Source organism: Nymphaea colorata, chromosome 8 (assembly GCF_008831285.2).
Source record: "Nymphaea colorata isolate Beijing-Zhang1983 chromosome 8, ASM883128v2, whole genome shotgun sequence".
NCBI lineage: Eukaryota > Viridiplantae > Streptophyta > Magnoliopsida > Nymphaeales > Nymphaeaceae > Nymphaea > Nymphaea colorata.
In genome coordinates this window covers 7,023,301-7,095,389 of record NC_045145.1, presented here as the reverse complement: position 1 = coordinate 7,095,389, position 72,089 = coordinate 7,023,301, and the positions used below count along the sequence as shown (strand labels likewise).

The following is a 72,089-nucleotide window of genomic DNA, read 5'->3' as shown; positions in this document are numbered from 1 at the left end:
CTTTCCAAGTTGTGCAAATCTTTAGACATTAATTGGCACTGGGGACACTTGTCATCGTGCACTATTAATCAGCTCTAATTTTTAGGACATATTCATGGGACACTCACAGAATGTCTATACTACCAAATGGCCCCTTAGTGATGTTTTGAGAATATTGCCATTGAATGCAAACATATAGATATGTTTCAAGAATAATGTTATTGAAGGTCAGACCATCAGTTGACATTAAGCTCTTCAAATCAATAATGGTTGTACATTTCAAAAAGAAAAATCCTTTCTAAAGTTTCATTTGAAACAGTTACCTTTCGTGGACTTTTGACTAAGTTCAAGTGCAGTGAAGGGAAAATGCAATAGAACTTCTAGGTTGTGCTTGATTGATGTACATTTGAGATCCGAGGGTCAGATCTTGGGAGAGAACCAACTTTTTCACAAATGTGAAAAAGCAAATCCATGGTTTCACAATCCATTCTCCTCTCAAAGTCTGTGGATGTAAGGTCTGACCAGGGGAAGGGGGTATGGCTGGACTTCAGCACACGGATCTAAGATCTGCATAGGAAGCAAAGGCACGAGAAAGGGGAGACTCACTTTTTTATTCATCTGCACATTTTTCTTCCTTTTTCTGCTTTATGTTCCTCATTCTGCTTTCCATCCATCACCCAAGCCACAAACCAATAGCAAGCAAGAAGAAGCTCCCCCACCCCAATCCTCTCTCTCTCTCTCTCTCTCCCCCCCTCTCTCTCTCTCTCTCTCTCTCTCTCTCTCTCTCTCTCTCGCTCGCTCAAACATCTCCTACCTGAGTACATGAGCTTCTAGATGGTATTGGTGAAGCAATTCATTCTATGGTCAAGAAGTCAGAGAATAAGATAAATGAATGTGCAAATACTTTTTAAGGAACTAAACGAAAAGAAGAAAATTGATTGCCACTTTCACATACCAGAAACATACTTATTCTTAAATCCATAGTATGCAAATGTCTTTTTCTCAATGAATGAAGACACCATAGTGGAATGGTTGTCTATGAAATTCCAAGGACATTAAGCAACCATTGAAGAACTATTTTGCATTTTTAAAAAGGGTGCCATGAGTTTGCAAAAATCACTTCAGATGTTGTTATATGTGATGTTTATATTTTGTATGTCACATGAAAACCATTTTATATGTATTACATGCCATTGTAGATAACTACAAGTCCTGAAATCTACACATTTTTTATAAGATGTCATATTCTAACTTTATTGTCGTTAACATGACTACTATTTTGTATGTCATCTTCCATTAGTTGCACGTAGAAGAATATAAATAGGAACTTTTGCTTTGCTTTAGTTATTGTGTATGTTCAATTATTCATACTTCATGTATTCTTATTTATTTGAATAAGGTTACCTTATTTGTTTTGTAGGCTTTAAATTTATGTTTGGTTAATCAGTGCTTTTTTTTAGAATTTAGGAATTATTTAATAATGGATGATGAAATAGAAATTATCCTTTTAGCTATTATGGCTATCATGGTAGCAATTATTAGACATATGATGGATGAAAAGCCGCCTAGGCAAATTGTTCATAATTCTATTCATCAAGGTAGTGGTTTTGCTTGAAATTGCTTATTTGGACATCATCGAAATTCTTTTGACTTACTGCGCAAGGAACCAGAAATGTATGCAACTTTATGTAACTTATTGAGATCAAGAGCTTTTTTGCATAATGGAAGAAATGTTATGGTTGAAGAACAAGCTGCAATATTCCCTCTTACTGTTGGTCATAGTGAACGTAATTGAGTTACACAATATATGCTTCAATATTCAGGTCAAACAATAAGTATCTCAATTTAGTTTTGAATGCAATATGTGAGCTAAGCAAAGATTACATTTAGTTTCCAACGAATACAATTCCAGCAAAAAGTACATGTAACTCTTGCTTCTATCTATATTTTAAGGTAAGAAACAATGAATATATGTTATTATGTCTTTCATAACGAATATAGTAGGTTGTTGAAATATTGAATGTCATTATAATATCGAACATTATATGTTATTATTTATGTAGGATTGCTTGGAAGCTATTAACAGAACTCACATTCCTGTTGGACTTGAAACACAAGGATGATTTCATAATACGAAGTAAGTATGCACTCAAAATGTGAAGGTCGTAGTGGGTTTTGATATAAAATTTCATTGTACCTGCTAGTTGGATGAGATTAGCATTTGATTCAAGAGTTTCATGTAGTACTATTGATGACAATGAATATCCACTCATAATACCTTAAGGTGATAGTATTTCTTGTCTAATAAATTATTTATTAAATTATTTGTTCTATTTTATATTCATCCAACTATAATTTAGAGAAATATTATCTTGTTGATAGTGGATATTCGATATAATGGGATTCCTTACTCCACATCGATGATACAGGTACCATCTTTCTGAATTCAATGCTCCAAGAGCTAAACCTATAGAGAGAGAAGAAAAACTTTTTAACCAGAGATATTCATCACTCAAAACTATAGTGAAATGGGCATTTGGTAGTTTAAAATCATGCTTTTCAATATTAAAGTGTCAAGTGCTACATTCATTTCACACTAAAAAAAAAATTCTTGGAACATGTGTATTGCATAACTTTATACTACAGATAAACTCTAAAGTAATGCAATTCAAAGGCAATGAAGATGGTGAATTTTACAACTATAGACAGGTAGATGATCATCAAGAAAATAGTAACCAACTTCGTCATCGTGGTAGCAACAATACGTTGAGAAATAAAATCACAAAGCAAATGTGGCATGACTGTACAAATTAGTAATATTTTTTTATCACTTTTCCATTTTTATAATTTTTTGTTTATTGTTTGATCATCAATAATTATAATGTGAATTGCAAGTTGTTGGATTTATGAAAATGCACAAGTTACTAGCTAGATGGATAACTTTATCTTTGAGCTGCATTTAAAAGTGAAAATGTTTCACTTATCATTTAGATGAGACTTGTTTGAACAAGTGTTGTTACATGCTGTAATAGGTTAATCCTTTTTTACCTTGTAGCTCATTATGTGTAATGCAGCAGTATAAACTGGTTATCTTTTGACTAGTTAAATTATTAGTGTATAGTTATGCATACACAAATTGTGAAGAACTTTTCAGCCCAATTGTGGAACAAATGGTTGCTTCAGAGAAACAACTCATAGGTTTGACGTAGTAGAGGTTTGTGTTCTGTTAAATTTTAAAATTTATATGAGGTTCATATGTTTTTAAATTTGAAAGGGAACAACAATAATGCACTTATGGGAGATTCTTTCGAGGCTCTCTCAAATTAGAATTGTCATCAACCAGCAAAAGTTTTATTTGCCTTTTTATAGTTCAGTAGCCATTGTGCTACTTTCATGCTTTTGGCATTTTCACTTCTCTACGGTTTGCTGCTGCTAGAACTCGACAAGTTTTTGAGGTGTTAAGAAAATTTGAATCTAAGATCCTCATTTTCTAACAAACAATGGATTTTAAGATCTCTCATTGTAATTCTGATGCCATCAAACAAGGGATCTCAAATACATGGTAATAACTCTTGATAAAAATTCTGAGGATCTAAGACCCTCGGATCTTAAATCACCTTAGATTTCAGATTTGAGGTTGCCAAATTCAACCCTAGTGATGTTTCGAGAGTAACATCACTAAAGGTCAAACTATCAGTGTTATTTTACTAAAAGTCAAAACTAGGTGGATTGTACTAATGTTCCCCAAGGCAATGTCAGTAAGGGCCATAGCTAGGGAGAACCCTTTAATGTCGACGTTCCTCATAGACATCAGTAAAGCAAACCTCTATTTGAGTTTTAACAAGTACCTTACTGAAGGAGAAACCTTTCCTGATGCTTCCTGAAACTTTTATTTTTGTAGTGAATTGTCATTGAAATCCAAATTGGGTGAAGCCTCAAATGCATCAGAGCAGCTTCAAAACCTGCCCAACAAAATCCATCATGTGCTCTACCATGACAATAGAGACATATAATGGATCATCTTGTGAGTTGTGGGAACATAAATAAATATGATGGGTACATTTCTTAACAAGAAAGTCCTTTGACAAAGAGTTATCTTGTTAAGATTGATTTCAATCGGTATTTGATAACTCTCAAAAGAAACTTGAATATGCTATTTCCTAAAGCAATTGGCCTATAGGTAATAGGAAATGTGTTTGAAATGTCTTTTCTTCAAAAGAAAAGGAAAGAAAGTGACTTGCTTTTTTTACCATTTCCCCTTCTTGAAAAGAATTCTTAATTGACAAGGGATCTATCTTAACCCTAAGATTGCTACTTGATAGAGTTGTAGTTGTAGACAAAACAAAATGAATTTAAAGAGTCAAACAATGTAAACATATTATCAACCTTAACTATCTATTCAAAATGCAACTCTCATGTATTTATAGATGAGAGAAACTAAAGATCAACAAGATAAATCACTTAAAAAGGTCAGTGCTTTCTTGATAACCATTTTTAACAAAGATAAGTAACGAACATTTTTTAAAATTTAGAAACTGACAAAATTAAGCTATATCTGAATTTAAAATAATAGGCAATGATAGACATGGATCTTATGTTGGCATAAGCATGTATGTCCCACCTCCTGCATCAACATTCTTCTTGGGTTGGAAAATACTCGTTTTCAATAGAGAGAGAAAGAAGGAGAGCCTACTATAAGTTATTGTACAAATTATCTGAACCATATGATGTTCATTTGCATCATGATTTGATATTTATTGAGAGATGATAAGAAGACGGAATATCCTATTATGATACAACTAAACAAACTAAATTGCTTAAACCAATGGTGGAGCTAGAACTTTAAGATAAAGGGCATAAATATGTAATCATAGTTTAGAAGGGACAAAATGATAATTTCTTAGGCTTGTAACTAATGCTTCTTCTTCATGATAAAATGAGTCAGACAAATCAGGTGAACCCTAAACCAATTATTGAGGAATAAAGACCAATTAAAAAATTGTGTACCGCATCTAATTGGTCGTTCATCTTCAAATTTCATGCACAATCAACTGATCAAGTACTAAATCCAAAAGTTTGGTTTGATTTGGTTTGATATTGGACTTTTGGCCCAATGGGCTTAGTATGCACAGGTTACCGTCCATAGACATGTGGTAGAAATTTAAAGTGGGTTTAGTTGTATCTAAAATTTTAGGTTTGAATTCATTTGGCAATGTTGAATTGAACTGCAATGAAACAAGGGTTTAGGTGTGTTTTGGTAAACAAAGGTATGTTAGGTAGGGCCATTTCTAGGTAAGTGGGAGGTTATCAATCCACCACCCTAAAAGAGGCCTAAAGGCTCCCCATGCCCCCTACCTCTAGGGTCCTGAGTTGTGTGGGGGCTTGGGTGGTGCGGGTCACCTTCAGTTTGATGGAGTACCCCCACCTTTTGTAGTCTATAGGAGTAGCACCCACGAGAATCAAAGCACAGATGCACCATCTATGCATCTTCCACCCTATTCCAACTATGTTACGCTCCTTGAGGTGGTTAGGTAGTTCTATTTAATAAGCATTGATATAGTGGGGATTTTAAGTCTGAATGCATTTTAACTGGTTTTGGAAGAACAATGGATCCAGGATAGGCCTTTGTGCTTGTGCCAATATTTGCTCATGCAAGGTCAAGTACTCCTTTCAAGATCCAAGACTTCGATCTCGATAACTTCCACCAATGGTCCAAGTGTATCCATTTTTATGAAGTTTGTCAAGTAGATGAAAAATTAGTCACCTTAATCAAATGACATCATATCAATTTATCAATATCATTATAAAATGGAGGATGTCTGAACTGTGAGATTAAGAAGTGTTATGTGGGAACTTTGTCTTTTAGAGAAGAAAAACCAGGTTAAAAGAATGGGATTGGAGAAATTTGGACCAGACATGACCTGAGGAGGGAATGAATGGGTCTTGGGTGGATATATTAGAGATTTGTTTCAGTGATAGGGCTGTACAACTCAACTTGAGATCTGCCTAGATAGGGAAATGCATTTTGAGTCCAAGATCTGTAATTCACTGGGGATCCAGATTTGTTTTCTCCTTCACTATATTGTGCAGGACGGTTAAGTTCTGGATGGAGGGCAACAAAAGGTCCCATGCATTCAAGGATGGATCGTAGAGATGAAAATTATGTGGATTCAAGCAGTTAGTTCCAGCCGTTAACAAATCTGGCATAAATTCATGTTCAAACTTACATTTGGATCTTGACTTCTAGAACAAAATTAGGACTCATAAATTATGAAAGTGCAAAATTTCTAATTTGATTACTAATTGGATCTGGAGTTCAGTAACAAATCTAGTTAATTATATATATTGAAAATTGGATAGATAGCTAGTTATATTCCATTGATAACCCCAAGAGGGTGTTTGATGAGAAAAAAATGTTGTGCTCTAGGAAGACATTTTCCTAGAGCACGTTTCAAAAATCATATTCTTGTTGCAGGGAACATGGTATGATCTAGTGTCATTGAATTTATTATCAATGATCACATCATACTTTTTGATAAAAAAGATTGGTGTTCTTGTGTCCCAGAACATGTGTTCCAAGAACACGTTGTTCTTCTTATAAACAAAGGCTCAGCTCTAGTGGTTTGACCTCAAATATAGATGAATTTGAATGCATCAATTGACTCCTCAAATAGTCTATAAACAAATTGAAGTGGAGGGTTAACACCAAAAACTTATGAAAAGTGATTATGAAGGTACCTCATCAAAATATCATGCCTATCCCAAGGGCTTGTAGTGCACTAGAAAGCAAAGTGGTCCATCTGATAAAGGGACTTATGTTCAAATTTGGGGTGTCATTATTATGTCCCAATACACTTCTCCTTTAGACTGTAATAGGTCCCAAAACAAGGTCTGTACACTCATGAGGGTGGTGGGCAGTGGCCGGCCAAGAGTTGCTAACGAGGTTCGGTAATGTGACCCAATGTCCTCGGTGGAGCTCAATCCTGTCACGGTAATCTTATTCCACTCTCTTCTCAAGTCACATCATTTGGTGTTTGGCCACTATTTAACAAGGTATCTTGCCCATCGGTTTTTTTGTTACATCTTTCTAGATTGACAAGGTTTGCAGGATAATGATCCTACCTGTTTTGAAGGCAATTGAATCCTTCATTATTGTTAAGCCTTGATTTTATTTCTATATTGGATTTGTTCTTTTCAATGATGTATGAGCCTTCCTCGTAGCTGTGTTTATCCTTGCCAAGGACTCCTTAATTCTGGTCTTATCTTTGGCAACTCATCAGTCTCACGTTTATCTTGTCTAACATCCCCTCTCAAGTGCATGGGGTGGGACACCACATGTAACTTGTGTTTTAAATACATATGATGGTCCTTGGCCGAAGGCTTGGTAGCGATTTGGTTCCTTGAGGAAATGTATCTGATTTGAAATTGTTTTTGTGTGAGTTTCTCATGCACAAAATCAAGTCGATCCACTAACCGAGTTAGAAATTTTTTTTAGTGGGGGCACTCATTCAATACCTTTAATTTCTTTGGGACACTTACATGTATAAAAATCAAATATATCAAAACATTAACATATATATTAAACTAATTTTGTGCGGCTGGTGTGGGCAACTACCCACACCAGCCACCATGTTTGGCCCGACTATCTGATATGGGGTATCAAGCTAAGTGGGACACTCCAACATTATCACACTACAATGTAGGGATTCTTGACATGGTGACTAGGCATGGGCCGAGCTGTGCCGCTGCCGGGTACCTGATACCCGAAACCCGGGCCTGGGGCCAGGTACTATAGCAAGCCAAGCAGACCTGCACAGTTAGGCTCGCCCTGGCCTAGTAATCATTTGGGCTAGGTATCAGGAGTTAGAGTAAGACCAACAATTTTTTTTTTATTTTTAATTTTTTTTGAAGTCTGGTTACTCATTTTTTGTTAGGGCTTCGAACTTTCAAAAATCGAATATTCCTGTCATCGCTTCAAGCCACGACCTTCAGGCTTCATCGGCCATTGCTTCACTCTGTCGTTCGCCATCTTCACACTGGCACTGGCACTGTTACACCATTGCCTGCTGCCAGGCTGCCGTGCTATTGCCATGCTTGCCGCCTTGGCTCACCATCATCATCACTTGCCGTCCTACCCTTGTAACCAAGTGTTCAAAACCGCATCTGTGGCTGCTCCCGATATTGCCTGCATCCCTCAATTGCACATTTAGTTTTCTCAATAATTTCCCTTTTTGGCTCTATTCGAGACATCCCTCCAGCGAGTTTGCGATGAGCATGCAGCAAGCAGAGGGTGGCCGGGGTTTTTCCTTTGTTCGATTTGGAAATCTTCCAGCTTTTGTCCAGCAGAAGCCTCTCCGCTTCCTCTCTGATGTGGCTGCCTTCTGAGGAGGAGAATGTTCGGCCATACGACTTCCTCACTTCCCCTCTCTGTTAGCTAGAAAAGTGAACGCAGAGGCTCTCTCTCGCGCTTCTCATTTCCTCAATCTGGCGAATCAGGTCAATGGTGAGTGGTTCCTTGTCATGGTCCAGTACCCAGCTTGGCCCGGCCTGGCCCATTTGTAGATGGGCCAGGTAGGTAGCAGGCTGGCCCAGGTAGTTACCGACACAAAATTACTAGGCCAGGCAGGATTGGATGCCTAGGCCTAATGGTGACACCAAGTCCTGAGAGCAAGTATTGCATCCACAATAGTTCAACAGTAACATTAGCTAGTGCATTGTATTCTGTTTTGGTACTCGATCTAGAGACTACATAGTGTTTTTAGAACTCCATGAGACTAGAGTGTTTTCAAGAAACACATCATATCTTATAGTAGAACGATGGTCTGGTGGTCTGCCAGCCTAGTCTGCATCTATAAACACATCCAATGACATATTAGTAGATACATATACACATAAACCATCATGGATAGTGGCCTAAAGGTATCGAAGAATTCTTTTGATAGTAGTACAACGTTCTTCTCTAGGATCATGCATATGTGGACAAACTCGATTAACGGCAAAACTGATGTTAGCCCTTGTTAAAGTCGTATATTGTAACGTCTGTGCAGTGCTTATTTATAAGGTTGGGTCATTGAATTTGCATCCACCATCATTGGTCTTGGCATTAGTCATTGATGTGGTAATGAATCTAATAAGACACACGACAACAAACTTGGCAACAACAAAATCAAATCCAATATTGTCGCTGAAGATAACGTTTGTGCCATTGAAAGAAAGATTGACGATGATAAAAACAATCCCAATTTGGTAACTCTTCCACAAAATGAGGAAACCCATGATTATGTAAATCAAGTGAATCCCTATAATTGGGGAGTTGATAAATGTGCAAACTGAGTTTATAATGAAATCTCTTGACTTGAGAAAATAACAAGCAAGAAAACAAATTCTGCTATGGACGTAGACCTAAAGGTCGATCCACGTTAAACCTTGCCTCCTCTGTTTTAGTATGAGTTTTTGCATGGTATCAGAGCACCAGCGTACATCAATGGCGTCTCAACCATCAACACCAGAGGGGAACACCTACAACATAGTTGCGGCTTCACCAAAATCCAGATTAGACGCCATGAATCTGCTGTTTTCAGGTCTGACTTCCTCCATCATACCTGCTCCAACTAGTCTTTAGCATTTCTTATCCATAAAATTGTCTTTCGACAACTATTTACTTTGGGACTCTCAGTTCATACTTATGCTTAAGAGTTCCAATATGATGGGATATGCTGATGGGTCGTTCAAGTGTCCAAATGAGTTCTTGCCCACCAAAGACGGCAAAGAAACTATCCTAAATACAGCATTTTTGGAATTGTATCGAGGTAATCAACTCTTACTAAGTTGGATAATCTCATCTTTAAGTGAAGTTGTACATAGTCAAGTTGCAGGCTTTGACTCATCTTACAAAGCTTGGACCACCATAAAGTGTAGAGCAAAAGTGCAACAACTCAAATCTGCATTGCAAAATCTGAAAAAGGGAACTAATTCAATAACAACATATTTTCACAAGGCCAAAGGCATAGCTCATTAGTTAGCTATGGCCTCCAAGCCAATCGACGAAGAAAAGCTTGTTATGAATATCATTTCTGGTCTTTGCATAGAGGAATATGGCACTCTGAAAATTTATTTGCACACTCGTCTCAATCCCATAAGTCTAGAAGAGTTATATTCTTTACTTCTCACCCATGAATCTGAAATTTCAAAATCTGAAAGTCTTCAAGATCCACCAGCCAATATAGTGGATCGATAGAATTTCAAGAATCACAACTACTGGGGAAAAACTGAGCAGCAAAGAGGGTGTTCAAGAAGCCGTTCTTAGGATAAAATGCTTACTCGTCATGCTTGTGGTAATCAAGGATACTTTGCTTCTCAATGTCGAACTGTATGTCAAACTTCCAGGAAAACATGACATGGTGCATTGAACTACAAAATATACAAATTTCAAAAGGAATCATCTTCTCTAGAGGATTATCACATGGAAATTATGCGCCAAACTAGTGAAGGATTTTGGTACCTAGACATTGGCACTACCCATCATGTGACTGCACACCTAAACAACTTATCTGTGCAATTGGAATATCGTGGGAAAGATTAGTTGAGAGTTGGAAATGGTGTTGGCTTTCAAATCAAGAATGTTGGTAATGTTTCTCCTTATAGCTCAAACTCAAAATTTTTTATAAATAATGTGTTGCATGTTTCTACTATTTCCAAGAATCTACTATATGTGCATAAATTTGCCTGTGATAATAATGTTGTCTTTGAATTTGACATAAATCATTTTCATGTTAAGAATCAAACAACACGGGAGAAACTTCTCAAAGGAGTAAATAAAGGAGGTTTATATAAGCTAAAGTGACAAGAAGTTAAGTAGTGTCATGCAGCTCATCAGAAAACAATAATTATAGGAGAACGTGCCTCAGTCAATGATTGGCATAATCGGATGGGACATCCGGACTTTAGAACTGTGATGCATGTTTTAAATAAATTTGACTCACCAATTTGCAGCAAGAGTTACAATAAGATATGTGATGCATGTCAAAAAGGGAAAAGTCATGCTCTTCCTTTTTCACCGTCACAAAATATATTTGATGCTTCACTTGATTTAATTTTTACTGATGTTTGGGGTCCATCAGCTACTTCGTTTTTACATGGTTATAGTTACTATGTCAATTTTATAGATGCATACTCTCGATTTTCTTGGATATATATTATCAAAAATAGATCGGATGTGCTCTCTATCTTTAAAACTTTTCAAGTCATGGTAGAACTGCAATTTGATAGAAAAATTAAGGTCATTCAAAGTGATTGTGGAGGAGAATATCAAATTTTTTCTAACTATCTCAAACAGATTGGCATTGTTCATAGAGTTGCTTGTCCACATGCTCATCAACAAAATGGTAGCATAGAGAGCAAACACAAGAACATAGTTGACACAGGGATGGTGCTTCTCGCACATGCTAATTTGCCTTATAAATATTGGGATTTTGCTCTTAAAACTGTTGTGTTCCTGATTAATAGAATGTCAACTTGGGTCCTTCATATGAAGTCACCATATCAAGTCCTATTCAACAAATCCCCAAGATTATAAATTTTTAAAAGTCTTTGGATGTGTTTGCTATCCATGTCTACGTGATTTCAACTCTCACAAATTGCAATTTCGTAGCAAGCAAAATGTTTTTTTTTTGTACAGCAGCCAGTACAAAGGGTATATTTGCTTCGATCGGGAGATGAGCAAACTTCTTTTGAGTAAACATGTGGTATTTGATGAAAATTTATATCCCTTCAAAACCGCGGCATCAATAGCCAAACCCACCCACAACAAACTTACACCTACACTACCCTTGGTCATAACCATGTCAACCCAAGTCGAGCCACATCCACCCAACTTTACTCATCTTCCAACCCAACCAACTTCTCCTGTTCCTTCCTCATCTCTCACCATCCCCTGTGCCCATGATCCACCAATAGAACCTACACTACCAATAGCACCCGACCCTTATATCGTCCCCTCCCAACCACAATTTTCCCACACCATGCTCACTCGTTCCCAAACTGGTTCTCTAAAGTCTAAAACATATATAATTTCCAAAGATCCTATTCCCAAAATCCATCTCACTCATCTAAACCTTGAAACCGAACCTCATAGTGTGTCTCAAGCTTTGAAACATATTTAGTGGGTCAATGCCATGAAAGCAGAAATTGCAGCTCTCAGCAACAATAAAACATGGACTCTTGTCCTACCGCCGCCCTCTGCTAACATCATTGGTTCCAAATGGATCTTTCGTATTAAAAGGAAAGCTGATGGCACACTTGAATGGTACAAGGCTAGCTTAGTCGCCAAAGGCTACACCCAAAGCATGGTATTGAGTACTTTGAAACCTTTAGTCCAGTAGTCAAACACACATCTATATGAGCCCTCCTCATGATTGCCACCACCTACGGATGGACTGTTGATCAACTTGATGTTGACAATGCATTCTTTCATGGATTCTCACTAAGAAGGTATATATGGCTCAGCCCCCTGTTTTCATTGATGACAAATTTCCCCACCACGTTTGTCAGTTGCATAAGGCCATTTATGGTTTAAAACAGTCTCCTCGTGCATGGTTTCATCATCCCACTATCTTTTTGGTCTCTTTGGGTTTCATTGGGTCTAAGGTTGATCCTTCTATCTTTATGTAGTTTCGGCAAGATTCTGTGCTATATATATTGATTACGTTGATGACATCATTATTACAGCCAACCATGTTACTATGATTGAGTCCATTATACATATTCTAGATCAAGAATTCGGCATCAAAGATCTTGGACTCCTTCATTATTTTCTAGGTATACAGGCGTCATTCTTTTCCAAAGGTCTGTTTCTTTCTCAAGAAAAATACATGCCTGATTTCCTCAGGAAAGCTAACATGGTTGATGCAAAGCCATAGTTGATGCCTATGTCGACTTCCTTCAAACTGCCCAAACATGCAAAGGAACCTTTACTAGATCCTACTCCCTATCGGCAACTTGTTGGCACATGGCACACTGCAATATCTCACTCTTACACGGTCTGATCTCTCCTTTGCTGTTAACAAAGTTTATCAATACATGCAGCAGCCCACTACAGTCAACATGACTATGGTCAAACGTATTTTACGTTATGTTAAGGCAACATTGTTATCCTTTGGTCTTCGCTTACAACTAGCCACCAATTTTCAAATTGATGCTTAACTAATGTAGACTGGGCTGGAAATGTTGATGATCGAAAGTCTACTGGAGGATTTGCTATCTTCATGGGTTCGTCTCTTGTCTCCTGGTCTGCTCGCAAACAGCCTACTGTAGCTCGTTCTAGTATCGAGGCAGAATATCGTGCTTTCTTGTTCCTCTGAGGTGTTGTGGCTCACCTATTTACTTCAGGAATTGCACATCACCATGCCGCACATTCCACGTTTATGGTGTGACTATATAAGCGCAACCTCCCTCTCTGCTAATCTTGTGTTTCATAATAGAAGTAAGCACATTGAGATCGACGTCCATTTTGTTCGAGTCATATTGCGAAGAATCATCTTGAAGTTCACTATATTCCTAGTACTGATAAGCTGGCTGACATTCTTACAAAGCCTCTTCCTCAAACTGCTTTTGAAAACCTCCGCTTCAAGCTAAACACTCTCTCTCAAGTGTTCATCTTGCGGGTGGATAATAAGACACATGACAGCAAACTCGACAACAACAAAATCAGATCCAATATTGTCGCTAAAGGTAACGTCTGTGCCATTGAAGGAAAGATTGATGATGATAAAAACAATCCCAGTTTGGTAACTATTCCACAAAATGAGGAAACCCACGATTATGTAAATCAAGTGAATCCCAAGAATTGGGGTGTTGATAAATGTGTAAACTGAGTATATAATGAAATCTCTTGACTTGATAAAATAACAAACAAGTGAACAAATTCTGTCGTGGACGTAGACCTAAAGGTCGAACCACGTTAAATCTTGCCTACTAGATCTCTTGGGTCCTCAACGACAAATTCTTGCCCAAGACTACTAATGAGGTTAGCGACCTCAGCATATTTATTTTGGGTATTATTATGTCAGCAATCTTGTAACCAAAATGTTGTAAAAAAATTGCTCAATCTTGAATACCATGATCGAGGGGCTTGTTTGAGCCCATAGAGAGCTTTATGGATCTTACACATAGGTGTTGGATTCTTCTTATCTTCAAATTCTAGCCGTTGATGCATGAATACATATTCCTCTAATTCTCCATGAAGGAATGTATTCGTAACATCCATTTGTCTAATGTACCCATTTCCACTTATGGCAATGGTGAGGACAGTTCTAATGGTTGTGGGCTTAACTGTAGACTGAAAGTTTCAAAGTAATCGAACCCTTTCTTTTTTACTATACCATTTAACAACAAGGCGAGCTTTTTATCGCTCAAGCATGCCAGCAGATTTTCTTTGTATTTTGAAACTCCATTTGCAAACCAACATTGCTTTTAGCTTGCTCAGCTGGAACAAGAGTCCATGTGTTGTTTCTTTTTAAAGCATCAAATTCTAATGGCAAAGCAGCATGCCAGTTTAGGATTTTCATGGCTTCCTTTCAATTATTTGGTTCAGTCTCACTTTTAACTTGCAAGAGTAAGGTCAAAGGAGGAGGATGCTTACTTGCCATGAAGTTCCTTGGTTTTAGACTACATGTTTGCGATCTAGTAACCATAGTGTGAGATCGTCCCTGCTGGTCTTTCAACTTGGCCAATAGTTCTATGATCCCTACCGGTTGAGCTTCTTGATCGGACGCCACATGCTTGACTTCAGTCTGCATGTTGGACATTGCATTTCAGCTGTCAATATTTCTGGCATCACCTGATTGATTATTTTGTTGTTCTACTATAGTTGTAGAAGAACTTTTCAAGTAGCTACTTGTTTTGCGTAATAAAATAGGGTACCGTAATGGCATGCCCACTTTCAATGAGCTGCTTCTCTTGAATTTTCTGAGACCGTTCAAGAAAAAGAAACCTGTTTTCTTCAAATCTAACATTTCTGGAGGTAAACATCTTTAAGTCCTTCAAACCAAGAGAAAGATATTCATGATGATATCCCATGGAGACACATAAGTCACTCTTAAAGTCTAACTACTATCTTTTATAGTTATCCAACAATGGGAAGCAAGCACACCCATAAACTTTAAGAAAATTGAAATTAGATTTTTGCTTTAGTAATGCTTCAATTGCCATCTTATAATTTAAAATTCTGGTTGGGAGGCGAATAATCAGAAAAGCGGCAGATTGAAAGACACAGGGCCAAATATCTTTTTGGAATCCCAGATTGAGCCATCATGCTGAAGCTGGATTCCACAACATGGTGATGCATTCTCTTGACAAGACTGTTCTGTTGTGGTGTATGGGGGCATGAATTTCTATGTTCAATACCACTTGCTTTAAGTGTATCTTTTAATGCTTGAAATTATCCTCCCCAATGTGAGTGAAAGAATTTGATCTTCTTTCCAGTACGATTTTTGGCATAAAGGTGGAAAATATGTGCACAAGATCAGATTTTTGTTTCATACAATTAAGCTAGATAAATTCTGAGAAGCCATCAATAAAAATGACATAATACTTAATACCATTAGTACCTTGAATAGGTGCCGGACTCCAGACATCAAAGAAAACTACTTCTAATGGCTATTTATAGGAACCCTTTTTATTCTCAAATGGTAGTCTATGGTGAACATCATAAGGAACATTAATAAAATTCAAAACTTACTGTACTATCTTAAAAGCATGATGACCAAGATGTTGATGCCATTTAAGAGTGGGATTTCTATCGACTGCATTAGCTTCATTGGATTGAAAGTTGATTCAATAGAGGCCTCTTCTACTTGTCCCTTGTCAGAGAATCCTCCTTGTTTCATGTTCTTTAACATATCATGCATAAGGGGTGAACTCAAATATCACATTATTGTTTCTGGCAAATGTTTGCACTCAAAATAAGTTCTTCTCAATATACGGCACATGCACATGCAATATGTTATTGACTTTAAAGTTCAAACCAGTAGAGGAACCAATGTTTGTGAATTCAAACCTGAGCCGTCCCCTATCTTGACTGTGTCATTTCCATGATAGGAGGAATATAACTAGGGGTGAACACGAGCCAAGTCGAGCCTGAGTTCAGTCAGCTCAAGCTCGGCTCGACTAATGAAACCTCGAGCTCGAGAATAGCTCGACAGAAGCAGCTCAAGCTTGACTCGGAAGTTACATGTTGAGCACGAGCTCAACTCGATTAACGCTCGATAAACTCATTTGAATAGAATTGATATTCATTATTACTTCTTGATCTAGAGCTCGACTCGATTAAGGCTCGACAAACTCATTTGAATAGAATTGATATTTGTCGTTACGTGTTGAGCTCGAGTTTGATTCGATTAAGGCTCGACAAACTCGTAAACTTGTTTGAATATATCGACTTGATTAAGGCTCGGCAAACTCGATTAAGGCCCGAGCTCGAGTCGACAGTTACGTGTTGAGCTCAAACTCAACTTGATTATTTATACGAGTCGACTCATGAACTCGAGCTCGACTCGTTAAACAAATGGCTCAGCTCGAACTCGTTCACGAGTCGAGCTCAAGTAGCTCGACTCTCTGTTTATCCATAAATATAATGACAGATTATTAATGTTGGTTGTGATATGGTGGGTAGCGCCAGAGTTGGGTACCATGATTCTTCATCTTCCCCAGTGGAGCTATTCTTCTGAGATGTTGAATACGCTTGAGCGCTTGCATTTGGACCCTGGTTATTCTTGCTTAGGAGATTGGTATAGCGATAACAATATTTTCAAGTGCCCCATTTTATCACATATCAGACAAATAGGCTTATTTCCATTGTTCTCCATGTTTCCAATTTTTCTTATTTCAGTTTCCTAGAATTAGCCGACTGATCTTCACTATTTTGCTGGAAAAAAGTGTTGCTGCAACCTCCAGATCTGAAAACTGCATTGATGTCTGCACGCAGGGAGTCAGTCTGATAATTAATATCTTTAAATTTGCTTCTTGTTGTATTAAGAGCATATTGTACAGCTCATTGGATGAGACAGGATGAGTTTTCGTTTCAATAGATGTTTTGAAGGAAGAATATTCAGAAGGGAGACCTTTGAGTATTTGCTTGGCCAGATCATCTTCTGCAACTGGTTTTCCTGCAATTGAAAGTTGGTCAATGTTTCTTGTGCTCTATAGATTCATCAATAGATTTATTTTGCATGGGTGGAGCCATAAATTTTTCATGAGGTGGATCAAATTAAAGTTTCTAAATTTTGGTTAGGGCAGAAATATCATTTTTCAAAATTTTTAGATATAACAGGTGAAATTTTTAAAAATTTAGATGTAATTTTTTTTTTGAGGTGGAGCCAAGGCCCATGTGGGGCTTACCTTGGCTTTGTCTCTAAATTAGCGGCATAATCCTAGATCTGCATAATCCTAGATCTGGGATGTGCAACAAATGAGGCCTTGAGAGCTTTCCATATTTCACATTGTTAAGAGTTGCGGCTTTTGTCCATTTATAGATATCTTTAGGAAAAACACGGTCGATTTTCCCTAGCTATGTTAATAATAAAAATGGTCAGTTATTTATATGAATATTATTCCTAATCAAAATAATTGAAAAAATAATATACTCTTCTTAATTCAAATATTAATAAATTGGAAAATATATAAAATTAAAAGGATAATCAAGATCCAAATGAACATGTGTAGGCCCAAGTACATTTAGTCCAGCTGAGGAAGAACTTGAAGGCGCTAAGGGATTATCTATGTTCACATGAGCCTCAAATTTCTCGTAAATCACTAATAGAGTAATAGTAAATTTCACATGCAACACAGGCAGATGTATATCCACTCTCTTGAATATAAAAATAAAGCACAAAGGCTCCCATATAGAAATTAAGGATTTTCAAGTCAATTTCAGAGGCTCGAAAACAGTGTTTCAGAATTGGCGAATTGACGAGGAGCCAATTTAATGAGTCGGCCGCGGTTCATTGATTCAAGTGAGTCGGTGGTCAATATTGGCTAAATTTAATAAAAAGTCATTTCAAAATAAGTAAATAATATACTAAAAATAACTTGAAAACAAAGTGTATTAAAAATTTATATTAAAACTTGTCACACGACGGTATTGGGCATTCAGGAAACCTGAAAAGCAAAGATAAATGGCGTGGTTTCTTTTGTCTGACAACCGGTGGAGTGGCCCTCCCCACCAGCCCATCAACAATTTTATTTCAAAAATTTAAAATTATTTACATCAGACCTGACGAGTGTCCCTCAATTAAAAAAAATATTATTTCAGACTGGGCCAAGCTGGGGCAAATCAAGGCTTGACAAACCCAAGTTCGAACTGGCCCGAAACCCTTGCTGATGGCTTAATCTCTGCATGCTTAGTTATCATGGCGGGTCTATCGACCGTTAATTTTGTGCTTTCAGGTGCCCTGTTTGATGTTCATTCATATTTGAAATCTTTAACATTTTATATTTTAATATCTCATAAACTCTCAGCGACAAATCAAAAGTTTTTTAAGAGATCATCAATAAGATATGAAGAGTTTTAAAAGGTGTCATCACTAATGCACCAATAGGTTCTTAGTAAGGTGACTGCCTACATCATGCCGTCATATATATATATATATATATATATATATATATATCAAAAGTTCCAATGGACCTACTTGATAATTTTTTTTTTATCGAACCTATCTACCCAACAACCCATCCGTACCCAGGCTACCACTCCCACATTAATTGTACCTCACTTTGTTGACTTTCTACAAGGATTGTCGATTTTGGCATATTTCAACTGCATTATCTGCATTTTGAACGTCACCAATTGCGTAACCAAGCAGAAAGTAATGTGACCAGCTCGGAGGAAGCCTTACAAAGAAAGAAGGCTACAATTCAATATTGTCGGTGTGGATGCCGTATCTGCTGACTTATGTAAGCGTGCAGTCTACCCCTTTTTATCATCTTTAAAAATTCCAAAATAAAAGTCGAACATGTGGAATTTATTTATTTAAGTAGATATATAAATCCACATTTCTGGTATGGGAGGTAGGCTGGGGAGCCAACTTCGGCTCTACTCGAACTCATTCGAAAAAACTCGGTTTGTACTCGACTGGTTTATAAACAAGTCGAGCTCGAACTTACAAAAATACTCGAACCAATAAACGAGTGAGTTCAAGTTTCAAAAACTCGCACTGGTTCTAACTTTTAGGGCAAAAACAAAATTTCACAAGCTACATAAGTTAACGCTTACACGAGTTAAATGCTTACACAAGTTAAACAAATTAATGCTTACACGAATTAATACTAAACTAGTTAACATGTGTTAAACGAGTCAAGTTCGAGTTCGAATTTTTTTAGTCGAGTCGAGCTTGAGCTTACAATAAGGAGTTCAACTCGAGTTTGAGCTGAGGTTGAGCTCGAGCTCAACTTGGCTCGTGTGCAGCCCTACTGAAAGGTATCTTTTTGTCGTTGGTTATGAAAAACTAATGTTTCCTATTAGTCAGCTTTTTTTTTTAGAATTTGAGCATTTGTTTATTATCTTTAAAGGTTCAAAGTTTGCTCAGATAGTAATCACCTTTTGTAATTTCTTTTCATATATATATATATATATATATAGTGAAAAACAAAACAAAGAGAAAGCGTAACATAGAGACCGACGTATCTCTCACAATTGATGCGTGAGCCATCCGATTTTAGTGTATCAGAAGCCAACGATTCAGTCGTGAGCAACCAAATAAACTTGTTCAAGGGATGCTCGAGTGGGCAGGTTCCTTGGTTTTTCCTTCTAAGCTCTCTCTCTCCTCCATCCCATTCTATCCCATCACCCGCCGATGTTCCTGCTTCTTCAAAAGCCAAAGCTTGCACCACGGACGGTACAGGAACTGGACAAATGAAGACTGTGACATTTAATAAAAAAACAATTATACAAACAAAGAAAAAATTGAAGACAGCTATTATGATACAACACATTTCCGATTATCTCGAACGACGCTACACACACATGTATTATATATATATATATATTCAAATGTCTCCCTCATAATATATACTTGACCGTTGGGCTTTTGAATACATGATTGGGACATGTCGCATGTCGCGTTGAACGGTCTACTGTTCTAAGGGTCTAATTTGCTACATTTTGTATACCTATTACGTGAGTATGAAGTAAAAGATAAATGCCCACATTCTGGTGATATAAGAGGAGAAAAGAGAAAAACTAACACTAACTTCATTCCTTCACCAAGCGAGTTGGCTTAAGACGTTGACAGAAGATGCGTCGCTAAAGGAAATGTCCGCATACCCTCTTGAAGATAAGATCGTGCGTTAGGCTGCCTATTAAAATTTGAAGAAAAAAAAAAAAAAAGGATGAGGACATTATGAAAAAATTGAAACGTCAAATCATAGCATGAATAGGAAAAGGACTGTTAAAATTTTTAATTTTGTGGCATCCAAAGGATAAGCGTGGCAGCAACGACTGATGCATATCGGTAGACTGAAATGTCAGATTCGTTTCGTGGGATGGCTATTTTTTGTGGTGTTATTAAATGATCAGCGGATGGGGCTGGCCGACCATATATTATTGCTAAGCCTCTTTTTCTTGGCCAATGTAATATGGTGGTAGAATAAAAAAAAAAAATAATTACTGAGGTGCATTCGAGTCAGGTCTTCCATGTAATATTCAAATTGTTATATTGTAATTTCAAATCTTTTTAAATATATATTTTTTTTAATCTCTGAAGGCCACTAGGGCTGCATACTACATTGGCCAGCTCCGGCTCGATTCGGCTCAAAAAACTCAAGCTCGAGTTCAACTCGAACTCTAATCGAGCTCCTTATATCAAGCTCAACTCGACTACACAAAATCAAGCTTGAATTCGATTCGTTTAACTCATTTAAATCATTTAAGTGTTAACTCGTGTAAGCATTACATCGTTTAACTCGTATAAGCATGTAACTCGTTTAACTTGTGGAACTTGTGAAAATTTGTTTTTATCTTTAAAAGTTAAAACTAATGAACCAGTTTTAGTAGTATTATATAGAGTACCAGTTTGCGAGTCGAGTCGAGTCAATAGTTCCTGAAACTCGAACTCGACACCCTCTTCTTTCTCCTTGTCTATCAAAGGAAACAACTAAGTGAGAGAGAGACGCTTTCCCTGGTGTCCAGACGGACATTGACGATTGGTGGCTATCTCTTTGCTTGCAATCTACGCTAGTAGACAATGAAATCAAAGAGAGGAAAGCTTCTTCGAGCAAATATTTCGTGTGAATAGCAGAAACCACATTCATGTGAGATGATGCTACTATGATCTGCCGGCTGCTGCCTAAAGTATAATTGCATTACTGATGGAAAAAGTTAGGCATGACATGAGTTGTTTGATCCATCCAATTATGTGGTCTCGTAAGTTCTCATTAGTTGAAGTATTAGAATTTAATATGCAAAATCTACCACTTCTTTCCACTAAAACTGACAATTTAGATGCGTTTGCCAAGGTCCTTATGCTGAAAATAAAATCTTAACCATGTTTTTGACTAAAAAAGTTGTTCATTTGAAGCTAATACACAACTGATGGTCCATTAAAACACACGCAGGCACACACACACAAACATAGACACATTTACCAAACTAAACATCAGGACCTAGAAATTTAGTGAAGTACGTTGCGGTACTTAATACGGTTGTTTTGCTGATAATATATAAATAAAAAATTATATATGAAAATATCATTGCTACACACACAAACCAACCAGCAATTCAAATACCTCTTTCACCTTTTAAATGTTTAATATGAAACATTATTAAGGAGATAGAATTGTTTGAACTATCCCAAAAGTCTTCTTTGTGGATTCACCACAGAAACAGATAGGCATCTCACCGTCTCCTTACTCCTCAGATGATAATTGAGATAGGCTTGGTATTAAGTTTGTCAGGAAAATTGTAGAGGAGAGGGATAAGGTTTTCTCAATATATATCAACACAATTACGTGGCTTACGAATGGACACCTGTAAAGAACTGATGGCGACACTGTTTATAACAATTTGACTTTCTTGCTTAGTTTTTCTGCTAGCAAATTTTTATTATTTTTGGGCTTGAATTTTATGACTTATATATATTGCCCGGCTACTCTATGGTCGAATGGGCTTTTTTATTATTTTTGTGTCATTAAAAATATATAAAAAAAAGTGCATTCTCTAACCAGAGCGTTTGATTCACTCAGAATCAATGGAATTATAGAATCATTATTCGCATTCTTAAAAAGTGAGAATTGCATTATCAAACAAAGGATTTTGATTTTAGAATTATGGACTCATTCCATAATCAAAATTTTAGAATTTTAATCATACTTTAGGGAGTGGAATTATGATTCAAGAATTTTAGAATTTTTCATCTCTCTTTGGAGCACAAGGCATCAAGGTTTTAATTCATGAATTTTAGAATTTTAACTCCTTTTTCATCAAACAAGTTATTTTTAATTATAGAGTCAAAATTCTATACTATCAAACTCAAATAAAAATTGAAACTGAAATTTTCATTCCAATTCTAAGTTGAAGTGAAAACTTGATTCTAGAATCAAAGTTGGGGGTGTTTGATGAATTAGGAATTGTGAAATTCTAGAATTAATTAAAATTCTTATTTTCGGTGAAATGGGAATTGTGTTAATGAAGAATAAATTTTGGTTCCAAGATTATAGGTTCATTTTTTAATCGAAATTCTTAAGTGTGACTCTATCGTCTTAGGGGTGAAATTATGTTTTCAGAATTTTAGAATTTTTTCATCTTTCTTTATCTTTAAAATGCATCTCATAATAGTCTTAACTTAAACAAGTCTAAAATTTTAATTTTGATTTTATCAAACATATCATTTTCAATTCTGAAACCAAAATTCCAGACTATCAAACACTAGGAAAACTAGAATCAGAATTTTCATTCCAATTCCAGTTTGAGGTAGAACTTTATTTCTAAAAGTTTCATTGGAGAATCAAAATTCAAGTCCCTCAAACATTCTCTTACTAAAAGCCCTGACTAAGCAAATGTCGTCATAAATATACCTTTAAACATAGTTTTTAAGGACATAAAATAAAACAAAACTGTTCATATAACCACAAAGCTAGCCAACTGTTTTCAATTTCTATATATATATATATATATATACTCGATCATTATTGGCGGGCAATGAGATGATGACGTAAGCAAGTACGAGTTATAGTTGTGTATATGAAGGGGAGGGAGAGAAGTTAGCATTTGGGTATGCGTCTTCAAAGCTACAAGCAGCCCATGGTTTTGGCATCGATCGGGGATGGCTGTGGAACGTGAACCGCTTTAATTGCTTCTCTCTTAACGATGACACGAGGAGTTCTTTTAAATTTCCGCCATGCCTCCTCTGACCTCGGCAAATGCTCCATGCTTCTGTGGCTAAGATGTGAACTCTTGAACAAGAATCTGGTCAAGGGTCGCTTCATCGAGTAATTGCAGAGTCAGAAACCGGGACTCCGTGATCCCTTTCAACTCTTTTGCGTGACCCACAGGACGGAAATAGTTTACTAACCCTGTTGAATTATTCTCCCTTTCTCTTATTTTTCTCCGTTGATGCTTATCTTCGAAGGACACAACGAAGCAAGAAAGTGCACCAACCCTTTAAGAGGGAAGGGACGAGGACAGAGGATCAGCAGAAGAAGATCAAGACAGAATGGAGAAAAGCGAGACCGCTTTCCCTGGATTTCTCGACCGCTATTTACCCGACCACCTTGAGTACAGAAAGGCCATCACTCGGCTGCAGAACAAAGCCCCGCCGCCACTGCAAGTGAAGAGCGCCATGCCGCCATTGATGCCGTGGGAGGAAGCCTCCAAGTACTGGATTTCCAAATCGAAAGATTCAGTCGGTGGGTGCTCGTCTGAGAAGCTCCCCATCCCTCTTCTCTCCCCTCTGGTGCTCCCTCCGGCCTGATGTGGGTCTCGGAAGCAGATTTTCAGGGAACCATGATCTGAAAATTGCTTCTCTTTAGATGATCAACTAACATGAAGGATATACCTGCATGGTAAAACTTCAGTTTTCTTTTCTTTTTTTTCCTTAGATATATATCATTAACAAGGTTCTTTGTAAATTTATCTGTATTTTGGCTGTTCTGCTTTGTATAAAGACACCAGGCTTGACAATTTTGTGTTTGTGGAAGATCAATATGTACAGATCCTACTGAACTTTGAGGATTTTTTTTCTTCCAATTGTACCTGATTGATTAGCTTGCATTTGATTTGGGCCCAGATGGGTGTTATCAACCTGATTATTGAATCCTCATGAGATCTACAAATTCTGCTTGTATTTGAATGTTTTTCTTTGGGAAAGAGAAGCTGCGGTTTGCCTTACTTTCAATCAGAAAAACTAGAAATTGAAGTTTATAATTGAATGCCTGAAGTTGCTAGCTAGCTCTCTCCTATGCTGATTGGAATTCAAGATAGAATACTGGCATGTTGTAGAATCCCATGTACATTAATCTAATTGCTCCACTGCAAGGTTAATGATAACCATTGAATTATGCAACATATTTGGATTTGACCATGGCCAGGAATTAGATAACTTTTTGAGAATAGAATTTTGTTTCATTTGAACATGGCTATAAGACAATATCGTCAGGAGTACTCTTCAAATTTCAGAGGAGTTGGTATTTGATGATATGAATATTCCTCTTTATCCGTGGCTGGGTCTGGTATATGAAGTTTTCCAATGGCTACAGAAATTGTAAGAGTCTGAGAATTTCAAGATGGCTGCTCTGATCTTGACAAATCTGTTCCAATTTTTACATTTCGGGCTTAGGATTTAGGCATAAGGATACAATTGCACCGAACACACTATTTTCGTTAGTTTAGCTGTTGCTAGTCTTATTTTGTACTAATCTTTTTAATTGTATCATTTAGTTGTAATAACTAACCTTTTTAACCTTATCATTTACTTAAGTTCTTCCTCATGCATGCATGATGAGGAACATTTCAAGGATCATTAGACCAAGTATGAGCCTACCCAATGAGGGGAAAAAGAATAAATCCGGTGCAATTCTAATTTCTCAAAATCATAAGATTAAATCAGTGTTTAAGTATGTTTTTAAATATTAAACTGTATAGACGTGACCTCCATGGTTCAGTCAAATATTATACTGACGTTACCTTGTTTCATGTCGAGAAAGGTTCATTATTACTGGCCGTATTTTTTTTTCTAGTGTCAGTAATAGTTGGTATTTTAATTTGTAGTGATTATATGAAATATGATCTTTATGTGTTTTTCCGAGTAGCCCCAAGAAGTGTTAGTATAGCTGGTCGGGTAGGCGGACATGTTAACGGTGCATCGCTGCATCGTCATGACTTCAATTCCTACAGGTGCAATTCATTGGACTGCAAATAGGGGCAAGTACAATAGTTTAGTTGGCAAAGTGTATTTAGGATCACCCAAATCTCAAAACATTCATAGATACCGAAGGCAGGGAGAAGGGGAAGGAAGGTTTCAACCCTTCTTCAGGCGGCTCCTTATGCTTGCCCAAAAACACATGTTCTAAATTTTTTCTTAGAGGTTGAACATCACCAATGCATCCATTGGCGCCCTTAGCCATCCATGAGTTTTAGTAAGGCTGGACATCGGGTCGCTTACTCGATGGGTACTCCGTACCCAGCCCAGGTGAGCCCGATAGAGGCCGGTTTGGCTTTTTAAAATTTTTAATATATATTTTATTAATTTTTATATATAATTATAAAATTTTATTATGATCAATTATATTTATATATTATTTTTTATTAAAATATATGTTTTTCATTTAATCGAGTTGAGCCTGGGATGGGCTCGAGCTTGGGTTTTAGGTGTCGAGCCAGGCCTGGGCATGGGTTTCGGGTGTCGGGCCAGGCCCGAGCATAGGCTTCGAGTGTGAGATCGGCCCGAGCCTGAGCTTGACTCCTTATCGGGCTGGGCTGGCCTGATATCCAAGCTTACGTTTTGGTCGTAGACGGAAGGCATACAAGGGAAAAGATGAGGCTGTATAGTGTAGCAAATTAGGACTTGATCCGTATCCTTTACTTAAACAAGAAACTAATAAAAGTGGCCTCCATCAAGAATTCTTGTAGAGTTGGTGAATGGCCCATTGGAATTCCATTTCTAGTTTCAGTATTATCATTACCAACTTGTCTTCTTGCGTTGCCTTTTCTAGACGATCATTCATCTTATATTATTCAACTTTGGTACTTTTAAACCTTGAGGCACAAAGAGAGAGTATACATTTTTGAGCTAAATGACAGATAAATTCAAGTGATGTGGATGCCTCATTGTCATTCACTGTTTGTTTATAGGCTAATTAACAACTCCAACCATTACATATAGCTAGTTTTAGCAAAAAAAAAAAATATTAGAAGTTAATATCGCATTTAGTTGCTAATAAGCTTCTTCATACTGAATCTCTTTGGTGTCATCCAAACACGCTCTAAGTACACCTGGTTTTCATTAATGTTTAGTTTGCACTTGTAAAGTTACTCTAGTTTCACATTTTTTAAATAGTTGATAAGCATTCCGGTGTTTAATTTGAAAGATAATGTTTGATCATTAAAAAAAAGCTAAAGGTGGAGAGAGAGAGAGAAAGAGAATGCCGACCAAGTGGAAAATATGTCAAAATGATCAGTGAGAAGATGTCACCAATTTACATGGAACACGACAAAGAAAAGAAAAATGCACACAAGTGACAGAGAGAAAAGAGAGGATGTGTATAGTTTTTCTGCATCCTGACAAACAGGATTGCAACAAAGCATGTCGAGCCTCTAAGCTTCACGCGGTGCACGCTATCTATATGATTCACTTTTGACACATTCACGCAAAATGACACGGTCAAAGAAAGCATAGGCATATCACTCAAGTCTAAAAGCAAGGGAGGACGCTTTGGACATGTGGGCCGGGCATGCCAAACGATGTAGTGGCTTTCTGGTGAGCAAGAGAAATATTTCATTTACTGCCTTAAAGGCTATTCAAACAAGAAATAACTAGAAAACTCTTGCTTCGCAAAATTAAACCACTTTGATCAGTGCACGACCCTAGTGCAAGCACCAAATTAATGCATATTTTTGGAGATTTTTTGAAGACGTTTTAACTATAAAAATATTATTTCCTTTCTTGCCCTTATGAGTGGGTCTTTCTTTTTATTGCCCAGCAGCTATTGGACATTTCACACCCCACGCATGCACGAGTGTGGTGCAGATAACCTGATTTAGCCTGGAAATTCACTCACTCAGCTCTTTTTGGATGGAGGGAAACGTAGGGAAAGGAATATATGATGGGAAAAGAAAGGGAAATAAATGAAATGGGGAGGAAAAGGAGAAGAAAATGAACGCACCTTCTTTCCCTCTAATTCTCTCTATTTTTGGTGGGATTGAAATGACATGAGAAAACCATTTCATTTCCTCCCTTTCATTTCTTGTCCTTTGCACTCAAACACTGTAGTTCTCATTTCTTTTTCTTCTTCATTAATTAGTCATCCAAATCAAACACAAGCAAGAAAGGTCTTCCTTTCCATTTCTTTTTCTCCCTTTTCCTCCATCCAAGTGCCACCAACGTCCTTCCGATCAACTTCAGTGCCATGGGAGAAGGACCCCCCCTTTCCGTCATGCGGGAAATATTTGTTTAAAACTTTTACCATTTTGTCCTTGTAATGCTGTCATGCTTATTCATATTTGATTTGGAATTCACTTAATCTCTTAAATCAGTTGTCTAATAAAAATCTTAGATGGTGTGCCTCAATTTTTATATTTCCCGTATTTTTGTGGTAGAACTATTTGAGACAGAATGGATGTGATCGTGACGGCATACCCGCATGGGTTCACTTCTTCTTCTTCTTCTTCTTACCAGGGCATGATTGTATCCTCACATCAAACATGAGTGCTGAAGATATATGCAAGCATTAAATTAATGGGTTCTTCAGCTGCATCTCAAAACTGTAAACATTCACATGTAAAAAGGACCAAGAGGATGGTCTTTTATTATTAATTGCTCTGGGTTCATGTCATCGGCGTAGTTCGACTTGCTGCACCCCAATGCTCTCTTAAATCAGATTGTTTATATTGTTGCTTCTGTAAGCAGCAGGCAATGTTTGAGATGGAAGACACTGTCGGAGGGACGTCCCCGCTGCCTGTCGTGCATGCATCCTCTCAATGGTTTCTCGTCTTAGACCCGAGGAAACGTATGGTAGACCAGGTGCTGGTGCATGGCATTGTGCCTCTTATTAGAGGGCTGTCACTGACTTACTGCCGTCCTTCTGAAATTTTTATGATAGACCAGGTGTTTTTCATGTGTATAGGACTTCTGTTCTGTAACTCCTGTTCACTCATGTCGCATTTGATAGCTTTTGATCTTAGATCCGAAGCTGCTGCATTGAAGGATGTGTTTGGGAGATTCTCAGTTTAAACTGAGGATCTCAGCAGCGGAGAAACCATAAATTTTTCATTGCCAGGGCTGAACTATACTTTCAAAGTTTTAACTCAGGCAAAAACATAATTTTTCATATTTGTTATATAGATTGAACTAAAATTTACGTGTAAATTTTTGAAATTGTAAAAATCTGAGGAGAGGAGGGGCCCCTCCCCTTGCCTCCGACCTTGGATCTCAGTAAATTCATACTACATGTTAAAACCTATAGATTTAAAAGTGAGATTTTTTGTTTGGGGACCTTAAACCAATGAATATGAAATCTGCGGTGGAACAAACATAAACTCAAAGAATTCTGATTTGTCATCAAGAAGCTTAATATGCACAAGAGCACATTGATCCTTCAGGGAGGTTATGGAAACTATTAATGAAAATAGAAATATGGATGATATGAAGAAGCAGGTCTGCCAAATCATAGGCACACCAAAAAGAAAGGATCAATTGAATTTGGTGAAGATAATGCTTTTGATAAGGGTGTACCTAATCCAAGAACAATTTGAATCAACAAATAGACACCAAAGTTGTTCAAGTGATGAAGAAAGATCATTTTACAAAGTTCTTCGTATAAACCATTTTTTGCATGAAGGAACCTCACCTCAATAGATTGATGGCTTGAGCTTGAGAGAATCCTCTAGTTGTTGGCATGTTCAATCAAACCACATGAATCCTTATTTCCATTTTTGTCGCTTGAGCTTATCTTGGGCAACTTTCTTGTTGACTTGTTGAGTGCATGCCTTATGGTGACAATGAAAAAAACCTACTTCTTATGTATGTCTCTGTTAGGGTTTCATGTGTATAGTTTTATCACCTATAAAAGTTTAAGTACTTATGGTACATTTATCTTCTTATAAAACCTAAATGAGGTATTGACATATCCTCAAGTATGAGTTACTAAAGTTACAGTTTTCTCTCACTTGGCCTAATGCATGCATGTTAGTAACTCTATATGTGCATCTAAAGCTTAATATGAATATACTAACCTTTGAATTTATTCGGTTGGTCCTTTAAAATATTGTGTGACAATCTCGGTTCCAAATGAGAAAAAAATTAATTTATGAGAAATTTACAGTAGTATGGACAGTCATATAATGCACCAAATTGTAATTACATAAAGTTTTGATATATCTAACCATGAAATTTCCAAGTGATTCTTGTGTGGTACATGTTCTCGGGCCAATACCTTGGTGAGAGTATGTATAAACTGTTTTTACCTAAGTGTTGTCAGTAAATAATAAATAGGGCTCAATCCTTTACTAATGCATAAACTGAAGCTGATCCTTGTTGGATTTCATACCTAACCTTAAATTAAGTAAGAAAATGATATACCAAATATAAATTGGATTGCGGAGCAGATCTTATTATATATTCTAAGGATATATCTTTAGAATATCCAATAAATTGTTGCATATTCATGTTGGTAATAAGATTACCCTAAATTGGTGATGCCCCTAGCCTAATCAAGGATACTTTTAATACAAAAATCAAAGTAAAGTTACAGTCAAATAAGGATATATTTAACTCAATATGGTACTATTAAGAACATATTCAATGCAACACCAACTCAGATTTGGTGCTGTTTTGAAGATACTCATTAATCTCATGTCTGAAATGAGCTATTGCTACTCTAAACGTGCACAAGATATCTCTTGGCATCAGGGGGGGGCAGCAGGGTCCTAACACCCCACCAACCCCCCTCAAATTTGGAAAAAAAAAAATCAAAATTTAATAGTTAAAACTTTGAAAAAAATGCATTTGGCCCTTGTGAAATTATGAAAAAATATCAAGCCATCCAAAAATTTTGAGATGTATAATTCAGCCCCCTCGAACAAAAATTTTTAGCTCTGCCCCTGATAGTAAAATTACATAAGCTCCTATTACATATAGACAAAAGATCAATTATATTTTGCAAGAATCAAAATCACAAGACAATTTAAATTAGCTGATCTTGAGTAATTGATCGCACCTGGGTGCTGTGGTGCTGTCAAGTCTGAATATGGTCGGGTGCTAATATGTTGGTGACGAATGATGGAGCTAGAAATTTTTGGCTAGGGGGCACTAATGGTCCAACTTTTAAGGTTAAAGGGGTATTCTAATGCAAATAAGTAAAAAGCTAAAAAAGCATCATTGTAAAATAAAGTAATTTTTGTCAACTTGTGTGGGTAATTGCACACAACAGCCTACACTCGCTAGTGACTTCCGATGCAACCTGCAGGGGGAAAGGGTCCTCACACCCTTTTGTGATCACAAAACTAGGGAGAGCGGTTCAAGAGCAGAGCAGTACAAGAGCAGAATATGCAAAGAAGAAAATAGGCCACCAAACAAAACAGAAAGACAGTCTTTTAGGATGCGCTAGTGCAAAGCTGGTTATATACGTCATACTGGTCCATGAAATTTCATGCACTAGTACGGTTAATGACAAAAGTACTTTTCATTCATACAGAAAAAGAAAAGTTTTTGGTGAGACAAAAACAGAAATAAAAAAAATTGAAATGACTACAGTCAAAGGACATATTTTTGTCAGTCTATTCATTAATAAAAAAATTATTCTGATATGCTGTAAAATGTTTTGGCGATTCAATACCACTCCCAACTTCTTCCTGTCTTTGGAGTCCAAAGCTCTTGGAGATCTGAGCGGAAAGCGAAACTAACAGCCATCAACTGGAGTAGAGTATATCCACTATTTGCAGCTCAAAGCTCATTGAGATGGAAATCGAATTCACGACCGGGTTTTCATCAAACTGCCAGCTCCATTATGCCCCTCGAACGTATGTAAATTGATTTGAGTGAGCTAACAACAACAATAATCAGTTCTCACTGGCCTTGAAGTGTTAACAAAAACTGGGAGAGCGAGAAAGAGCTAACAAAAAACAATATGAAGGAAAATAATTCAAAATTTTAAATAGTTAATTTAAAATGTTTAACTTGAATAAAAATATTAAAAGGATCCACATGAAATATCACATAATGTTACTTATGGTAGTAATACAATTTATATCTTAATATCGCAAATTTTTCTTCGTGTTGTCTTTTGGCATCTACAAATTAACAAACACTGAGTACATAGTATTAGAGTTGCTGATTTCATCTTACTGATGATGAACACTGTAACCGCAAACAACTCATTTCTACTTTCCTGGATCAATTCCTCAATATTGTGGTTTCGCGCCGTCCGCTTGGTCCTATTCCGACTTGAATGGCTTCTCATGCTCCATCCAATCTTTGAAACAAAACACCAGGCTTCCCCATCCCATCTGTAAAAGAAACACTAAAATAGTATTTATTATTTGAAGAACATGACTAGAATGAATTGAGTCCACTTGAACTTGTCATGTGTAAGCTCGACTCCAGCTTGCACTAAGCAATATGTGGCTCGAACCGACCTAGAGCTGGCAAGGTCGACTTAATAATGTGCACTTTATGAGATATAGAATAGGTTATAACTCCTTAACAAGAAAGAGACCATGTGTTTAAGGTTGACCCGTCAAGGAGTCGGGTTCGGCCTCAGTACCTGAAACCCGAGCCTGAGCTCGGTCCGACCGGATTAACATTCAAAAATATATATTTTTAATATAAATTAATGTATAAATATAAAATATATATAATTATATATCAAAAACTATAAAAGAATGTCAAATATTAGTTATGGGGTTGAGTAGAGCCTGCTCAGGCTGACATCCAAATTTTTGGCTCCAACTGAGGGCCAAGTTGGACCGGATACCGAGTGCTCGTCCGACGCAAAAATAAAAATGACCAAAATACTTCCACTAAAAAACAAAAATACTTCCGACGAGAAAAACTTCATTACCAAAATACTTCCATTTTTTCATTACCAAAATACTTCCATTAAAAAAACAAACTTTAAAAGATTTTCTTGAAATTACAAAAATAACCTCCTAATAAAACTTTAAAAGCACCCTTTGTCCTAATAAAGGCTCGAGTTGTGGGAAACCGATTTTTCCAGAAGACCCATCCGAATGACGTTTAATGCATAAACCCCCTTACTGTTTCTAGGAAACTTTTGCGTTGCGGCGTCCGGCGACCAAGTGTTTTCTTTTCTGAAACCGGCCACCCAGGAAAAGGCAGCGGGACATCGTCGTTCTTTCGACATCGCATGAGCGAAGATTGCTGACCGCGTCCTCTCCTGCCTGCGACGATCAATCGCTGAAACTCCCGTAGCACGAGTTTTCACGTTTGCCTTGTTTCAGGTGTGCTGTTCTCCGTCATCTCTGGGTGAGTGCCCTTCTCCAGATTCGGGAGCCCTTTCATCGATTTGTTTGGTGCTATGAAATGGCTGCTTCATGTGATTGTCCGTTGTTGGCGTTTGAATGGGAGCCAACTTCTGATGGTGTGCTCGAAATTTTTGAACCTAGTTTTGGAACTAGGGATTCCGTTTTGGTTGGTGGGCTTTGGTATTTGGGCCGCTCTGAACTTTTGCTCTTGCGTCGTTTTGGATGATTGAAAATTTCGGTTTTTTTTTTTATGTCGGCTTCATCTAAGATGGAGGATAGTTGGCAAAGTGGGCGTTTTCTTGTTCTTGTTGTTCGACTTGTGGATTATTTGAGGGAAATTGAGGATTGGAGGCCTACTTGCTGTTGGATATACTGGTTTGATTCATCGTGCTAGTCTGATCTATTTGTGAGGTCCAATTTCTTTTGCATGCCGTGAATTCCAAGTGGGCTGCTTGTATTTGGTCGTTGTTTGAATTGGTGATGTCTAATATGTTCTGCTGTTTCATGTTCGCACATTGAGTGGAAAACATCTTATGCATGGGAATCTATCTGGGTAACGCATACTTTTAGTTCCCTTTTTATGATGTACAGGTAGCGTCGTGTTTGATGCGGTTAAAATTTTAGCATGAAACGTTTACAAAGTGTTTAGGTTTGGGCATCAAGTGCCCGCATAAATATTCACTTGCTGCTTTACTACTGGAATGTGTCCATTAGGAATCAACACATGTCTTCTCTAGGTTATCTAGCGAGCTTGGGGCATAACCTCCCTCCGGTTCTTGTTGCATTTTATTGTCAAAAGCAATATGAAAACCTGGCGTATGATAAAGTTGAGAATGATTCATGATAACCTGGTTTACTTCATAGTTATAGACCCTGAACAAATCGAGTGTGCTAGGCAAATTGGCAATTCTCATGGAAAAATGCTTTGGTGGTTTTCATTAAAATGAGAAGTTTTGGTCAGCGTAGTAATTGTGATGAAATTGACATCCTCTTAAATGTTTTTCTTTGTCAGATGTATTGAGAATGAAAAACTTTTCTTGCTTCATTTGCATTTCTTTTTGGCTCATAATATGGGGAAATGTTTTAAAGTAGTTTCCCAAAAGAAGAGAATTGCTGGTCGTCAGTTTTGTTCCACATTTCATCTGGCAGGACTTATGCTTTTTCTTAAAATTATTCTTTAGCCTCAGTTAAAAACTGACACTGTGCTTTCACATGAAAATAGGTACATTGGAGACGCTTCACGTAGTAGCACAAGTTACAAAAGTGAAGCTAGTAGAATCCATTTTGCCATTGGATGCTGCAGAACCTTAATTATTTCTTGGTGGACATCAATATGAGAATTTTGGTGTACATAAGGATGTAGGTCCAGCAGCAAATGTCAAGGGGTCAACTTACACGGAGGACAAAGCTGTTAAAGCACCCTCTAGAAAAATGTAAGAGTAAAGGTGCTTGCAGCAATGTAGTTATTATAGATGTTCCAGAGACCGCTGACCAAAAGGAAAAAGGATATGCAGTTCCTGTGATGGACAAGGGACTTCCTTCAAGCGATACTATTATTATTGATGACGAAGATAGTGTTGATGTGCTGTCAACAAGCGATGTTGAAGAGCTTGATGATGTAAACAGTAATGCCAGTTCCACTAAAACGTGTGAGTCATCTTCCTGCCAAGAATACATAGTTGAAGATTCAGATGATGATGAATGCCAAGCATGTGAACATGGAAGACCATCTTTCAGACGATCAAATTGTAAAGAAAGATATGTGAAAGGCAGATCCTCGAAATATGGACCCAGTTGTAGTTATTTCTCTCACATTAGTTCATCATCAGAAGATGATGATTCAGACTGTGAACTTTTGGAACCTTCGGTAGAAATTCGTGCAGAGTGGGAGAAGGCTGCCCTAAGAAAGCAAAAAGGGAAAGGCCATCGGAATGATCATTTTGAGGTTGAGGATCAAACCAGTGTATCTGGTTTCAGTACCAATCCTAAAACCTTTTCATGCCATACTCAAACGAAAGTTGATGTAGGAAACGAAATACACATTGATCACAATTTTGAGAATGAGCAATCTACTGAGGCGCCAACCTCTTCCAACTCTGACAATGGAGTTCATGGTGGTGAAGGGGAGAACACATCAAGATGTGCAGGTACTGCTAATGGGTCTATCGAAGACATGTTTAGTAGACCTGCCGAAAGTGAAGATATTGCAAGTTCTGTTTGCCATTTGTCAAAATCTTCTGTCCAAAATCCAGATTTTGAACAAGTTGATTCTAGTAATATCAACTTAGGACTTGGGAAGGAAAGCATTTTTGGAGAACAAAATCTTTCAGAGAGAAAGCTGCAAAATGACTCATCTAAATCGGTCTCATCTTGTAAAGAAGAAGTTGGTTTGCTTGAGTTTCAAAATGATCTCATTGGTGATAGAGAGAAGCTGAAGGCTACTGATGCTTACAGACTTGCTGATCAAGAAGAATGGGAATCTAGGCACAGGGAGCTGCGGATGCAGGTCCATAAGCTAACTTGCTTTCTTGACTTCCTCTCCTATGAGTTTGAGTCTGTTTCATGTACTTTTGCATTTTTTTTTTGTTTGATTTCTTTCTGTTAAACCAATCTAGACCAGAAATTTTGATGATTCTTTTGGTACAGATTCATGTCATCTTCTAGGTTAAGAAATTGGAATTATTGAGTTCCTACAGATTTAGAGGTTCCCATGATGGTGTTGGTTTTCTTGGGCGTTTGAGGCTGAACAGTTGCTTTGTTATTTGATTTGTCTGGCTGAAGCTTCCTTATTTTGATTCCAAGAATTTGGCTGTGTCAGGTTGTTCAGTTTGATGCAATCAATATGTTCTTATCTGAAAAGAAAATCTTTTCCCTTGTTTTAAACCTAAAATTAGTGACAAAGTATTTTCCTTTTTGGCCTTCAGTTGTATAATATCATTTCATACTTATTTCTTCAACTTGCTTTGGTTGGACATTTTGTTTACTGTCAGTCTCTGGTTGCCATTCCAGTTATGGAGTTGTAAATCGTATTTTTCTGTTGTAACACATCTCCTTAACATCTTGTCCTCCTTGATCACTAGACTCATGGACAAGCTCATAATTCTCCTTTTTCTGTATTGGAGTTGTTTGGTGCTTTCTCAGTTACTTCAACCTTTGTTTTCCTTGCTATGATGTCCAACACTGGATTGGCGGTTACCTCTATGTCGAGCACCATTCCTGATTGCCATTTTTCAGCCAAATGTTTTTTTCTGACAAAGTCTTGGGAATTCAAAAAATTCAAAAATATGTGACAGATATTGAATAAATTATGAAATTAAAATTTTTATATTAATTATCTTACAGATGTATTAATGAAGTTTCAAAATGGTTTAAAAAAATTAAACAAACAAAATCAATGGAGACATATACTAGAATTCGTTGAAAAACATATGATAAATATTGAAGAAATTATGAAACTGAAATTTTTATATTAATTAGCTTACTGATATATTCATGAAGATTTAAAATCGTTTCAAAAATTTAAACAAACAAAATCAACCACAGTGTTGTGATGGTATTGTTGCTGTATTTTGTGCAATACTTTGGTGCGAGGCTTCTTTTTAAGAATGGTTTATGCTGTTTTAACAATAAAAATGCAATATTTTCAAAATATTTCCTGTATTTGTGCCAGTGGGATATTCACAATATTATCCCTGAGAAAGTATTTTCAGAAGTTTTTTTGAAGATATGCTTTTTCTCAAGGAAAACTGGGAAAATATCCATAGGTCTAAATTTGAAAGTTTAAAAAATATACTGAAACTTTATGGGATAATAGGTTTTCTACCATTATTCTTCCAAAAATAAAAAGAATAGGTAGAATAATTTGTTGAAACCACATGAAAGAAGGCTTTTAGCAATGTCTTGGGAATATGCTGAGAATATCTGGGGCAATATTTCAATAATTTTGTGATTTTTTTTCATTTGCAGTGATATTTGAAAATGTTGGGTTGCTTTGTCCATATGATCATCAAACTTCGTGTAGAGATAAGACCAGGATGTTTAAATTTTGGATATCTCTGTGAGCATGCTCATAAGTTGCTTTCAAGGAATAGGTGTTTTGAATATCACTAATATGAACCATGTTAAAGCTGCCAGTATTTGTTGAAAAAGGATTTTACATGGTATTGGATTTAAGGACAGGATATGCGATAGCATGAAAACACAGGCATGAATTGCAGTACTACTCTATTGTCTACTGCTGTAATAATATCTTCTTTGGGTTCTTTATTTTAAGCAATTTCTTGTATGCTCAGCCCTCTAGTTAATTTATTATGGGATTGGCATAGCGACATTCTAAAGTCATGTATGTGTCTGTTTATGTATATGTCATTTACTTTTTGGGGCAAACCGTGGAAACCTTAAATCAAATGAATTTCATTCGTAATATCCTTTGAATTAAAATTTCTCCTTGGGTTCTACCTAGGAGCTGGCAAGTAGTCTACACACCTAAGCTAAGGTGCCTACACAGTAACCAAAAAATACTATTTTTTTTAATTTGCTTGCCCTATCTTTTGGTATATCACTATCAGTAGGAGATGGAGTTTGTCCCAAACCCCCCACTTTGATCCTTTTGTATTTCCTCAAACTTTTCTTCTTTATCTTTCCTTTTTCCTTTTTTTGTTGAACAGGATACCTAGGCCCTTTTATGGGATCTGTCATCTAGAACCACATAGAGATTTTAACTACATTATCAACGTCAAAGGTATTCATAAAAAAGGGTCATGTCTTGTGTGTGTAGATTGAGTTATCAATTTCCTGCCTTTTGAGTAGAACTCCCAGTAATTATCTTTTCATTCATACTTAGGGTTAACCCCTTTTCAGCTTATATACAACCTAATATGGGTTGGGTTTATTACATACTGGACCTCTGTCTGATCCACTAACCCCAACTCTTAACCTCTATCTAATTACTCTGTGACTACTATCATGTACCAGCACCTAATAAGTTTGGCGTCTAACAATCTAACCCCCCTCAACAACACCTTCTCCTCAAAGTGCAAACTCTGGAAGACGTCTTTGTATTTCTTCAGCTGGCTCCTAGGTTGGCTGGCAGTTCATCGTGATTGGACCATTCCAGCAGCCATTCTGTCTGTCATTTGTTTCCTGCATTGATCTTCCTTATGCCCAAGCACCTGTATGGTGTAATAGACGATGTTTCTATCAAGACAGGTGTTGCTGCTTCTTCTTCGCAAGGAGGGTTGTGGCAGCTCTTGAGCTTGGAAACGTGGAAGATAGGATGGATCAGGCTCCCCTCTAGCAGATTCAGTTCATATGCTAAGGCACCCATCTTCCTTTTGATTTTGTAAGGGCGGATGAATTTGGGCTCCAATTTCTGAGAGAACCCAGTGGGCGTTTAATGGAACAGTGGGGTTAAGCTCGTCAAAACTGTATCTGTTTTAGATTACTCAAGGTTCAACAAAATTCAGTATGGGTTTGGCATGTGTAGGCATCTGTATTGACTTGCTCCAATCTGTGGTTCTATAGGCAGAGGAAGCTCAGCGTCTACGGAAAAGGAAAAAAGCGGAAACATTGCGGTTGTTGGATATGGAAAGAAGACAAAAACAACGACTTGAGGAAGTACGGCAGACACAAAAAAAGGTCTGTAATTGAATACTTGTCTGGGCTTCCTAAAATTTTTTTTTTTTTTTTTAGCATTGTCTAGAATTAAATTTTCTGTTCTTCTCTTTCTTTGACTTTTCCCGAGAACCTTACTCTGTTTTTCATCTGATTACTGTAAGAACAGGATGAGGAGACAATGAATTTGAAAGAGCAGCTTCGTACTGAAATTAGAAGGAAATTTGATCAGTTTGAGTTTATATACAGAGATATGGCTTCACTGCTTCGTGGTCTAGGCATTCAGGTTGGAGGAACTCATTATCCGACCGAACATGAGGTAATCGTGTAACATTTATCCATCTATATCTATCAATGTTTCACAAATTTACCTGGAGTTTCTATAATACATATATCATCATTGGCCTCCCAGTACAAAAACATTTTTCTTAAACTCTGCCAGATTTCGCAATGTGATGGGTAAGAAGTTCATAGCTTTTGAAACGCAACATGTGCATTCTGTCTCTTCTGGAATGTTTTTTTTTTTTAAAGTGCCTTTATTAGCTGTACGTGCAGTTTGTGCTGTAAGATTTTAGTGCCATTTGCTTGTTCTCTTATACAAATTGGACGTCCATTATCCCAATGTGATTCTTTTTTCACAAGTCCCCATAGGATCTGTGTAATCATTTTTCAAATAGGTAAGTCTAGGTTGCAGACAAGATTTATGTACTGGTGCTGAGATACTCTCTAGCTGTTATATCTGTCAGATTGTTTGAATTTTTAATGAATTATGTTCTTGTATTTGAGGTCAAAAGATATGGTTTCGTACTTTTTTATTATATATTAACTTTTCTAAGAAAAACCTACAAAAAGCCACCCAAGTTTTGGGCCAATGACTAATGGCCGCGTAAGTTTTGAGAGACATCAAATGGGTGCCTAACTTTTTCCCCCAATTCACAAATACCCATCTCTCGACAAGAAAACACTAAAACAAAAGGGTGAGTGACAAGATTACCCTTCTAAATTTAAAATATCTTGTGAAATAGAAAAACTCAAAAGAAACTGAAAACCACTCAGCCGACAGTGAGGGTCAGAACGGGCATTTTCCAACAAAGGGGCGACCCGTCAAACACTACTTGTCCAACAAGGTCACTGTTTCACTTTCACCTTACTAGACAATTCCTGCCTAGCAGGGGTTCGACTGATCCTCGTTGATGGCAAAAGGTGAAGATGCCCTCATTGGGTACACCAGTCTAGCTTTGTCATATGGGTACTGCTGTAAAGGCAGCGTACCCATACCGGTCAGGTACGACACCGGTAGTGGTACTGCTGTCTCGGCTACTTCTTGGGTATTGGTCAAACAGTGCCGGATACGGTCATACCCGGGACTACGGTCATACCCGGGACTATATCCAAGCCTGTACCTGTACTAGCACCCGTACGCATATCTATGTGACATAGCTGTCTAGTGAGGGTCGCACAAGGTGGGGATGCCACCGCAAGCCTCGATGTCCAGCTCACTATGCTGTTCCCTTGCCATCCGATGAGGGGTGAAGGTAAGTTTTTTTTTAATTCTTTTTCCTTGTTATTTTTGTTTCTTTCTTTTTAAAAGATAATTTTAGTTTAGAGGGGCAATCTTGTACTTCTATTTTATTTTAATGTTGTTTTTGATAGGCGAGTGTTTGTGAATTAGTCTGAAAAGTTGTTCTCCCATTTGATGCCTCTCAAAAGTTACATGCCCATTTGTTATTCACCCAAACCTTTGCTGCCTCTTGTACCCATTTTCTAGGTTTGCATTTTTAGGAAATTTGACTAGATTATTATCATGGGAACTTTTATAAGGATGCCACTCTTATGTTTGATAAAGTCCTTTTTTGTGGTTTTTTCCTAAGATAACCAAGTTATATACTCTTGTTTCCTTTATGTTTATGCCGAATATGAATTTAAAACTGAAAATATGATGTATCTCTAGACCAGCAGTTGACTCATGACTTGTCATTGGTGAAACTGGAATTTATTCTCGCTAGTCACTAGTCAGTTCTTATTAAGCAAGTTTACTGATTAAACATGATTTCCTAATGACTATTATTTGGACCAACCAATGGACAAACCATTTTGTTAAAAAAATTATATATAATAGTAATGAAAATAAACCTAGATGAGTGACATGCATGAACTTCCATGCATGAATGTATGAGTATATTTTGGCAAAATGCAGTTACGAGGATGCAGAAGTATGCTGGCCATAGCTGATTTTAGTTGTCATTCTTTCTTTGACGTTTACAACATTTCCTGTGTGATTTTATGTGAACGTCTGATGAGTAGAAACATGTACATTATGTGATACATTATGCCTGCAGCAACAGAATGAATATTGCAAGAATTCACTAGGATTTTAGCTTGTGAAATATGAAAAATTAAAGTGATTATGCATCACCACCACCGTTCTTTAAATTATTTTTCACTGGTAATAGTTGTGATGGTGCTTGTATTTTGTCTTGGAGTTGGCTTTTAGACTGTTTAACGGGACTAATCATGCTCACCTCTGGTGCCTGTGGCTACTCTTATTCAGTTATTTTCAACTGCATGTGCATTTGTATGTGCGTGTTCTGTCCAAATAAATGCAAGTATGGTGAAGCTCATTAGAAGTACCTGCATGTTATGCACCTTTTTGTTTAAGTAGAGTAACTATGTACCAAATTTCAAACTAAATCATGCGGCAAATGTCAAATGTCTGTTAAACTAAAGATAAGAGCATGCAAGATGCTCCAGAGCTTATAATTATGGTCTGCCTATCTGAATGGCTCCTGTAGTTTATGGAATTTTGCTCGAGTTCATCACTTTCTTCTGATGGTTGAATTGTTTTACAGTTGTTAGTCTTTTTGTTGTTAGGAACTCAAGCGTGGCCTCGTAGGTTCAAACTTGTTCTGCATCGTGTCCGTCTCTTAGGTGGACTAAATTAAGATTAAATATTAGACATCTTTGCTTTGGCAGGTGAATGCAGCTTACAAGAAGGCCCTTGTACGATTCCACCCTGATCGTGCTTCAAGGGGTGACATACGACAGCAAATTGAAGCAGAAGAGACATTCAAAATGATTTCCCGTTTGAAGGACAAGCTTCCTCTCACGCTTAATTACCTATTTCCAGTGCCGAAACCACCATGGTAAACTTTGTCAATGTCGTGCGTAGCTTTCCCATTCATATTTTGCACAGAAACACGTACACGTAGGAAGTAGCTTTTACTGTTTAGCTTAAGTCTCTAATGGAGCATTCCCCGTGTATGATTTTGGTCTAACCGTGAGAACGGTTCTTCCGTCACACAATTTGTCAAACCCATTGGCTATGTTTATAAAAGTAAGAGCCTCTCTCCTATTTTTGTTCCTTTCTTTTTATGATGACAGCTAGCCAATTGAGTTGAAACTTTCTGATAGCTATTTGTTCTACGCACTCATCTACGATAGTTCCTAATGAGAAACTGTTCTCTGTGTTGGGGTCCAAGATTTCTTACATCATTCTGTTGTTGATGAGTGATGACTGCCTGTGAAACTGACCTGAAAGCAGTGGAAATGATCAGATTATTTAGAACGTGCGGCCAATCAATGCATAAATGCGTGCTGGCACAGTTTTGACAACCAATACATCTTGAATCGAGATCTTCAACTTCCATCAGCTACTTTTTGTTGATTGAATGTCTGGAACATATCCAATCAATTAAAAAAAAAGAAAAAATAAATAAATTATGTCTTGAATACAGCTGCGGTTGGGGAGACGATAACATAAGGGAATAACTGTTGCTCCCTTGAATGTTTGACTAGAGGTCGCCAATTTCTTTTGATATGGGAGAAAACCCTATGCCGGCCGTTAGTATGTCGCAATCCCGGGCAGCATACATGTTTTGGCTAGCGCAGTTGACTGGTCTCATGGGTTCTGTAAGTCAAACACATTTCCCCTTGAAGAAGGCTTTTGCTGCACCAACCGTGTTATGCTTATACAGGTCATCATCATAGTTGGCAAACCCATGATTTAAACTCGGATTCACAGATGACCAGGTCATGGATTCTGCCAGTTGAGTTGTCAACTTAGTATTTAAGTAAACATTTAAATAAGCATAATGTAAATCCCTACAATTGAGTCGAGCAAGTCAGGCATTAGTTAGGCTGAGTCGGGGGCGAGTTGGGCCAACCTTGACTCGTGGTTGGATTTGCTGGCAATCCGATCTGGCTCATGTGATTCTCGAGTCACGCGGGCGAGTTTGCCAACTATGGTTATCATTTGAAGCTGCTGTTGTATCTAGAGCTTTACAACGAGTTGAGTCAACTCAGGCTCGACTCGCTCGCATGAAAAAACTGGACTCATGAGTTGAGATTGTGTTTAAATTTATATTTGAAATGTTAAATAAGTCTGAGTTCAAGTTGTAAGATTTCGATTTGTTTAAACTTGGCTCAGCTTGACTATATAAAACTGGTTCAACATGGTTGAGTTGGTTAAATGAGTTAACATGTTAAACAAATGAGTTAACATGGTCAACAAATTTAAAAAAAAAATAAAAAGATAAGTTAACAGAAATGAGTTAGGTGAGTTGACTCGAGCTCGACATTGTACAATTGGGTCAGACGATGCAAGCGCTCCTTATGAGGGAGGTGGTCTGCCTTGTATGTATGCTGCCCACGCCAATCTTTCTTATCTCCTTCAGAAAGTCATGCCACCATTCTTCAGAGATTAGCTCTTGTGAACTAATCTGATGATCAAAGCACTCGCAAATAGGGTTTTTCCCATGAAGTGAAAGTGGCCTTGGGACAAGAGTGGTTCACACCTTCCTACACAAAGGGATGCTTTTATTCTTAGAGTGAAGTTTCCAAAATTTGGGGTAGATTCATGGAATTCTTGAACAAGTGTCTTATGAATTTGGTTCTATTTTGAAGCATATTCATGAAATACTTACATAATGTTCCTAAAGCCAAACTAAAAGAAAGGAAATAGGCATAAATAATTAGTGGTTCAGCTGTATTCCACTGTGATCTGCCAATTGCAACACATTGTTCCAAAGAAATAAAGACAGGACGTTATGTGGTAACTCGAAGTGAGTATACTAAACCTTCACGGCTCTTCACGCCTAATAGTTTTATTGTTATTGATGAATGCAGCGTATGGACTGTTTTATAGATAGAAGTGGGCTAAGGATTGTGCTGACTGAAGCTTTCAACATTCGATAACGATAAAGAGAGCATCGAGAGGTTGAATCCATAATAGACCAAATTGCATAGACATAGAATGGGATCGATGGACAAATGCCAGGAATCAAAGAAGAAACGGGAGCACCTTTCTGCAATTGGGGAATCCCCTACCATTAGCAAGTTTCAGGTTTGACATTAGTTAGTGCAGATGAAAGACGAATAGGTGATGCCCATGAATCAGATCTGGGCTGTTCACGAGTCAATAGGCTGTTGCACATTCATCAGGCTCTAGAAATTGTTTTTTTCATGAGAATGATAAGCCTGGTGAAGCATGGAAGATAAGTTTAGGAAGAAGAGATCTTAGTTTAGCCAGTCCATCTTTAGCATCTCAAGATTGCGCTCTTAGCAATTAAATCGAAATAAGTTGGTTTACACAAATGAAGATTCTGAGCTTGTTCTTAGATGCCCGTAATCTTGAGATCCACAAATAGCCTTAGATTCGGAATTGTCTCAATCCGCCAATAGCCTTAGATTTGGAATCGTCCCAATCATCCTCAACCCAACTCTCAATGCCATTAGGACAGTAGTGCCACACGAATCAAACAAAAAATACACCCGATGTGCGCCGCTTGCCTGACTAGTTAGAGAGATAGATTAAAAACCATCAAGCTGGGTTAGGACATTAATGAACTTTCAGAACTTGTTTGTGCAAAGAAAACTTGCTCTAATGCGTATGCTCCACCTCAAAGGGCGTAGCATAGCTGGTTGAACTGGTAGGCCGATGGAAGCCTAATCGTTAGCTTGATTCTTATGGGTATTATTCCCCCCAAAACTATTAAGGGTGACAGACACGACTCCTAAGTTGAAGGGAATAATTGTAAATTCACTTGGTCCCGACGTAATGCTAGACCCCTGGTTAGGGGGAAGCACCCGACATAACGCTAGACCCTCGGGTAGGGGAAAGGAGAGGGTGCTTGGGCCCCTCACGCTGGTGGTGGGTTCACTTCCTGCTCACCCACCAATGCATCTGGTCCATTCTTGGGCTAATCATTTTCTTTTTTCCTCTACGATTCTCTTGTATGTCAGTTCTTTAAACGTCAATTACCCAAGATGCAAAATGGATTGGTTATCAAATATTTCTTGTGATTGAGCAGAAAAAAGTCCAAGCCTGCGATCTGGAGTAAACCTTGCAAGCGTTCATCCTCTGTTGAGGCTCCCTAGGATCCTCAATTACCTTATCGATAATTCTTTTATTGGGAAACACTACAAGGGACCACAAACACTTTATTTCTATTATCTAATCAGCATATAATAAGTGATTAGATGAGAGCTGCAAACCACCCATTTTCTCTCACCTTTACCCATCTCCATTTTCCCTCACCTTTATGCATCTCCAGGTTGAAGGCTGCTTCAGTTGTTGGGTGGAAAGCAAGGCACCATCAATAGGGGTACTTCATCCATCATTTGCAATCTAAATGAGTAGTGCTCACGAAATCAAACTGACAAGAAGTTTTTTTTTTTTTTTTTTGTTCATCAGCCCGTTCAACTATGCTACGTCTCTTAGAGCTTTTTGGCTCATCAGCCCGTCCAACTATGCTACGTCTCTTAGAGCATCCAATCAGGAAGCCAACATAAAAGAGTGTTTTACATTAAGAGGGTCAATAACCGGGTGTCCTTCATACGCTTATTTAAATGCTTTGCTTTGGCAGCGGTGGAGAATGCTGGCCTAACAGATGTCCGCTGTTCTGTTGCATCAGCTTTTATAATAGTTCCTTGAATCCAATCAGTCTTCTAGTTACAGCATGATTACTCTGGAAGATCCGGTTGTCTAAAATTGTAAACAGATTTGAGAACTTCTGAAACCATAGAACATCTTTATCTTACCACTTTTGATACCAAAGAAACATTTCAAAATCTACCTACTTTGCTTGATAACTCCCTTAATAACTAAACTCTCGCAAATTACACGTTACTGTTCGTTATGAACATAATCCATGTATGGCAAACTTGCTAACGCATTCAATGCAGAAACAGATATGTTGTCCATTTGCGGGGACTAATTGCTATAAAAGTGGATGTTTTTGAGCGGAGCCCAAATACGCATTTCTCTCTAGATCTTTTGGTCCATTCAGGCATGGGAAGTGGCCTTCTTTGCTGCAGTTTTAGCTGGGGCTGCTGGGGGAATGCCTGGAATCAGCGGTGAAGGGGGATGAAATGGGTTCGGAGGGAAAGGGAATGGAGGGAAGGAGAAAAACGGTGGTGGTGGCGGCGGATTGAGGAATGGAATTCGTGGGAAGTATGGGGGTGATTGAAATGGGTTTGGGGGGTTAGGGAAGCTGAAGAAAGGAGGTGGCTGAAATGGATTTGGGAATGGGTTTGCTGGTGGAGGAATAGGAAGAACAGATGGCGGTGGCTGAAAGGGATTTGGTGGAAAAGGGAAAGAAAAAGCTGGTGGTGATGGAATCAATGGAATTGTGGGTGGTGAAAAGAATCCTGTTGGGTTCAGAATTCCTGAAAGAGATCTCTTTGACCGCTTTGCTGCGATTAATGACCCTCGCCGAGCAACGCCATGGAAGGGGAAAGCACCATGCTTGAAGGGCGTCAGGATGGGCTTCTGGGAGCATACGTCAGGTTGATGTAGAGGCTTGAAGGTGAAAAAACCTGCAGAAAAGATGTGGAGTCCTGCCCTTATCGACTTCAGTTTCAGTGCAGAGGAAACTGCTTTTGATATGACGGAGCAATCAGGCTCGCTACTCCTCACCAACATCACAGAACATCTCTTGATCCTTGTTCTATTGTGGTTGACAGGAAATGACAATTCCATTTTGAATTCTCCTCCTCTGTCAGTCTGAACTTCTTGTTTAAATGTTGATCTCCCTTTCCCATCACCACATTCTATCGCAACAGTAGCACCTGCAAAAGTAAGAAATGGAGGTGAAGTTAGTACTAATTTTCTTTGATCAGTACATGCGGGGAAAAGATGCACGAAGTTGGTGCTTATCTTCTTTTATCATGGAATGAAGGATGCTTATGGAGTGCTTTAGAGTATAGAGTAAGAAAAACAATTACACGGAGAAGCATCTCCCTCAGACCATTGTGCGTGGTGAGAAAAGAAAAAAATGACCACCATTTTAGGATATGGTTTCTCCATGCAGTGACAAGAAACACAATTACACGGAGAAGCAGCTCCCTCAGACCATTGTGCATGGTGAAAAAAAAGACCACCATTTTAGGATATGGTTTCTCCATACAGGAGAAAAGAAAAGGCTAAAAGAAAAGCAAGAGGCAATAGAACAAGAAGTACCAACCAGAAATGAAGTGGCTGGTGCTTGCAAATCTTCGCTGAGAGCAGGTGTCACAGAAAACTGTGCCGATAACCACGGCCGATGGATTTTCCCCTCTCCCATGTTGTGCAGAAGCAGAGCAGAGCAGAGAAGTGAGTGTGAGCAGACAGAGAGGTGTGGTGAAACTTTCCATTGGGTATGATTCACTCACCAGCTATGGCCAAGGATGGGGGGGCTTTTAAGGATGCAATTCTGTTACTTCATGCCTCTTCTGTGTATCTGTATTTTCATCTTGACAACTGTATGCAGTGAATATTTCAGTTCCTGGTTTGCGGTTGTTTAAATATTTTAACAAGAGAGAGAGAGAGGGGCCCCATTGAGACATATACCAATCAACTGGAAAATCACAGGAATGGATGCAGCTCCCAAATACTACCTCCAAGAGAACAACCTTAACCAATACATGAAGGAGCAGTCTATAGTTGGATAGAATAACGAAGACTTCACTACAGCGAGTTGAGCCAACTCGAGGTCAACTCAAATTTGGTTCGTTAAGCTCCAGCTTACTTGAAAACTTGTTTATAAATTAGTTGAATTTGAGTTGCATGAATTTAACTCAATTAAACTCAATCAAGTCCAATGGAGAGTTGGTAAACAAGCTTAAATGCTCAAGCTGGAACTTGGTCTATCAGGTTGAGCTCGACTCAAGCTTGAGCAGAGCTATTAGTCGAGTTGAGCTAACCAAGCTCAAGCTCGACTCAGCTCATGTACAGCCTGAGCAGCCACTCTACTGTAAGGGTTGGCCAACTGGATCTAGAAGCTTTTCTATTTACAAGTCAAGGCACTCTGAATGACATAGGCCATCTTCATATTAAACTATTAAACCTAGTGAGAGCAATGATTTAAAGATATTAAATCTCTATGAGGGTGGAGGCAGTGTGGGCATGGTGTGCGCAAGTGCCCACACATGCCCACAAAAAATGTTTGTTTTCATATTGAAACTACACACCAGTTTTTCTCATTTATATACAGGTGCCCCTTCAAAATTTAAAACTATATAACTTGTGATCTTTAACCAGAATTTCCTCGCTCCACCCCTAATGTCTCCGTTAAAAAAGAAAAAAAATAGAACCTTTAACCTTATAAAGATGAGTACATTATATGGCCGGATATTGGAATTAAACGATATTGATCATGGTTCTCAGCAAGTGAAATGTTGAGTAATATGTGAATCGGAAGCATGGAAAATTAAATGGGGGAACAGAAAAAGAAAAAAGCAACTACTCTAGCATAGTTGACGGGATAGAAGCATGGACAAAGTGAATTTTAGACAACTAGAGGAAGCAAATTTCTGTTATTTGCGTGACTCGAGGGGGTGTAAAGTGCAATCATATAAGCTGGAAGAATTTGTCTTCCTGCCCAACAAAACAAAAGAACTTGGGTGAAGTGCCAAACAATGTTAGCCGGAATGCCTACTCAATGATTGAAGTTCAATCAAAGAAACAATGTATGAGCCGTGTAATACCATTACTTATAAGGTTAACATAGAAGAATTTTCCTTTCTTTGCTGGGTGGGGTCGAATGGAGGTGGGGCATAGCCCTAAGGAAAGAAAGGCATGGGAGGTTCACGGACCTTTGTTTTCATACGGGCCTGTGAAGTTGACATTATTATGAAGGTTATGTAGTCAATAATTGCAACTTCTGGATCCGTGGACAGGAGCATTTTGATGTTGCAGCTGCAATCTCTCTCTCTCTCTCTCTCTCTCTCTCTCTCTCTCTCTCTCTCTCTCTCTCTCTTCCCGTCGCTATGTGTGTGTGCGTGTGTGTTTTCTTGTGGAAGTCGTGCTGATGAGCCATGAAAGCTGAACGGCTAGCGGTGACTTGTTTGGCGGGTGCAACCAAAGAATATTTACCCCTAGCTATATGTGGCCGACATAGGATTTGGATGCTTTTGTTTATTTATGTGAGAAACAGTCCATGATCGATCATGTGGCAGTTCGTGAGAGGCAAAGCTACCCCCTTTTTCTTTACCCCCATTTAGGACTGCTTCACGACCTGGATTATGGTATACTTTTTAATTCAAGTGTCGTGCAGCCACCATCGCAGTTCAAAAGAGTAGCACTTACGTGAATCAAACTGAGGACGCATCATCAGTGCAACTCTCAGCCTGGACAGCTACGCTATGCCCCTTGGGGTGCATGGTCATGGATGTCCATGTTTTCAAAGCATTTAGAGAGAGGCTGAATCTATTACAGACATACACATCGATATACTCTTCATATGTATAAGAGCATGCAACTGATCCAAGTATGCCCACTTAATATTCAGCATGCATGTATCCTCCAAAGATGAGTAATTTGTGTTTAATGGCATTTGGCTAAAGCTGGTAGTTGAAATTTCAGGTTTTTTGCCCACTATTTTCTATTGAAGTGGGTGGGAGGAGAATCATGTCTTCCCCAGGGTTTTGGGGCTGCATCGATGCTTGGTGAGAAGTTAGTATGTCTTTATCCTTGTAAAGTGCTCAAGAATAGACTCATAGCATCAAGAAAATTGAAGCGACATGTCTTTGCTACTAGGTCTATTTACACTTTCCATTAATTTAAAATACATTTGAGATTTAAGGTCTTTCTATCTCTTCTGTCTTTTCTCCCTCTTCGGGTGACTGGGCACCACCCAAAAGAAAGCCGAAGCCCCCACCCAACCCCTTATCCTCTCAGAGTACAAAGCCTACTTTCAGTGTCTCGAATACCACCCCCACCTTGTTTCAACTTGCATGTCAATGACCTCCTTTTGCAGCAAAGAGGGCTGGAGCCATAGGGATTTGAAACGGAAACCGACCACCTACTGGCCCTTGTCTCAGCCATTGCACCAACCCCCAGTGGAGATTCTGACTTTCCCCTTGACGTTCCCATGAGAGTAAGGAACAGCATTAACATCATAAGAAAGTTGGGTTCAATTTCGTCTGAAAAAAAAAAAAGAATTACTTGTGAAAGTGTAGCATTGGACAAATATTGTTGTGCTTATTTTGGCACAAGTGGAAGTTGGTAAATTGTTTCTCTTGTTTAAACTCCAATGTTAAGATGGATGTACAAACATGCTGTTTTAAAATTGGTACACAATTTTTTATATATCCAAATATAGTAAATCTACAACTTCTGGATGGAGTACTTTTGCACATAATCCAGGTTTAATTGTATTACTCATAATTTGATAGTACTACTTCAATATCAAATCCAGAACACAAGCTCTTGATCTGGACTTGATTAGGTTAGTTACATAATTTGGTTAATGTTATTCCAAACAAAATTGCATACTATATGTCTTTGTGCATGTGTATGCTTATTAGGTCCTGCGAACATGTATATGCATGTACGAATAAGGAGAGGGAACAAGAGAGAATGAAAGAGCAAAAGAATATCATAAAGATGATCTACCAAGAAGGAAATTGGTGTCATATGAGAGCATATGACTGACTATATTCTGCACTTGCTTTCAGGTTATCCTTCAACTTTTATAAGTCAATGTGTTTCTTGATCGCAAAAATAAAATAGTTTAGCCAACACCAAGCAGATCCATATAATCTTAAAGCACCTAAAGGTCGTGTGACATCTAATGGTTGTTCTATGGGTGAACTATTCAAATTATCAACCTTCAAACGTCGTTGAGATACAAAATGCAGACAGAAAACAAGTTTTACCTATTTGTCTATTTGTGTGTGTGTGTGTGTGTGTGTGTGTAACCTATTTGTCTAAGTTCTCTCTCTCTCTCTCTCTCTCTCTCTTCATCATGTCTAACCTTTTTTAGTGATTATTCGTGGAAATGAGTTGACCTAGCCTTAACATTGGCATGGACTTTGGAATCTTTTCCCCTTCTTAAGGTCTACCGGTCTAGGTTGGGGGATGACTATCAAAAGAAGTAGGAAAGAAAGGAAAAAGTAGGTTATATATATATATATAAAGAGAGATAGAGAGAGAGAGCCATGAAATGAAAATATATAACAAAATTTGGGGACAATAAGTCATCTAACTACAAGAACAAGCTGCCAAAACAAAAAGAACAAAATATACAAGTTAGCAGCACAATAGAACAAAATAAGAAGGGTGGAGAGAGAGTGGACAAGTGAAGCGGCAGAGTCACCCAGAAGCAAACGAATGACGGCGTCGTAGCCGAATAGTAAAGTGGACATCCTACAATGCGTGCCACAAACTCTGATGAAAAAATGTGCCCCTAGAGACCTTGTTGTTGCGCTCCTCCCAAATGCGCCACCAAGAGGAAATAAACCACAATCCAGACACGACCACAAGAAAAGGGCAGGTGGGGGAAGGACAAAAGAGAAAAAAAAAGGTGAATGGGTGGTGGGTCAAGAAGGATACTTTTCTAGCCTGAAATGCATGGAAAGCTTGAAATTACATGGTAAACATATATTTGTTTTATCACTGTAGCTTGGTAAAATTTCTGATAGAGCAAGATGAGTGTGCAATAGGAAGGAACCACTTGTTGTAAGGAGGAAACCAAAAATCCAAATTTGCTGACATGTCAGCTGTCCAAATTTTGTATGAATTCTTGGTCAATAGCTACAAATATGTGTAGAAATGAATAACCTAGAAGGAAGAAACTGATGATTGTCTTTTAGCATGCATGTTCTGCCCGTGACTAATTAAGTTTAACATAAAATGCTTCCTCAGAGAGAGAGAGAGAGAGAGAGACGTCCCAACTAAAAATGTGAACACAACTTGTGGAATTCCAAGTAGAACACTATGCCAAGTTCAAATAATTAATAATATATATATATATATATATATATATATATATATATATATATATATATATATATATATATATATATATATATATATATATATATTTAACAATGAAACATTAATATTGAAGAACGGTAAAACAATGTGAGGGGCATGTATGTGCAAGTTAAACTATAACGGAGCATTATTCAAGGCACCAAAATTAGTGCTGGACTTGCGGAAGAAGGAGGAGTTCCTATCTATCAGCCCCTTCAAGAACGATCCTCTCTCTCTGTCTTATTTTCTTGCACACCACATACCAAAATTTTACAGAGGTGCCTAGTAAAACTCAGTTTTTAAAATTAACTTAGCTTGGATGCTTGAATGACAAGACAACTCGAGAGGGGGCAAAAATCAGTTTTGCCCATAAAACTTGCAGGCTTTTGAGGTTCGCTATAAGGACTAGGTTTTATCAAAGTTGAGTTTTGACAAATTAAACCCAATTAGTTGTCTGAACGTGCTTAAAATAATGTTTAATCTAAAACCTGATTTTGGGCTGTCAATCAAACACCATTTTACATATTTTTCTCTCCTTTCGAATGAGCACACTGACATGCTCAAGCAACACACTGTAACATCTAGCTTCTTATTTGAATTATCAAAGCTACACGCATGGTGCCGCATGAAAGGCGTGCAGCCCATTCTAGCACCTATCACTTCCTAGAAGTGACTGTGGATGAATTCACTTTATCAGCCCAGATTATATGCTATAGTACTAGGAAGGCAATAAACTAAGGGTGTGTTTGATTTTCCAGATCTTAGATTCAAGGGAATCTCAAATCTAAAATAATTAAAATCCATAGTTGTATCACTGTGGATTTCAGTTTCTACCTTTAACGTGGATTTCAAATCCACACTCTAATGTAAAAAGTGTGTGTATGGGCAGGGGAGGGGAGGTCAGATTTGAAAACCAAGGATTTCAAATCTGCAGTGATATAGGGACGGGTGCAATTTGTCTGCCTATCTTTACCTCTGCCTTCGAGCATCTTTTGTAGCTGACTTAGACTCCTCTAGGACAACTTTATGACAATCGCCCATTTCTTCGCAAAAGTTAGGCTAGGATTTATTCATCCTCTATATATTGAACCCTCAGTGGAAACGGCCAACTTCATCTGTTCTTCTTCTGGATAATTTCATTGATAATTCTACAAGGTGGATGCCTTAACCTCGAGGGATGTGTTGGCGAAACTGTTGCGCAGGATCTTAAATGCCATTATCGGGCTGGTGGCAAAGTTGTTGCACAATATCACAACGATCTCTCTGCAGCCCAGCGTCTATTGTTTTAGCAATTCTCAAGAGAAGAAATCAAAAGATGTACATTCCACTAATTTTAAAAAGTTGTCTTTTATCTGTTGGGATTTCTCCCTCATGCATATACAAAACTAAACGTATATACCCTAAACAGGATCATGTTCATACTAAATCATTGAAACCAAAAGAAAATCTTAACTGTAGTGGAAGCGTACTTGAATCCATCTAAACTGGTGCACGGAAAGATCACAGTAGAGTCTTCTAGAGTACGTGCAGTGTACGTGAGGTCTCTCTCAGATGGGAAAGAGGAAACCCTAGAAACCAATGTCTCAAGCAACCATTCGCACGACCCCACGGACCACTACCATTTTATATTAAGGGCAATTACGGATTCAACCCATCAAAGAGTCTGTAATTGCGTACAAGTATCTATACATTTCAAAATCACCTCATACCATCTAAAATGACGTAATATCTCAAAACACAATCACTGCGGATATTTATCTTAAGACAGCCATAATGTCTGAAATTCCTCATAGACATATGCCGGCCCACCAAATGATCTTACAATCTCCCACTTGAGCCAAATATGTCTTTATATATTCAGATATTACATAACCTTAGGAGCTGATAACTGCTATCTTATTAAACGTCATTTTCACCAATCTCGTTCATGATCATATCAACACAGAACCAAAGCGGCTTTCGCTATATCAAAATTAGCTAAACCTTCAATGATCACAAATGTTAACACAACCAATGACATATATCTGATATGGATGTATAGCATGAGAATTACATGTAATGTGATTACAACATGTCTATTCTCAACTCGTCCAACTTTAAAACCTCATGGAGATAAAAAAATACATAAATACAAAATGAAACCAAAGAACTTTAAACTTTATTATGCAAAAAACTGAATATGTGTCTATACATAAGAGCAAACAAAATACAAACTCCCACTAAACCAACACATCATCCAAGGATAACACTCTCATACAAACAACATGTTCGTGAAAGACCTTATGTGTTAAACCCTTGGTAAGCGGATCCGCAATCATAGAGTTTGTCCCAATATGCTCTAAAGACACCTGACCATTCTGTATCCTTTTTTGAACAGCCAAAAACTTTATGTCGATGTGCTTCGACTTTGACAAACTACGACTGTTATAAGAGTACATGACTGCTGAATTATTGTCACACAATAACTTTAGTGGTCTTTCTACACCATTCATAATGCATAGCCCCGTGACAAAATTCTGCAACTACAAAGCATAATTAGCTGCCTCGTAACATGCTATGCTACTGTCTTGGCCCCTAGCAAAGTCATAATCTGAATACCCAATGATCTCCAACTGGTCTGGCTTCTTGTATATGAGCATAAAATCTTTTGTTCTTTGTAAGTACCTCAAAACTCTTTTGGCTGCTTTACAATGATCCATATCAGGATCACTTAAGTATCTGCCTAACATTCCAATGATAAATGCAATATTCGGATGAGTACAAACCTGAGCATACATAAGGCTTCCCAGAACAGATGAATAAGGAATCCTTTCCATTTCCTTAGATTCGATTTCACTTTTAGGGCACTTTTTGAGACTAAACTTGTCTCCTTTAGCAAGTGGAGTATCTTCTGGTTTACAATCCTTCATGTCATATCACTGAAGCACCTTATCAATATAGGTCTTTTGTGATAATCCAAGAATACTCCGAGAACGATCTCAAAATATTCAGATCTCCAATACAAAAGATGCATCACCAAGATCTTTCATGTCAAACTTTGTTGACAAAATTTCTTAATTTCATGCAATATGCCCACATCATTACTTGCCAGTAATATATCAACGATATATAAAATCAGAAAAATAAATTTACCCCACTGAAGTTTTTGGTATACTCATTCATCAACCATATTAGTCTCGAAACCAAATGAAACTATAACTTGATGAAATTTGTAATACCACTAACGGGAAGCATGCTTTAGCCCATAGATAGGTTGTTGAGTTTGTTCTTCAATAGGGAGATCGACATCATTGTCTTCTTCTGAATATGTTGATAGAACAATGGCAGGAATGAATACCTGACAATTGCTTACAACATCCGTATGAGTGGACTTAGGTCCATCTTCAAAGGCAATGCTTCTAACCTAATCACCTCCTCAAACTCAATATCCTCAAAGAAATGGACATTTCCCGTTTCAAAGAAAGACTTACTAGATGGATTATAAAAATTATAATCCCTTAATGTTTGTTCGTTTTCCCTTTATACATTCAATGTAAACATTAAAGTCTACCAAATCAAGAGACTCAAGAATTCTATTCGACATAAGCCTTTTTATTCCCTTTTCAGAAATATGTCATAAGCGTCTATGCTACAACATAGCAGAATTCTCATTAGCTAACTTTCTTTTAGTACCACTAGACGTAACATGCAAGGTTTCATGAAATGAAGCAACCGTATCAAGCAAATAAATGTTATTGCTACTAGACAAAGAACCAGTAACAATCAAATTTGAATGCAAAAACAACTTAAATTTATTTCCTCCAAATGAACAATAATAACCAAATTTGTTCAGTAAAGAAATAAAAAATCAAATTTTGTCTAAAAGACGGTAGTACATCAGTTTCTGTCAAATTCAAATAACAACCAATCTTTAACAATAACTGAAAATCTACTATGACTTCAACCTTCGCCTTTTTGTCATCACCCACATAGATGAATCTTTCAGCATCAATTTGTGTCTGACAATTTAGGCAGCTCTGCATAGAAACACTTATGTGAGTAGTAGCAATCGAATCTACCCACCAAGTGTCTTGGTACTGAAATTAAATACTGAAATTAAATTAACCTCAGAACAAACCAAAGTGAGAATCGTACCTTTCTTTTTACGCCATGCGTGATACTTAGTAAAATCTTTCTTCATATGACTTTCATCCTTACAAAAGAAGCAGCATGATTTGCCTTCCTTATGCTTTTTTTGTTTCTTAATAGATGCGTGATCAACTGCAATTTCCTTAACAGTCTTTCTTTTATTACTTTTAGGCGTAATAGCCAAGTGAGCACTTTCTATCCTATCATGCTTCAATCTCTCATCTTCTTCCACACAGTACAAAATGAGCTCATTAAGAGTCCATTTCTCCTTCTAACAATTATAACTAACTTTAAACTGTCCAAACTGTGGTGAAAGAGAAAGGAGAACCATATGCACTATAAAGTCTTCAGGTAACCTCAAACCTAGTGCATGTAATTTTGAAGCAAGATGAGACATTTCCATAATGTGCTCCCGTATGTTCTCATTGTCTTTATACCTAAGCGTCACAAGTTTACTCAAAAGAATGCTTGTTTCAGCCTTTTCGTTTTTAGCAAAACGTTTTTCAATCTCTTCGAGGAACACTTTGGCACTAGCCTTTTCATTAATTGAGCCTCTAAAGTTTTCTGTAATTGATCTCTTCATGATCATTAGACACATGCGGTTTGAGCATTCCCACCGTTCAAAGTACCGCTTATCTTCATGGGAACTTTCATCTGTTGGATGAGGTGGGCACGACTCCCTAAATGCAAGGTCTAGATCCATATAACCCAGAACAATCATGATTGTTTCTTTCCAGTCCTTAAAATTCGAACCATTTAACTCAGGAATAGTACTCAAATTTGCAGATATCATGGAAGTAGAACTCACTGTACAAAGAACAAACCAAAGCATGCTCACAATCAATACATGTACAAAGATGAAACAACAAATATAAATGAATTTAAACACGATGACCCAAAAACCCATCATAAGGTACCGGTGCAACGTTAATATCCAATCTTTGGATTGAAATACTAACTGCAAGTGGTATTCTTGGTCAACAATGAATATAGATAATTAACCCTGTCAAATAACGAGCCTATCTTTGGATTGACTTGTTATTCACCTGAAAACCTGAAAATTATTACATATTCATTGCCCTATATACTTAAACCTGACCAAACAACAATCCTCCTTTGGGTTGATCATTGCCCGCATGGATCAAGTATATTATCATCTAATGTTCAAAACAGGCAAATTCGTACAACAGATGTCACTTTAGCGACATAAAGTACAAACCTACTCATTTCGAACAATAGACATGGCCAAAATTCAAATTCATGGTCCAAACATTCATCTAAAGCATATCTACAATTTTAATAACATGCAAAACATTATACATAAATTAAAATTGCATACAACATTATCCCTATCTTGAATCCAAGACCAAATGATTCAATGATATGGGCCCAAAAGAGTCCAAAGTTTTATAAACCGGTACCATAATCGTGCTTAAGTGAGTCAAGAACTACTGAATTGGCCTTAAAATGGCCCGTATCGTTCTTAAACTACAACAAAAGCACTCACAAGGCCCTAAATAGGGCTGAACTGATCTAAAAATTGGACGAAACGGTCAAGAATAGACCGTATCGATTCTGAAACCCACTGAACCGGTTAAAAAATGGCTAAAATCGGCTCCAAAACTAAATGAACCGGTCTGAAATGCCCTGAATCGGTCTGAAAATCAACTAAACCGGTCTGAAAAGGGTCTGAATCAGTTCAGAAAGTTGCGAACCGGTTCTAAATCAAACTGAATCGGTTCTGTTTCAAAACAAACCATATGGACCGACCCGGTCCGAAAAACTTAAAGCGAGCGGAAGCGGGCGGCATTTTTCTTTAACTGATGGATCCGGATCGGGTCTATCAAGACCCGACCCGGTCCGACCCGCGATCGCGAGAGTCGCCTCCACCACTCGCCTGCCGAACGGCAGGCCGGCGGTGGTCTTCCACTGGCAGGCCACCCAACTTCGTGGGTGGCCGCCGGCGGGTGCTGCCAAGACGGCCGGCGGGTGCTGCCAAGACGGCCGGCCGTTGCCCACCGCGATGGCCGACCGGGCCGGTTTCCTCTCCTGATTTCCGCCCCCTTCTCTTTCTGGTTTTTGTGTGTGGGCGGCTGCAGCGGCTACGAGAAAACCACCGACAGGCCACCCAACTGCGTGGGTGGCCGCCGGCAGGTCGTGCCAGGGCGGCCAGAGGTCAGCCGTCGCCCAACGGCCGGCCGATGCTCACCTTGACGGCCTGAAACCTCCCACCCCTCCCTACCGTCGCCTTCTCCTTCTTCTTCCTCTTTCGTGGCTGCGACAGAGGCACGGAGGGCACCGATAGGCCACCCAACGGCGTGGGTGGCCACAGGCAGGGATGCGCCGGAGGCCCGCCGTCGCCCAATGGCGACCGACGCCTACCGATCCTTTCGATCCTCCTGATGGCTGCAACGAAAGCCCGATGGCTTCCGTCGCAGGCCCTCAACCCTTTTTTTTTAAAAAAAAAAACTTGCAGCCAAGAACATGGAAGAATCGAAAAGGAAGAACGCACAAAAAAAAACCATCCAAAGATCAACGATTCAACAATGAACATGGGCTCTTATACCAATTGTTGGGATTTCTCCCTCATGCATATACAAAACCAAACGTATATACCCTAAACAGGATCGTGTTCATGCTAAATCATTGAAACCAAAAGAAAATCTTAACTGTAGCGAAAGTGTACGTGAATCCATCTGAACTGGTGCTCGGGAAAGGGTACGTGCAGTGCACGTGAGGTCTCTCTCAAATGGGAAAGAGGAAACCCTAGAAACCAATGTCTCAGGCAACCATTCACACGACCCCAAGGATCACTACCATTTTATATTAAGGGCAATTGCGAATTCAACCCATCAAAGAGTTCGTAATTACATACAGGTATCTATACATTTCAAAATCACCTCATACCATCTAAAATGACGTAATATCCCAAAACGCAATCACTTAAGCGGATATTTACCTTAAGACAGTCATAATGTGTGAAATTCCTCATAGATATATGTCGGCCCACCAAATGATCTTACATTATCAGCCGAACCTCTTGATGAAAAATTAATATATGTTCAATCGTTATCACAAATATCGTTTACGGGTTTGAAACAGTGAAGTTTTTCTCGAGTACAGCATGGCAAAATTAAAAATCTCGAGAAAATCTCAGCAAGTGTTTTAAAATTTTGAGAAAAAGAAACTAAAAACAAAATGTCAGAGTAAAAAGAAGCAATAAGAAATGCAAAAAATGCATTTTTACGTTCTCTTTCATTTTCTTTTTCCGCATCTTTTTTAAAAAGATGGGTTTTTTTGGCAGTCCTATTTTGCACTATAGAACGGGATTTTCGAAAAAGAAAGACTGGTTTTGTATGACAATGGAATCAAGTGAGAGAAACCATGGACGTAGGCAAAATTAAGCTGAAACCACTCTAAACTGCGTGTTCTTTTATTGTTCATGTTACTTGTTCATCTTGTACTTGACAGGAGGAATTAAGTACAAGATGAGTTGGAGAGTGTTGAGAAATTAGTCTATGGTTCTTTTCGTCGGGAGATACTTCTTATTCACACTGATCAATTGAGTTTATACCGATCACCAGCATTTTGAAAATGCTAGAATAGAGATGGAATTTGATTCTATGAAGTCTACAGACTCTACACATTCCCTTGTGCCGTCACCAGGGTTAACCTTTTTAAGAGTAATATCACTTGATTAAAATATTGATACAATTGAATGATCACTCGAGTTTTTGCTCATCTACCTTCTAATATGAAACACAGTATATGCAAGTAAAAAAAGTCGATATGTATGTTCTTGTAGAATTACATCTAAAGGTTTCTTCTAACTAAAGACCCCATGAAACAAGAAGGATATATAGATCGAGAAATGAAAGTCAACTGACACTCCAATGAAATGCTGCATGACCTCTACATACAAGAATCAACTTAAACATGGTCCGCATTCTCTGGTGGGATATTCACGAGGTTTTAATGACTTGAAGAGATACTTTAATAAGATTTATTTGAGAAATTAAAGTGATTTAATTGTATAATAAAATTTGGTTGTTCGGACAATTTTAAGTTCTATATAAAGAACCATCCTTGATGTTTTGTGTTCATTTTGCTATGCTATGTATATTATCTAAGTGAACTATGGATTCCAATTATTTAAGTAACATAATATGTTGTTTATGGCACACGCTGGCTTTGTATAACTGTTCTAGTTGAAATATGTTGGACGATTTAGAGGTATTTATTATTATTATTTGTTAGACTCGATTGAAAAACTTTTGCTTTTTTTGTGACATTGAATTAGACCTGTTGATTGTTTCTTGAATTGGATACATGGACCCTTCTGTCATTTGTAAATTGGTAAATTGATCCTCTTGTTTTCATTCTGTAGAGAAATGACTAGAGAAATTTTTAAGAGAGAGAGAGAGAGAGAGAGAAGAGATTCAAAGGGCCTTGGATGGTTGAAAATGGATGAGAGAGGGTGTTTTTAGTGAAATTTTTGGACGATGCCTGACCCTTAGAACTGAAACACTTAAATTTTCATAGTGTGCACAGACTTTTCATTGGATGCATAGGTTAAGCATCCAAGTGTCCAATGTTACATATTTATGAATCTACTATGATGTTTCATGGCATACAACATGTTTGATAATATGTTTATGGGTCAAACTGAGGTGGTTTGATCTTTAAAATTTGACTTGGATTTTTTATATTATTTCACTTTCTATTATTCCGATAAATTTGAGTTCATATGTTTCAAACAATGTTCTATTTCGAGTCTTCTCATTGATAATTTTCCAAAATTTAGTCGAGGAACCCTGCCTCCAAGCTCCTAGTAGGAGGCTTCGCCATTAATCAGGACAACTCCTAAATAAGGCTATTAAACAGTCAATAGTTAACTATATAGCAAAGAGAGAGAGAGAGAGAGAGAACGAGAAAGAGAGAGTGTGTGTCTGTGTGCATATATCATGTTGCACCCACGCCTAATTTACTTTTTGATTCTAAACACTATAAAAAAAATTATTTATTTTAGTGCTTTTCCTCCGCAGGACTAGATACATCGCAAGTTCAGTTATTTTGAAAGTAAATCTTTCTATTGATTTTTTTCAAAAAAGAAAAAAAAATCCTACCATTTTGATTCGTGGGCATTCTATATGTATGCCACGCTGAGTTTGGGGATGTACCACTGCCTTCAAGTGAGTTTAGATCCAGGTTTACCCATCAATCTGTAACATTGGATCATCAGGTTCAAGCCATAAATGTTTCACCAAGTATGATTTCTTGGACAGGGACCATCAGCTTTATAATATTTAACAGATATGGTTTTACTTAAAAGCTGTGTTTTTTTAACCAGATTCAGATTTACTAATTTTTAGTTGGATTTGGCGTTGCAAAGCCAGATCTGACCACGAACTCATGTACTTGGATGTACAAGGACATTGTTCAATCCAGCTAAACATGTACTAGTTTGATAGGTCACTCTTCCTGAATTCTGATTGACGATTCAAAACCAGATCCAACCACTTCTGTACTTGAATGGTTGAATCCACAAGATGTTGATTGGATAAAGTGAAAGATGCAGGTTTGGCGGATCTGACTTTTTTTGGAAGCTTGAAAGTATAAGTAGTTGTAACTTGTAAGCTGTTGAGTTTTGAAATTCCTCGGCCACCTATTTACGTGTTGTGGTTGGATGATCTAACACTTCTGCATCTAGGAGAGAAGTAAAACAGAAACTTGGCTTCTCAGGACTGTGATGGTCCTGTAAGCTCATTGCTAAAGGAAGCCACTTCATTGGTTCAGTCAAGGGAATCTGCATCTGCAGAAACACAGATGCATCTTGGGGTCAAAAAAGTTGCAAGCTGCAAATTAATTAGAGTTGGGTACCTACCGAAAAATGACCAAACTCTGTTTCCAAGACCAACCCTTCCGAGCGAAAGGGGGAAAAAAAAAAGGCAACAGGGGAATTTGAAATATCGTGGCAAGTATATCTAACCACCATTTGTTTTGTATAAGCTATGAACTATGGTAGACACACACACATATATATATATATATAATTTTAAGAAAAAAATATTTCACAAAATATAGATTACCATTACCCAAACAAAAATACCAAGACATACCCAAAAAAATTCAAAATACGAGTCTGCCATGTCCTATGCCCAAGTCTTGTCAACACGGGCGCGGTGCTCTCCCAGGCATTCCCCTGTGACAGTATATAAGCAACAGCTGAACTATCCAATGGTTTTCTGGAACATTGAAGTTTCTTTGGCTTCAAGAACTCTGAGGAGACAAGTTTTCAGTTGGAACAGCTGTCGGAAAGCGACAAAGTTTAATACCTTGATTAGAGTAGTGTTTATCAAAGCTCTTCATGCTTTGTACTGCCTTCGTTCGTTTCTCTTTGTGATTTCATAAGCAACAAAGATGAAAACCTTAATTTTCGTAGTTTATCAAAGCTCTCCATTCTTTGTTCTGCCTTCAGTTCGTTTTTGCTTTGTTGTTCCGCCATATGTTCACAAGATTTGTGTGCATGGCATGTGATAGAACTCACTAACCCAAGCAAAATTTTCATTTACCAACATATCATTCTAATAATCTCTAGAGTTACAGAAAAAATGACTAACGCATCTGCTGTATATCCACTAAAATCAATTGCTACAAAAAATTGATTGGAGGCAAAGAATTCTGAAGGCCCTTCACCTTATCTTCTGAACAATAGAATCAAACAATTGAACTCTCCAATGTTCATGCAATTGCATATAGTTCTTCAGTTGCATTCTGGATTCAAGAATAAGTCCTACAAAATGGGCTTCTAACCAATGATGAATCAGTGCCCGATGCACTCACGCAAAGTTGGAATTGCAAAGTTCACATATCGCTCCCAAAGAGGAATGTACCTGCTAATTGCTAACTTAAGCCATGGCTTCATGTTGCCATTGTAGTGAATGACAGATGCACTTTCTATCAGTCGGTTATCAATATTTGAGTCATAACCCAAACCCAAGGTCTGCCACCTGCGATCAAGGGGCTCTGTCAAGCCATAAAATGCAAGGAGACCAGCAGGCAGAGTGCCCAGCTTCCAAAGCATTTGGTCTGAATTCTTCTCTTGCCAATACCGGTATCGGCCTGTCACATTAGCTTTCTTCCATTCCATGAGATCAAATATATTCATGCCAAATGCCCATCCACAAGCTTGTGGATCAAACTTTGCACTAATCTCAGGATTTGAGAAATTAAGGTACTTGTAATAACGATGAAAGGACTCAAGGCATGTCTCCACAGCACCATTCACATTCCCATGCAAATCAATTGAGAAGAGAGAGGTCAGATCCTTTTGGACTACAACATCATCATCAAGGAAAACCACCTTCTCCAATGAGGGATAGATATCAGGTATGTAGAATCTCAAATGGTTCAGCAAAGAAAGGTATTTGGGGTTGCGAAACTTGAGTTCACTGCTCAACTCTTCAGCACCCTTGAAGTAGAAAGCCTGTACTTCATCATCATGGAGTTGTTTCAGAACTGGAACATAAGAAGTGTTCAACCAACTGAATTGCTCAAAATTTTGCACATCAACTGTTGCTCCTTTGTAATCGTTGGAAAAAAACCAAGCCTGCATGGCTTTGTAGTTGATGCCATCTGTGACAATGTGAAACACAAGCTGCTTTGGATGATCAGCATTACAAACAGTAGAATTTACAACAACTGAGGTGGCCAATATATTATCAGAAAATATGCAGAAGTGGTAGAGGTGGTTGTCCATAAATTGGGGATAGTTCTTCTGCTCTTTTGCATGTTTTTCAATCGAAGGATTTCTGGTCCACTCAAGGGTCAATTTGATGCCAAGACAATAGAGACTCTTTGGTAATTCCTCAGCAGCTAATTGTCCAAATACAGTGCTCTGTGCAATAGCAGCATTGGCACGTTCTTCAAGAGACTCAATATGCCCTTTCAGTGACATAATTGTAGTTGCAGTATCATAGTGAGCTTCTTTAGCCTTGTAGATTAAAGATGCAAACCCTTTGATAATAGGCTCAGCTTCATAGGGTGTGATTGGAGCTTCTCTTGTGACAGCCTTGGACAGTAAAAGTTGTGCTTCTCGGATCTGCAAACTTAGCTCCCAAGCAAGGGGCTGATTATCGCTTTCTTTCGCAATAATTATATATGATTTTGCAAGAGTTATTTGGTCAGCCAACTGCCGTGAAAATGAAGTGGCACTCAGCATCTCTTCCATGAGATTCAAGGATCTATGTGAAGCATCTTCATTCATTGCATGCATCTAGCAGTATCAGAAGAGCATAAATCAGCTTTTATCCTTTTCAGGAGCAAAAGAGACCCATCAATTAATAGAATGATCGACCCAGAAGCTATAGAGATTTGCACAAGAGAAAACAATGAGCTTTTGTCCATTATGGGATTTGAACAAGAGAACCATATGAAATGAGGAGCACTCTCCTTTCAACTATAAAATAAAACTGTTGATTTAAGCATGTTATGTTGATAATATGTACATCCAAATTCAACATCTATGCAGGACTAATGTGCCATCATGGGCAGAATGCCCCACAACCATTAAAAACTCATCCAAGAGCATAATAAGATAAACAAATGGAGGTGTGTGTTTAATGAAAGACTTCATCAAGAACATAGTCCATCCCTGGCAAGATATGGAAGACAACTGAAAGTACTTAAAGTCATAGAATATTAGAATGTATTTATCTGAAGGAAGAAAGAAGAAAAACACATCCTACCCAACCTTCAATTGTAGTAGTCAAAAGTGCTAGGAAGGCCTATGCTGTTGACCTTCTAAAAGGCCTAGGTTTTGCCTAGATGGTCCAAAAAAGTAAAAGAAAATAAAAAATAAAAAAATGATGAACCGCATATAATATATATATATAAATATATATATATATATATATATATATATATATATATATATATATATAAGATTGATTAGGCAAATTGAAATACAATAATTGATATTGAAGGTTAAACAGTTATGAACAGATATGTATAGTGCTTATATGAAAAATGCATATCTATCTATCTATCTATATCTATGTCACATGGGTACGGGTACGGGTGCCGGTACTGGTACGGGTGCCGGTACTGGTACGGGTACAGACCATTTTCAAAAAACTTGGGTACCGGGGTACGGCCGTACACACACACATATATATGTCAAAAAATGCAGAAAAATAACATATTTGCACATATCTATATCAAAAATTACACAATCAGAATAACATATTGTCATATTCATAAATACATTCTCATTCTCCTCAGTCTCATAATTAACATTCAAAATACATCAGCTTTGTTCCTAATTAGTACAAGACAATATCTGATGCAGTCATGCAGATAACATTGTAATTGGACATATATCACACGATTCACACCAATATCAAATGGATTTCTTCTCAATCAATATATAACATGCAATACAGAATAATGAATATGCAGTCTATGCAGAATAAGTGAATAATTGATTCAGTATATGACGTGGGAAGGCATGCATCCAAAGAAGAATAGGTCATTGTTGGACAAGGCATACCAAAATACGAATATGATGTGATAAAGCTTGGAGTTCTTTTCAATTTATCAAAGGACATGCTCAAAAGACATCGGACTTGGGTTCATCAGCAGATTGGGATGAACCCAACGAAAAACAGAAAACACGCTGCAATCTGTTGGCCAAACAAAACACGCTGCATACAACGAAAAACAGAAAACAACTACGCAAAAAAGATGGACTCATTGAGAATCAACTACGCAAACAGAAAACAAGAGATAATAGTGAAAGAACAGAAACAATACAACGCCCAACGGTCGTCGCCGGAGGTGAAGGCAGGGGCAGAACCAATGAAAATGAACTAAAACATGGTAAAAACAAAAATATACCGCCGCCGTTCGCCTCCTGCCGTCGCCGTTCGCCTCCTACCATCGCCGATCAGTCGCCGTTCAACTGTCTTCGCCTTTCGTCGCCGGTCGCCGCCTTTGCCTGTCGCCGGCCGTCGCACGATGAGAGGAAACGAAACCCGTCGCTGTTCGCCTCCTACCGTCGTCGATCACCGTCGCCGTTCAACTGCCTTCGCCTTCACCGTCGCCGTTCGCCTCCTACCGTCGCTGGCCGTCGCACGATGAGAGGAAACGAAACCCTTAAAACGAAAACATGTTTTAAGAGTTTCGAGCTTTTTTTTAACGTTATAATCGTTTAAAACTTTAAAATCTAAAAATCGTTAAAATAAAAAAAAGACACATTTGGACTCGGTCAAAGTTGACCGTGCCCAAAAAAAGGTCAAAAATGACCTCCGGTGCGTTGACCGTACCCGGTACGGTCAACGCACAAAAAAGGCGTACCCAACCCCGTACCCGTACTGGTACCCGTGTCGTACCGGTACCATACGGGTACTCCTCCTTTGGAGGAGTACCCGTGTGACATAGATCTATATATATATATATATATATATATAAGATTGATTAGGCAAATTGAAATACAATAATTGATATTGAAGGGTAAACAGTTATGAACAGATATGTATAGTGCTTATATGAAAAATGCATATCACTCTATGATTTTATCTTTTCACTGAAAAAAAAAAAATCAATTAAATAGAATAAAAACTCATGGTTCGTGCCTTGTTGTTTCAGCCTAGCTGACTACAGTGACCTAGGCACCAACTAGGAAGCTCTGCCTAGGTTAGTCATGCAGTTGATCAGTCTGGCACTCAGCTCCCAGGTGAATGCTCACATATGCCTTTGACTACTAAGCCTTCAGTAGACCAACAATTCATTCAATACATAGAGAATCAAATATTTAACTTAAATTTTCAAGAAATGAATAAACCAATTCCATCTACTATATATACAATGGAACACCTAGGCGGAATATAGAAAACCACCAACAGAAACGGAAGCAATAATTTGGTTTGGTCTGTGAACTAAAGAAACTGGATCTTTTAACTGGTGTTCTTTTCATGTTGGAAAATTGTTTGTTTGACTTCTTTCCAGAAATACGTTCTACATTGTTTTGTATGTTATAACTCAACTTTGCGACTTCTTTTCTTGTATGATGTAGAAGTTCCAAGGATTGGGCCACTGAATAGGCCTCATCCTTGTCAGGTAAACTTTGGACAGCTCAACCACCAAACTTTATGAGGACGACAATACCATGGAAAAGCATAAGGCAGAGTGCCAGTGCTGTGACTAGAACCAAGGTTTTGCCACACAATCCTCTACAATACTCCTACCACCTGCTCTCCAACTGTTACAGAATTGTCCACAACATTTTATAAATATTGCAATATTTTCTCTTTCAAGTCCATGATTACAATATTGAAATTCCCAAATAACGATAACATTTGCTGTAACATTGTCGCAGTGGTAAATGCAAGCAAATAGAAATAAATCTGTGTGTGTGTGTGTGTGTGCATATATGTATATAAGTAAGTATGTATGCACTGGGATATGGTTGTGAGAAGCAAAAAGTGATTTAGGGATGCAAAGGTGTCCGATTTGTCCAAAAACTTTACTAGAGCTAGTTAGGATTCTTAGAACAAATCTGAAACATGCATGTTCACTTTGGGGTATCATACCTGATTCTGATGGATATCCAATAAAACTATGGGGTAATTAAATAAATTTGGTAAAGCTTTTCTGCATCTGAATATGAATCAGATCTGCCTTTGATTCCACAAATGTCTTAATGACCACCTATTTTTATCTCTGTCGAAAGCCCATCAAACAGGAAAGTTTAGCCCAGTTAATCCTGTACAACCTGCACCTTCAGCGTGAGATGGAATCACATACCCTACAGGAGGCCAACAAGATGGGCTTATAACATAGTGGAGTTCTAAACGGCGAGGTTTTTCTCGAGTATAATACGGCGAGTAAGGTGGCACCGGGCCGCTGGCAGGTACCCGGTACCCAGCTCGAATTGGGCCCAAGCCGGCCCAATAATTTATCGGGCAACCCCGGTTGGGCCCGATAAGCCCAAGTGGGCCTGATATTTTTTTCAAAATATTATTTTTATTAATTTTTTATATATAAATATAATATTTTATTACAATTAATTACATTTATATGTTATTTTATATTAAAAAAATTAATTTAATCAGGTCAGCCCTAGGCCAGGCTCGGGTTTGAATGGCCGGGCCGGGCCCGAGCCCAGGTTTCAAGTGTCGGGCTGACCCGAGCCCAGCTCCTTATCAAGCTGGGCCGCCCCGATGCCCTTGCTTAACGGCGAGCTTGAAAAAAATGAGAAAAATATAGTAAATTTTTAAATACTTAAGAAAAACTAAAAATGAGGGGAAAATAAAATAAGTGAGAAACTAATAACACAAACATAAAAAGATAAGTAGATTTGCAACAAATAAAAAACATAAAATGAAAAAAAAAAAACTGTTTGGCATTTAAAAAATGAAAAAAATGAAAAAAGTGAAAAATATTAAAAAAAGTCATTAACGAAGGGTTAAAAATGTGTTTTTTTCGTTTTTAACGTTTTTTTTAATGTGTTTTTCTAGTTTTAGACGGCAATTTAATTTTTCGGGCTTTTTTTTAAAAAACGCGAAAAATTAAATTACCGTTTTGACTATGGTTTATAATTTACTCAAGAATTCCTAATACAAGCTGCTAATAATTCAAAACCAGATTATAGATCAAAATGTTACTATTAAAGTGTAAGTGCACTTCCAATAGTGATGAGCATGAAAGCATAACATCATTCAGATAGCAAAATATGTCGGAACACAGCACAGAAGGAAATGTATAAAGATTATGAGAAAACAACCATAAGCTATGAATGCAAGCAACTTGTGGGTCATAATTTCACCTGCAAAGCCTGAATGGATCACCAGTACTATGAATGCTATAAAAGGTTCATCCAGGAAAACATCTAGAAATTGAACTGGGGTCGGTGCATTGCACAAATGATCAACAACTAGATAGCAAGTAGAGCAGTTTTGGATTGAAATGGCCTGAAAAAACCTGGTTTTGTATGCTTTCCTGTACTTTTCAAACAGGAAAACATGGCTTTTGAAACATAACAGGATCGTAAAACACCTAGCTTTCAGTTATATATATTTCATAATTTAGTACTAACTAGGCCATAGGCAATACCCATATAACCACCAACTTTTGTAAGTAACTAAAGAAAAACTTTAGATGTAATCTTCAAAATCTGTAAAATGCAGGTGTGTTTCTATACTTCTTAAAATTTGAAATGTTTCAAATTTTGAAAATGGATAAAGAAAAGGTCCTTACTTTTAGACTACTAATTTCAAAAGATACTTCTTTCTGTTATTTATCAACTCCAATTTGTCATTTAATCAGAATTTTTTCTTGATAAGATCATCAATTAGATCTAGGTGCCAATTCTTACTGTTGAAATTTTTGCCAGTTTTGGTGAATTCGTTTTGTAGTAAATTGATAGAGGACAGCTCCATTCATCTGGCAGGGGCAGCTGGTGATAAATTGACACGCTTGAAACCTAGAATGTTTGTCCCATGTTACAAGGCTGAAGCTCAGTGTACCCACCAGTGTGTAGTGACCAGAAGGATGTCAATGTCTTTACCAACCAGGAGACCGCACTCGCAAAGCATAGGGCGTTGCTCGTGATGTGTCGTGTCATGATGTTGGGACAGCCAAAAAAATTATATATTTCACCAGAAAATTATAAACTAAAATGTCAGCTAAAAAATTCCACTTACCTGCCTGCATCTATTAACTAACCAAATATAGGCACAAACATATGCAAGTCTGGTTCACCTAAGATCTTTCAGTTGGCTTTCTCATGTCCATGTCAATGTCTAGCACCTACACCAAAACCAGATGCAACGCGACACTGGTGCATAGGTCAAACTGAAAAGCTTGCTTGATATGGTCATATTTGTTTGGTAGGCATTTAGTTACTCACTTAATTATAGTTTGAATATATTAAATTTATTTATTTTCAAAGATTAAGGAGTCCACCACGTCAAGAAGTCATTTTCTTCAACTTTTCATAAATTTATAGTATCCCAAAAGAGAAGCAAAAAAGATCGTCCTGTTTCAATCAGACAGTGGAATTGACCAATGGGGATGTCATTAGAAAAAAGTCAGAAAGTGACAATATATGTTAGAAAGATTATGCAAGAGAATCAGAAGTGTGGAGAAAAGGCAGCTGCAGAGGAGGAGGCAATTAGAATGACTAGACATGGTCAGAGGCAGTCATGTCTATGAAATTATGATAGAGTTGTGCCCAACTTCCAGGCAAATGCAGCAAATAAGTTAAAACATATACAATAGTTTGGAATTTTAGCTTCATCGCAATAAACGTCAACAGTCCAGTGTTCAATTGGATTAACGGTGCCCCTTCTAATGGGATCCTATTCTATTGCCGTAAAATGGAGGTTCGGTGCCATTAAATTGAGGTTAGAAAGTTCAGGTCATGAAACTGTGATATTCCTATAAAAGGAGCATCAGTATCTTGTGTAGCCTAATTCTTTGTGAAGAAGTTTGTTCCAGATTTTCAGTGAGTTGTTAGGCGACTTACATAAACATGTTAGCTAACTCGGTGCTACTCCAAAGCGGTTAAACAGGATAACCAGCTTTCGACCAAGGAAGGGATTATAAGTGTTCACAACCAGGCAGGAAAGGAAGAAAAGCCAATGTTTCAAAGCAAGTCAATCAGGTGAAACAAAAAGATGCAAAACCAGAAAGACACCATCTTTTCAAGACAAAATCAAATTTATTATTTTTCAAGCATATGTTCTCAATTAGCATCTAGAGTATCATATGCATAAAAACAACTTGGTAGCGTTCGTTTCGCACATTGAAAAATTGAAGCACGAATAAATTACTCAAACTAAGTGAACGAGCTAATCAGTTCATGTACTCCAAATCAAACTTTAAGTGAAAGCCAATTCACACATTAGATTCACACATCAACAACTTAGATAGCCACCATTTTACGATTGAGATGAATAGATATAAAGAAATTTTCAACTGGAAAGAGCCAGGAGGCAAGGGGAGGAGAGGGATCACCTGGCGGGACGCAGATCCATCTTCCTGACGATGGTGGACCACGAAAAGAATGCAAACGATGATCACAAAGAACACGAAGAGGCCCAGGACCCCATTAGAGAACCTCGCTCTACCGTGACGTCTGGGATCTTTCCTTCTCATCTTCTTCCAGACAAAAACTTCACGCCCCAATAAAGGAAACTGCAAAAGACATTTGCTTCCTCACTAGACAAAATGGTTCATCTCTCTCTTGCTGGGTGATAGATAGCAGAAAAGTTCTCGCAAAGAGTGGGGGAAGGGAGCTGCATATCTAGAAAAATTAGCGAAAGGGTTCAAGTTTCCACAGAGAGAGATAATACAAGAACTCAGGGAGCAACCAGTAGTAATGGTAACAATAACAAATGAACAAATTAAGAGAGAAAACAATAGATCCCTCTCTATCACTTGATAGAGAGAGGAGGCAAAGCTTTTAGAAGGAGAGAGGGGGGGACAGGAAGCTACAAATATTGAGAAATTTGGCAAATAGTATTCGACAACTTTTATCGGGAGCAAGAAGCTCTCTCTCTCTCTCTCTCTCTCTCTCTCTCTCTGTGTGTGTGAGATCCATGAAACGCAGGGCTGCATGGTCTTTAACTCGAAGAGGGGAAAACGGAAGTTTCACCATGATCGGTCCACCTCCGCCCCCACCTCTATTTTTTAATTCTACTGTGTCCTCCATACTTCGTCATGGTCAGACATGTAGTGTTTACTCTCTCTTTCTCTCGCTCAATCTCTCCTTTAGATATTCAAGTTTTTGACTCACCTACGTCGCTCGCTCTCTCCTTGAGATTTTCAAGTTTCTTCGGTAGATCTGAAAATTGAACTTGGTAGTTCCTGAATTTCTGGCTGTTTGAAAGCTCATAATAAGCTCGTCTCGATTCAATTGAAGATGTGGAGCTGAGACAAAGTTGACCGGGAAGGATTTAGATGAATAGGACGAAAGGATTGCGAGTATATTCGTAAGCATCGGGCGCTCGAGTTTTTTTTATGAAAGATAAAAATAAAAAATAATCGGCTGCTGGGGAGAGGTTAGAGGCGGCCATCGCCCCCTTTTTTTAAGCCGTCGTCCCCTGATTCAACTTATTCCTCCTCGAACGGAATCGATTGCCCATGAGCGATGCAACACGTCGAGGAGCAATGCAAAAAAAATTTCTTAATTTTTCTTTATGTTTTTTATAAAAAGAACAGAAGCTCTAAATGAGCAAACCTGTTAGGTTCACTCACGAGTGTAATGGACTCTGTCTCTCTCTTTATATATATATATATCCAACCGGGCCAGTTTGTCATGAAGAAAAACAAATTAATAGTTTTTTTTTTGTCCAATCAAAAATATTGAATGTGTTTTTTATTGTGAATGAATAAACTCATTCGTGTGAAAAGGCTTAAAATGCAGGGTGATATGAAATTTTCAAA

General features: G+C 37.9%; 3 protein-coding genes across 5 annotated transcripts; 1 reads left to right on the top strand and 2 right to left on the bottom strand.

The window, feature by feature from the left end:
- The first annotated feature begins 32,393 nt into the window (after nt 1-32,393).
- On the top strand, nt 32,394-41,640 carry LOC116258864 (uncharacterized). Of its 2 annotated transcripts, none has more exons than XM_031636294.2 (5): nt 32,394-32,641; nt 33,888-35,171; nt 38,189-38,302; nt 38,448-38,597; nt 41,252-41,640. In XM_031636294.2, the coding sequence occupies exons 2-5, from the start codon at nt 34,041-34,043 to the stop codon at nt 41,423-41,425; spliced, it is 1,569 nt and encodes a 522-aa protein (XP_031492154.1). In that variant the 5' UTR covers nt 32,394-32,641; nt 33,888-34,040; the 3' UTR covers nt 41,426-41,640. The 2 variants fall into 2 exon arrangements, with proteins under 2 accessions (XP_031492154.1, XP_031492153.1); XM_031636293.2 differs by having other exon boundaries at nt 32,394-32,666.
- A 3,424-nt stretch (nt 41,641-45,064) lies between these two features.
- LOC116258542 (uncharacterized) lies at nt 45,065-46,961 on the bottom strand. The gene is made up of 2 exons (XM_031635721.2): nt 46,741-46,961; nt 45,065-46,345 (listed from the first exon to the last, which is right to left on the bottom strand). Exons 1-2 carry the CDS (start codon nt 46,907-46,909, stop codon nt 45,561-45,563), a joined length of 954 nt encoding a protein of 317 aa, XP_031491581.1. The 5' UTR covers nt 46,910-46,961; the 3' UTR covers nt 45,065-45,560.
- A 15,226-nt stretch (nt 46,962-62,187) lies between these two features.
- On the bottom strand, nt 62,188-71,407 carry LOC116259053 (hexosyltransferase GAUT11-like). 2 transcript variants are annotated; one of them, XM_031636653.2, is made up of 2 exons: nt 70,659-71,407; nt 62,188-63,915 (listed from the first exon to the last, which is right to left on the bottom strand). In XM_031636653.2, exons 1-2 carry the CDS (start codon nt 70,797-70,799, stop codon nt 62,464-62,466), a joined length of 1,593 nt encoding a protein of 530 aa, XP_031492513.1. In that variant the 5' UTR covers nt 70,800-71,407; the 3' UTR covers nt 62,188-62,463. The 2 variants fall into 2 exon arrangements, with proteins under 2 accessions (XP_031492513.1, XP_031492514.1); XM_031636654.2 differs by lacking the exon at nt 70,659-71,407 and adding an exon at nt 65,538-65,693.
- Between the last annotated feature and the right edge of the window lie 682 nt (nt 71,408-72,089).

Excerpts from the sequence above, each read along its gene's own strand:
- LOC116259053 (XM_031636653.2), bottom strand. The coding sequence starts at position 70,799 with ATGAGAAGGAAAGATCCCAGACGTCACGGTAGAGCGAGGTTCTCTAAT. Across the intron at positions 63,916-70,658 it reads ATGGATCTGCGTCCCGCCAG|ATGCATGCAATGAATGAAGA; the intron begins GTGATCCCTCTC and ends TGATACTGCTAG.
- LOC116258542 (XM_031635721.2), bottom strand. The coding sequence starts at position 46,909 with ATGGAAAGTTTCACCACACCTCTCTGTCTGCTCACACTCACTTCTCTG. Across the intron at positions 46,346-46,740 it reads CACCAGCCACTTCATTTCTG|GTGCTACTGTTGCGATAGAA; the intron begins GTTGGTACTTCT and ends TTACTTTTGCAG.
- LOC116258864 (XM_031636294.2), top strand. The coding sequence starts at position 34,041 with ATGTCAAGGGGTCAACTTACACGGAGGACAAAGCTGTTAAAGCACCCT. Across the intron at positions 35,172-38,188 it reads ACAGGGAGCTGCGGATGCAG|GCAGAGGAAGCTCAGCGTCT; the intron begins GTCCATAAGCTA and ends GTGGTTCTATAG. Across the intron at positions 38,303-38,447 it reads TACGGCAGACACAAAAAAAG|GATGAGGAGACAATGAATTT; the intron begins GTCTGTAATTGA and ends CTGTAAGAACAG.